The sequence below is a fragment of the Rhea pennata genome, chromosome 11 (genome assembly GCF_028389875.1).
Source record: "Rhea pennata isolate bPtePen1 chromosome 11, bPtePen1.pri, whole genome shotgun sequence".
Classification (NCBI taxonomy): Eukaryota; Metazoa; Chordata; class Aves; order Rheiformes; family Rheidae; genus Rhea; species Rhea pennata.
The window spans coordinates 23,076,249-23,137,271 of record NC_084673.1 but is presented as its reverse complement, the minus strand read 5'-3'; the positions used below and the strand labels follow the sequence as shown (position 1 = coordinate 23,137,271).

The 61,023-nt window shown below is 59.6% G+C and overlaps 3 protein-coding genes across 8 annotated transcripts in view; 2 read left to right on the top strand and 1 right to left on the bottom strand.

Annotated features, from left to right (window-relative positions):
• SHROOM4 (shroom family member 4) overlaps nt 1-9,916 on the top strand; it is a 15,169-nt gene extending 5,253 nt beyond the window's left edge. The window contains exons 1-10 of one of the 3 annotated variants that reach the window (XM_062585051.1): nt 1-431; nt 1,523-1,654; nt 2,362-4,528; nt 4,774-4,835; nt 5,395-5,994; nt 6,505-6,620; nt 6,706-6,961; nt 7,089-7,269; nt 7,472-7,744; nt 7,854-9,916. The exon at nt 1-431 is cut by the window's left edge and continues 82 nt beyond it. In XM_062585051.1, the coding sequence (XP_062441035.1) occupies nt 1,599-1,654; nt 2,362-4,528; nt 4,774-4,835; nt 5,395-5,994; nt 6,505-6,620; nt 6,706-6,961; nt 7,089-7,269; nt 7,472-7,744; nt 7,854-8,123 (3,981 nt within the window). In that variant the 5' untranslated portion in view covers nt 1-431; nt 1,523-1,598 and the 3' untranslated portion in view covers nt 8,124-9,916. The remainder of the gene's footprint in view (nt 432-1,522; nt 1,655-2,361; nt 4,529-4,773; nt 4,836-5,394; nt 5,995-6,504; nt 6,621-6,705; nt 6,962-7,088; nt 7,270-7,471; nt 7,745-7,853) is intronic. The other 2 variants (XM_062585050.1, XM_062585049.1) reach the window with 2 other exon arrangements.
• Nucleotides 9,917-25,525: 15,609 nt separating this feature from the next.
• DGKK (diacylglycerol kinase kappa) lies at nt 25,526-40,901 on the top strand. 4 transcript variants are annotated; one of them, XM_062585055.1, is made up of 28 exons: nt 25,526-25,545; nt 25,883-25,963; nt 26,262-26,366; nt 26,832-26,964; nt 27,207-27,313; nt 27,783-27,908; nt 28,353-28,455; nt 31,603-31,765; nt 31,889-31,997; nt 32,325-32,464; nt 32,679-32,760; nt 33,347-33,438; nt 33,662-33,761; nt 33,937-34,177; nt 34,434-34,535; nt 34,668-34,767; nt 35,335-35,442; nt 36,258-36,354; nt 36,466-36,573; nt 36,787-36,900; nt 37,206-37,340; nt 37,645-37,811; nt 38,164-38,281; nt 38,368-38,454; nt 38,584-38,700; nt 38,808-38,919; nt 39,703-39,833; nt 40,426-40,901. In XM_062585055.1, exons 1-28 carry the CDS (start codon nt 25,537-25,539, stop codon nt 40,498-40,500), a joined length of 3,162 nt encoding a protein of 1,053 aa, XP_062441039.1. In that variant the 5' UTR covers nt 25,526-25,536; the 3' UTR covers nt 40,501-40,901. The 4 variants fall into 4 exon arrangements, with proteins under 4 accessions (XP_062441039.1, XP_062441038.1, XP_062441037.1 ...); XM_062585054.1 differs by having other exon boundaries at nt 38,368-38,700; nt 39,706-39,833; XM_062585053.1 differs by having other exon boundaries at nt 38,368-38,700.
• A 429-nt stretch (nt 40,902-41,330) lies between these two features.
• On the bottom strand, nt 41,331-45,608 carry CCNB3 (cyclin B3). The gene is made up of 11 exons (XM_062584782.1): nt 45,441-45,608; nt 45,260-45,343; nt 44,906-45,024; nt 44,441-44,522; nt 43,945-44,043; nt 43,677-43,769; nt 43,246-43,383; nt 42,571-42,741; nt 41,981-42,130; nt 41,558-41,688; nt 41,331-41,400 (listed from the first exon to the last, which is right to left on the bottom strand). Exons 1-11 carry the CDS (start codon nt 45,531-45,533, stop codon nt 41,331-41,333), a joined length of 1,230 nt encoding a protein of 409 aa, XP_062440766.1. The 5' UTR covers nt 45,534-45,608.
• Nucleotides 45,609-61,023: the final 15,415 nt, after the last annotated feature.

Sequence of the window (61,023 nt, the reverse complement as noted above, 5' to 3'; positions counted from 1 at the left end):
CACCCTGCTGCCCGTTGGGCAGAGTGGGAGGTGGTGCAGAGCTCCCCCAGTGCCCGGAGCCGTGTTGGGGGGGGGGGGGGCAGAGGCACGAGCTGCCGTCCCTGCCGTCCCTCTCGCAACGCCTGGGCGTTATCTCTGCGCTCGCTCGCTCCTCTCCCTTCCTGCTGCCTCCCAGCGCCCGCCCCCGCGCCGGCTGCCCCGGGAAGGAAGGGGAGGCAGGGCTGCTTGCTGCGTGCCCCCCCCCCCGCCACTGTCCCAGCTGCCCAGATTCACTCCCGTGGCCGCCACAGAGCCGATCGCCGGCTCCTGCGCCTGGGCGGCCGCTCCCGGGACACAGGGAGGCTGGTGCGGTTCAGGGCAGCACCCCGGGGCAGCGGAGGGGGCCAGGGGCTCGTGCCACTGGTGCCTGGCAGGATTTGGCCTCATCCATGGTGAGTTTGGGGGCCCCGGGGCAGGGAGGGACCCCTGTGTCCCCAGGTCCCTCTGCTCCCTCCCCCCCAGCTGTGCGGTCGTGCCTGCGATGGGCACCCATCTGAGCTCTGCCCTGCTTGTCTCGCCCACTGTGGACCCATTTGTCCTGCCCTGCAGGGACCTGGCATCTCCTCCTTGGTATCCTCTGTGCCTGCAAGGTGAAGGCCCCCTTGTGCCTGCCTGCCGAGGGATTAGGGGCTAAGTCAAGCCTGTGGTGGGGATGTGGAGGTGTCTCCAAGGTCCCTTTGGAGGGCATTGCCCTGGCTTTTCTCCTCTGAGGCAAACCTTCCCAGACTGGGTTGTCCTTTGGAGCGATGCCCACCAAAGGTGTGGCTGTGGGGGAATGGTGCGGGCACAAGGAGTGGGCAGAGGAGGCTGTGAAGCCATGCAGGGCATCTGGCACGTAGTATCGTGCTGGAGACCAACCCTGCAGGGCGAGAGCACTGCCCGCTTGCTCCGTTGTGCCATGCTTCTAAGTTCAAAAAGTCGGTGGTGCCCGTGGAGGTGGTCAAATCCCATGGCTCCAACAGCTGAAGCTGTGGAGAGGCTCAGGCTTGTGCTGGGCCATGGGGAAAGCAAATTGAGGCGGTGGCCAGCAGGGCTCCTTAGATGGCCCGGCATACTGTGCCCCATGGCCCTCTGCCTGCTGGGTCATTGCCCAGGCGCGGCTTGGCTCCCTGAGGCTGATTCAGGGCTATGTTTAGCTTGGTGCCTTGTTGAAGCCGGCACTGAGGATGCTTTAGGAAGCAACTCCGGCCTCCCCTTCCCACAGTTCCCGAGACACCTGGACCAGGGGATGCCGGAGTGGCTGGGAACAGGCAGGGGAGCGCTGGCGAAGTGGGGTGACTGCTGCAGTGGGCCTGTGGGGTGCCCCTACCTCCTTTCCAGAGCCAGACACTCTCAGAGCTGGACCCTCCTCTTCTCTGCTACCCCCCTTGGGCGGGTGCTGGCCTGGGGGGGACAGGAAGCCCTGTAGGAAGTGACTTCAGCCCCGGTTCCTCGGCCCGGCTTCCTCCCCATTCTTGTCCTCTCCCGTTGTTGCTCTTGGCAGGAGGAACGTGCCCGTTCTCCGGCCCCATTCCTGGCATGTGGCCAAGCTCTCCGAGCTCCGTCCCGACGCCACTGCCATGCACTGCCCCACTGACACCTTCAGCCTCTCCTGGCCCTCGGGATGTGATGTCAGGTGAGCCCATGGGGCGGCTGTGGGATGTGGGAAGGGAAGGGGCGTAAGGAGTACCTGCTTGGCCCATTGCAGTGGGGTGGGACGGAGTGCGCGGGGCAGGGGAGGCTTGGGGAATCCTGGGGTGGTTCTTGCTGAGGTCCTTCGCTTGCTTGCCCCTTGCCGGTGCCCCACATCACTGCTGGGCATCCCCCCTGCATCCTGCTGTGGCAGCCTGGAGGGGTATTGCTCTGCCCGCCCGGGCCGTGGGCAGTGGGGCAGGGTGGCAGCACGGAGGCCGGGCTCTCAGCCTGCCTCTCTGAATGCCAACGCCTTTGTGGTCCAGGCGCAGTGGGCCCCGGGGTCTCTTTCCCTGGCCTTCTGCACCCTCTGCCCCTGCTCTTTGCTCTCCGGCTCACAGTCCCCCGCAGGAAGGGGCGGTGGCTGCTGCTGGAGCCAGCGAGAAGCTGATGAATCCCAGCGTTCCCCCGGCTGGAGCCGGGCAAGTCCCAGGGGCTGGGGCGGGCTGGCGGGCAGAGTCACGTGCACCCCCGTGCTCTGGCCATCCTACGGGTGTAAAGGCGGCGTCGGGTGCAAAGGCGGCGTCGGCGTCCACCAGGCCCATTTCGCCGGGGATGGGAGGTGGTTTGTGGCTGGTGGAAGAGCTGAGCAGGGGGCAGAGGGGCTGGGGGGCTGCGGCACCGCTAATGCCAGCGCCCTGTGGCTGGCAGAGAGCTGTCGCTGCAGTGGAACCTGCTGTCCCGGCACTGCAGCACGGACAAGAGCAGCTCCATTGGGAGCATGGAGAGCCTGGACCAACCCAGCCAGGCCTACTACGAAGGGAACCCCTCGCCCGTTGACCAGGGCCTGTACCACAACAAGCGGGACTCGGCCTACAGCTCCTTCTCCGCCAGCTCCAACACCTCCGACTGCGCCCTCTCCCTCCGTCCCGAGGAGACGTCTTCCACCGACTCTATCCTCCAGGGCCTGGCCCCCTGCAAGCACCCGGACGGGCGCTACCTCCAGACGGGTGCCGACGGTGCGGAGTCACCCAGCCGTGCCAACCGGCATCCCGAGCAGTGCCCACGTGACAGCAGCCCGGCTGGATCCTGGCGAGTGCCAGCGCCTCCCCAGCCGCCGGTGAGGAGAGACAGCCTCCGAGCGTCCCCGGCCGGTGGTGTGGAGCGGCGCAGGGCGTCCATGCCGGCTGACTCCCTGCAGAACAAGTGCAGGTGGATCTCCGACACCTTCCTGTGCCAGCGTGACAAGGACCTGGAAGGCTCCTGTGGGCACATGCCAGGGGTGTATCCTGGGCATGCGAAGGACCGTCTCTCCTCTGAGCAGTATTACATGCTGAGCTCCCAGCCGGAGCACTGCCCAGCCAACACGGAGCAGCTCCTGGTGGAGAGTGTGGAGCATGTGCATGGGGACCGGCCATACGAGGATGGTGGCGGGCCCCCAATGCCGGACGCCAGGCCAGACGTGGCAGGTGACGGCCAGTCACTGGCTCCCCTCGGCTGCCACGCGCCGCACCGGCACAGCGCCCCGGAGCAGCTGCTGGCCTCCCAGCTGCGTTGCCTGCAGGTGGGGGCGGGCAGCAGCGGGCGAGCCTCACCAGCCTCGCCAGCCCATGATGGGCACCGCTGGACGCTGTCCCCGCTGCACGCCGAGCACCGGCTGGAGGGCAACCGTGCACCAGGCGCTGGGGACACGGGGGCCGCCGAGACGCCCGGGGGCTGTGTCGCTGACACCCCACGCTGCCAAGAGACATACCGTCGCCTGCCACCCTACCGCTGCTGCCCGGAGCTGCCGCGAGCCTGCGGGCACAGCGACGAGCCAGCCAGCGGCGGCCTGACGCCCGCTCACAGCGTGGAGACGCTGGCGGAGGAGGAGGGCAAGGAGGGCCGGGCGGGGGGCCGGCGAGCGGGCGCCCCTCACCACCGCTCGGCTCAGATGCGGCGCCGCAGCGACCGCTTCGCCACCAACCTGCGCAACGAGATCCAGCGGCGCAAAGCCCAGCTGCAGAAGAGCAGGGGCTCCGCGGCGCTGCTGCGTGGCGAGGAGCGTGTGGAGGAGGCTGATGAGGTGGCGGAGCCCGGCTGCGCGGAGGGGCCACGGGCCCGAGCGGAGCGCCTGAGCCCCATGCCGAGTGAGGACGGCCGGCGTCCCGCCTGCGCGGGCAGCCGTGATGCCGCTGGCCCCGAGCTGGCGCCCGTCCCCAAAGGGCTGCCGTCCCCCGAGCGCGAGGGGCAGCGGTCGGCGCCGGTGGGCAGGGGACGCTGGCGTTGGTCCCCTGAGCGCAAGCTGCAGCCGCAGCGGTCCCCGAGCCCTGGTGAGCCAGAGGGCTACGGCAAGGGGCAGGAGGTGCCGGGGTCGCCGCTGCGGGCCGACGATGAGGCTGTCCTGCTGCCCTTCGCTGACCGGCGCAGGTTCTTCGAAGAGAGCAGCAGGCCCTTGCCTGCCCGGCGTGCCCAGCCCAGCACCTACCGGGCCAAGGCGGGCGAGTCCAATGCCTTCCAGCCTGTGGGCGCCGAACACCGTGACTCCCGGCGCCTGTCCCTCGACCAGCCGTACGGGCCGCCCTCACCTGCTCGGCCCGGCTCCACTGGCCTGTACGCCGAGTGCTGCCGGGAGCAGCCCGCCTACTACGAGCCGCTGGCGCGGCACAGGGAGTTCGAGTACCTGCGGGCCATCCCGTATGCCTATGGGGGCCCGGGCCCCGTGCGCCGCGAGCCCTGCCACTACTGCTCCGGTGACATGTGTCCCTCGCTGCTGCCCCACGGCTACCGCTGCCCGCCGCCGCCTTCCTGGACGCGCTGCTCCGACTGCTACTGCCCGTCCTCCCACGCTGCGCGGGAGGAGAGCGATGCCTGGCCGCCCCGGAAAGCCTTCGCTCCGGTGAGTGAGCCACTGCCAGCGGGCTGCTGCCATCGCCGCTGGGTGCTCCGGGCTCTCCCCCTCAATGCCCCAGGGGGCCCGGCAGCGCCTGCCCCTCCTCAGTGCCGTGCCCGCGCTTCCTGCGCGTCCGCCCCCCTCTCCTGGGACGCACGACATCGGTGCGGTGCCCGTGGCCCCTGGCTGGGGGAGGCGCCCAAAGGAGGACCGATCCTGCCATTCACACTCCGTCTGATTCCCCCTCCTAGGAATTTCCTCTGGACGAGTGGGAGCCGCCGGCAATAAACAGGAAAACCAGTCAGTCCGTGAGGTAGGCGCCGGCGCGGGGTTGGAGGGGGGGCACCCATGTCGCTCGGCAGGAAACCTGCAGAGGTGTCTGCTACGAGGAGAGTGGGATGGAGCAGGGGGCCGCAGGGTGGCGCGCGCCATTGCTTCAGGGTTGCGACGTGCGACGTGACCCCGTTAACTGGGCGCTCGGGCTGGGCGCTCAGGGCCCGTCCCGGGGTGAGTGGGCTGCGGGTGAGGGGCAGGGGTGGAGATGCTCCCCGGGGAGTGAGGCAGGAGGAGGGCGCAGGTGCCCTGCTGAGCGTTGTGCCAGGGCCGAGGAGCACCTGCCACCGGTAGCTCTCCAACCCAGCGCCTTTCCCCCACCAAGGGAGCTGGGTGCCTCCATCCCACGTTGGACAGCTGGGGAAACTGAGGCAGGGGCAGGCGGCGCCCTGCTGGCCTGGCTGCTGGGGAGGCTGGTGGCACTCCGGCCGCTTGGCCCGAGCCCTCCCGAGCGGCCCCCGCTGCCGGGGCCTGCCGGGGCCGGGCGCTGTGGCGAGTGACGGTGTCGGGGGCGGCGGGTGTCCTCTTTGCCTCCGCAGCGAGCTCTCCCGCTACAGACTGGGCTTCCCGAGGTTCGGCCCCTTCCGCCCCTGCTTCGAGACCGCTGAGCAGGAGTGGCCGCCGTGCTACCGGGCCACGTCCACGCACGACCTCTCGTGGGATGGCGAGCGGCCGGCCCACTCCCCTGAGAGCCCCCCAGAGCCCCCGCAGCGCCCGCTGCGGGGCAGAGCCTTCTCCGAGAGCCATCTCAACCTGCAGCCTCCCAGCCCCCGGGGCCGGGACAGGAGGGACCTGCCCTGTGCCAAGCTGGAGCAGCCCAAAAAGAAGGGCCCGCCGCCCCCCCGGCCTCCGCCCCCCAACTGGGAGAAGTACAGGCCGCGGCGGCCTTCGCACCAGCAGCTCTGCCCGCCAGGCGGCCCAGGGCCTGGTGGGGCCGCGGCGCTGGAGCAGCCGCGGGCGCTATCCCGTGGCGCGGCCGAGGTGGCGCGGGAGCGCTCGCGGAGCCTCCCGCTGGAGCAGGTGGGCAGGCCCCGTGGGCACGGCACCGAGCCGGCGGAGCGCCCCGGCGCCCACCTCCACGGCCCCAGCTCGCTCCGGAGGACGCCGGAGCCCGATGCCGGCGCTGATGACTTCTGCAGGCAAGTGTCGCCGCCTCAGCGACCCGCGAGGCGCCAGGCGGCCCCTCGCTGCCCCTGGAGCGTGTCAGGCGCTTCCAGCTCGCCGCGGGGAGCTGGAGTGGGTGCTGGGGGGAGGTGGGGGCCTGGTCCCGCTGTGGTGCCGTGGGCCTTGCTGCAGAGCTGTCCTTGTACCGGGGCCTCCATGCGCGGCACCGGGCCCGGTCACCGCCCTGCCTGTGTCCTGCCCTGCGTGCCGGGGCCGGCGGGTTTTGGCCATGACGGGCCTTCTGTCCCCACAGCGCTTTTCTCCTGCTTGCTGGGCATCCCCACGCCCGAGCGCTCGGTGGCCCCGGCTGCGGCTGGCCGGCCGCCCTTCCATGGGAGGGGAACGTCCCCGACTTCCCTCCTGGCGCTGCTAGCTTCCTGTGACTGAAGGGGACACAGCGCGCCGGGGCCCCGTCACCCGTGGGCACCGGCGGGCGAGCCGCTCTGGCCCACCGGCGCCCCTGACGCTGGGGCTCGGCTCCGCAGGTTGGACGAGGCTGGCGAGGAGCGGGCGAAGGCCGGAGCCTGCTGGGAGAAGGAGGAGCAGCCCCAGTGGCTCGGCCGGAGCTGGGACCGGGCCTGGGCCGGCCCCTGTGGCACAGGTGAGTGCCCCCCGCCTGTCCCCAGCCTGGGGGCTGTGCTGGCCGGTGATGCCCCTCACATGGGGCCCTTCTCCTCTGCCCGCAGCCCCCGAGGAGCCGGAGGCAAGCCCGGAGATGCCGGAGGGAGCAGGCCGCCGGCCCCAGCCCCGCCGTGTCGACTCGGAGGAGCTGATGTGGGATGTGGCAGGCCGGGACCGCTCCCTCGCCGGCATCCTCGTGCCGCCAGCCGCCCTCGTCACCGCCGCCGAGCTCATGGGCGAGCTGTTGGCCGTGGGCGACCGCCGAGCCTGGAAGGAGCGTTTCCAGCCGGAGTGGCGCCCGGAGGCCACAGCGCAGGAGAGGTAAGGCCAGCGCAGCGCTGCTGCTGGCATGGGCATAGCTCTGGCGACGTGGGGAATGTGGCGGCTCGGTTCTGCCTGCGGCGCTGCCCCAGCGCCCAGCTCCCCAGCGGGGCCGCTCTCCCCACAGGCTGGAGGCAGAACCCACCTCGCCACCCTCCGGGGGTCCCGCCAGCCCCACATCCTACTCTGCCTATTACAACACTTCGGCGGGCAAAGCTGAGCTGCTCAACAAGATGAAGGACCTGCCGGAGGTGGCGGAGGGGAGCTCGGAGGATGATGAGGTCGATCACGAGCTGGTGGAGAAGAAGGTAAAGCGGGCGCTGCTGGGGCTGGAGCCAGGACGCAGGATAAGACGCGGGGGCAGTACCTGGCTGCGCCTGCCGAATGGGAGTGGGACGGCTTGGCCCCACCAACCCCTGGGGGACGCAGGGGTCCCTGCTGCCTGCCTCTTCCCAGTGGGGGGAATGGGGCCCAGGTGTCCGGGGGCCTCTGACCTCTCTGCTCACATAGATGCAGCTGATCGAGAGCCTGAGCCGGAAGCTATCGGTGCTGCAGGAGGCGCAGCGGGGGCTGCAGGAGGACATCAGCGCCAATGGGGCGCTGGGGGAGGACTTGGCAGCCCGCCTGCAGGCCCTCTGCACGCCCGGCGAGTTTGACAAGTACCGCCTCTTCGTGGGCGACCTGGATAAGGTGGTGAACCTGCTGCTCTCACTCTCGGGGCGCCTGGCCCGTGTGGAGAACGCGCTCAACAGCCTGGGGCCACACGCCTCCGCCGAGGACAAGGTGGGCGTGTGCCGGGTTAGGGGGCACCTGGGGTGCTGGGCAGGCACAGGGGTGGCCCGCAGGGCTCAGCCTGCTGCCAGGCCTCCAACACCACCTGTCTCGCCCACAGCTGGCCCTGCGGGAGAAGAAGCGGCAGCTGGCAGCGCAGCTGGAGGATGCCAAGGAGCTGAAGGAGCACGTGGGGCGGCGGGAGAAAGCGGTGGGTGCCATGGTGGCGCGGTACCTGCGCGACGAGCACCTCCAGGACTACCAGCACTTTGTCAAGATGAAGTCGGCCCTCATCACTGAGCAGAGGGAGCTGGAGGAGAAGATCAAACTGGGCCAGGAGCAGCTCCGCTGCCTCCGGGAGAGTCTAGGCCAGGCCCCCATGGGCTGTTAGCCCCATGCCCAGGCCAGCTGGCCTCCCCTCGCCTGGGCAGCGCAGGCTCGGCTCTGCCTGCAGCTACACTCCGAGCTCGCCAGTGCCTTGTAGTTGCAAGGGGCCCCTGCAGACCATGGGTGCCTCTTTGCCCCCCCACCCCAGAACGGGGGTTGTGGCTGGCTGTGGCCAGCCCCAGCAGAGCGAGAGTCTTCCTGGGGCCAAGGCGGCAGACAGGTGCTTGCAGTGCGCTGCCCCTGCTGCCTGCTGTCTTCCCAGCGGCACGGAGAGCCGCCACTACCAAAGCAGATCCGGCCCCTTGCTGGCTCGTGTTTGTCTGTCTGTCCATCCCCTGCAGATTATTTATTTTTTTACTTTACCAAGCAGGGGAGGAGGCACCAGAACTTAATGCCAGCTGTGGGCACCGGCAGTGGAGGGGACTTGGTGCTACAGAGCAGTCCTGGGTAAGGAGCCCAGATGGTGGAGGGGTGGACCCTTCACCCTAGTTTGCCTCTGCCCACTCCGGCTGCATCCCCCTCCTTTTCCTGGAAATCAGTGCCTGTCTCACGGCTGCTGCTGCACCACGTGCCTTAAAAGCCAGAGATGCCACAGGGCCTCGCCAAGCAGTGCCTGCAAGGGTTAAACTCTCCTCTCTGTCTGGTCAGTCTGATGAGCTCCAGCTCTGTCCATCTGGCCAGCCAGAGCTGGAGGAATGTGCTGGGGAGCTGCCCCAGCCCCTCGGCCCCCAGCATCCTCTTCCTCTCCATTGTGTCTGAAACAATAGCTCTGGCCAGTGGGCACTTAACCCACTCCCTGCCAGCCCCACAGCAGGCAAGCCCTGCACGTGGGGCGAAGCAGGATTGGCACAGCTGAGACCTTGTGGCCATAGCAGCCCCCGTCCCCTGTGGAGAGGACACGGGGATGGGTGCTGTGCCATGGCGTGGGACTGCAGGTACCACTGTCATGAGTGATGTTGGCATGGGGCCTCCCCAGCCGTGGCCCGACAGCAAAAAACTCCTGCAGAGACCAAAGAGGGCTCATGCCCTCCACCCCTCAGTGCCCCTTCCTGCCCTGGCATCCAAAAATAGCACTTAAACCTCACCCTGGGTCCTCACTTCTGCCCTGCAGAAACAGCACCTGTTTGGGGGGGGGCTTCTGGCACCACTGGGGCTGCTGCAGCCAGATGTGGCAGCCCCACCAGCACCGGCAGTGCCAGACGTCTGCTCCGCAAATTATGTGGCCCCACAGCTGGGTGCTGGACCTGGTGGCAGCATGGATGTGGGCTCCATGGCTCTGAGGGGTCATTCCTTGGACTGCCTCTTCCATGCCAGCTGAACCCTCTGCAAACCTTCACCAGGCTGGCCGCACAACTTGGGTGCCCACACATCCTCATAGCTCTGCTGGCAGAGGGTGCTGAGCCCCCCGGCTCCCCTCCGGCCCGTTGGACACCACTCCCTGATGCCTACACAGCTCTGGCCCTCATGCGCTCCCTGCCAGGGGCTGCTTCCCCCTCCATGTCTGTCATCTCAGCTGCCACCCGTGTCCACGTGGGACCATTGCTAGGACCAAAGAGTGGCTGGACCTCCCTGAGGAGCAGCCAGTGGGATTCGGGGCGCGCAGGAGGGACACGATATGCTGCTCTCAGGTGTGTGCTGTGTTGCTGGTGGTTGACCTGCAGTCACTGAGCAGCACAGGCGTCTGCTGGGAAGAAGCGTGCCGGTGCCAGTGCTGGTGCCAGCACTGCTTGCTGTCCTCTGACCAAGTGCTGCTGTGCTGCTCACACACTAAAGGAGCAGCGGTTGCTGCGCAGCCAACCAAGCTGTCTTGTGTGGTTTGTTGCTATGTCCTGGCACGTTGCAGCTGGCTGGGTGGCCCTGGGGATGGCTGTTGCCCACCTCGGGTGGGGAAACGTTCCAGTGGGGGCCAGATGGGCCCTGTTGAGCTCAAATCCCCTTGGAGCCCTGTCACCTGCCAGTGATGCCCTGCAGAGCCAGCAGGTACCGTGGCAGTGCAGAAGCCAAAGCTTTATCTTATCCCAGGAGAGGGATGTGGGGTCTTCTGTGCCCCATCATGCCAGGCTGATTGGGGGCGGGCGACGATGCCTGGACCATTCCTGGATACACACAGAGGGGACACAGGCAGCATCTGAGGGGGCTTCTGCTCATACCTTTGCCCATGGCACTCACTGCCATGGCATCACTGGTCTCACAAGCCCCAGGGTGGGCAGGGGGGCATATTACGCTGGGCTGCGTGGCTGCTGGGAGCTTTAGGTCAGAGGCAGGTTTGGAGTGGCACTGGTGAGGTGGTGCCCCTGTGGCCCCAAAGCACTGCTGGAGTGGTGCCTGCAGCTCACAGGGATGGCTTGGTGCCCCCACTGAGCTGGCTCAGCCCTGCCAGCTCACAGGGCTGTGGGGTAATGTTAGTCACTGGAGTGTGGTGGGGGGGCACCAGCGTCACGGCTGCTGACCTCTCACCGGCTGGGCACCATCTCGGCTGCCAGGTTCTCCATGCCAGTGGGCTGGGCACTGCCTGCCACCACAGCACGGGGTGCCACGGCCTGGCCTGGCGTCCCCTGCCCACGCCAGGTGGCCCGGCGCCTGGGCCGAGGTGCGCGAACACCCAGGGCTGCTGGGGAGCCGTGGTGCAAAGTCGCAGCTGGCCGCTGGATGGCACCAGCACACGTGTGTGAGCACACGCACACAGGTGAACACACGCGGGGGGCGCGCGCACACGCATGCACATGGGCGCGTGCACATGATTGTGAGCACACGCACGTGTGGGTGGGCCCAGGCACACACAGGCGGGTGCCTGTACATGCGCTTGAACACGTGGCCCCCTGCAAGCTGGCACAGGCACACCGGGGCGTGCATGCACTCGCCTGTGTTCACTCGCACACCTGGCTGAACGCATGCACGTGCATGTGAGCACCTGCATGGGCAAGTTATGCCCACGCATCAGAGCATGTGCATGCATGGCTGGAAGCAGGCACACGTGTGAACACATGGACACACGGGTGAACATCTGCCCACACGTGAGCACACATTGACATGGGTGAAGATGGACACACATGGATGGCCTCTCGCACATGCGGGTGAGTGCGTGTGCAGATGCGTGGATGTACACGCCTGTGTGAGTGCACGCATACCAGTAAATGTAGGTGTATGTGGGTGAGCACACGCACACTTGTCTGTGTTCCCCATGATGCATTTGAAACCTGCCTGCCCCTCTGTGCTGTCCTCATGGCTACCAGGTGGGATCACAGACCCCAGTTCCCAAGGGCTGGTAGGAAGGAGGCACCACTACACTGCTGAGCATCCTGGCTGTCAGCACCTAGGCTGGATGTGGCCACACTAGTCTGCAAACAGTGTGTTTGGGCCCAGGGTGGGGGATCCTGGGGATCTCTGTGGGGAGCTGCAGTCCAGCAGGCTCGTCTTACAATATGGCAGCCCAGCACCCGCAGGCCCAGATCTCCTGGCTTCCCAGAAGCTCAGACAGAGGTGGGACTGCTGTAGGAGCTGCTGACCTTGGTGTCTGTCCCCTTGTTACCATAATCCCTCCACTTTACAGACCTCCATCTGCTCCTCACCCGCTGGTCTTTAGGACACTATGAACTGGCAGGGTGATGGGTGTGTGCAAAAGGGTAGTGGTGCTGCAGTGAGGGCCAGCAGTGCTACCACCATGGGAAACACAGAGACCCAAAATTCTCCAGCCAGGGCCAAATCCACTCCTTCCTGCCCCAGCTTATTACCGGCACATGTAGGGTGCGGCCATGGCCCTGGGATGCCCAGCAGTCTCCTCCAGAGCTGTGTGTGTAGGGTGGGGTGGGGGGGGCAGATCATGGAAGGGGCTGCAGCTTTTGGGGGATGTAGGACACTCGTGTCTGGGCCTGTCCAGTTTTTCCAGCACAGGGGGTTCTGTAGCACCCGTGGAGGAAGGGCTGCTCCCGGAGAGGCCCGTAGCACCTCGTGCTGTGGCACTGGCCTGGGATCCACTGGCGCCTGTGAGTCCTGGTCCACGGCTGCCTCTGGGGACAGGCAAACTGGTCTCCTGAGGGTAGCGGAGGCGCCTTTGGGGCCACGCACGAGTGAGCGTGCAGGCGCGTGAATCCCTGTTGCTCCGCATGCACACTTGGGTGAGGCACCGGCGGGCGGGCGCCGCCAGCTCACGCCTACCTGTGCGCTCCCGGCGGGCGCGGGGCGGCGCGCTGGCGTGGGCACGCGCGTGTGCGCGCCGGCGGCCGCGCGTGGGTGCGTGCGTGGCCCCTCGCGCGTGCCCGTGCGGCTGGGCGATGCGCTAGCGGCGCCTGCCTCGCCGGAGCAGACTGGGGCTTGCGGCGCGCAGGGGCAGGGCCGGGGCCGCGCGGCGCGGCGCAGCGCAGCGCAACCAGCGCCGCCGCCGCCGCCGCCGCCGCCGCCGCCGCCGGGGTGGCTGCGCGGGCCGCGCCGGGAGGGCTCGGGGCGGCGGCGGCGGGGGGGCCGCCGGGCCCAACCGGGGAAGGAAGAGCCTCCTTGCACAAGCGGCGGCAGCGGCTCCGTGGTGCAAGGTGTGTGTGTGTGTGCGCGGGGGAGGCGGCGGCGCGGGGTCGCGGGGGGGGCCCGCTCCTCCGCCCTCCCCTCGCTTCTCTCACTTTAAGATGCGCGGCGGCGATCCGGCCCGGGAACCGACCGATCCCGACGGCTGGGGGGGGGGGAGGAAGGCAGAGCGGGCGTGGGGGGTGGCCCCGGGGCGGGGAGGGGGGGGGTGATCAGGCAGCACTGCGGCGCTCGCTTTCCCGAAAAAGGGGGAAAATTGAAAAAAAAAAAAAAAAAAGAAAAAACGCGCTTGTTGCTGCTCGGGGAGAGGGCAACGCGTTGGCAGGGGTTGCCCGTGAGCCTGCGGAGGGGGCGAGGGGATGGGGCCGGGGGGCTGCGGGCGCCCCGCGGGGTGCGAGTGCCTCCCCCCCTCCCCGCGCAGCGGCGCGCAGCCCCCCGGCGGGCAGCGGCGCACACGCGCGCTGCGGGAGCCCGGCGAGCGGCGGCGGCGGGCGGAGGCCACCGCGCAGCCCCCCGCGCAGCGCCGCGGCCCCCCCCCCTCCTCCCCCGCGCACCAGCGCAGCGGGCTGCGCTCGCCAGCGCAGGTAAGTGCCCGCCGGCCTCTCGTGGGTGCCTGGGAGAGGGCGGCCGAGCTGCGCATTGGGGCTGCGGCCCCCCCAGCGTGCCGGGCCCCCCCTCCCTGCCTCCCACAGCCACCTGTTCGGGACCCCCGCCGTGGGGCCGCTTCCCCGCTGCCGGCCGAGGTGCTCCCGTCCCTTCCTGGCTGCCGGAGCAAGATGCAGCACAGGAGGCGGTGGCTGCTTTTCACGGAGAACCCCCCCCCCCCCGCTTCCACCTCCCTCCCTCCCTCCCCCCCCCCGTCCCCCCCCGCCACACACTCCCCGCAAGGCGGCCCGGCACCCAGGGCAAGGGCACCCAGGGGTGGGGGCTGGCGCTGGGCTGGCGGATGCTGAATGCTGCGGTGCAAGGGTGGCCGTGGTCTCTGCCACCTGCTGCACAGAGCAGGGCTCAGGGCAGCAACAGTGTTTGGATGCCCGGGGAGGGTGAGGAAAGAGAAAGTGTTTGGACATCAGGAAAAAAGAAAAAAAAAAACAAAAGGAAAGGAAAGGAAAGGAAGAAAAAGTTGGTGAGGGAGCCACCCCGGGCATCTTTCCTGGGCCATGTCTCCCTGTGGTTTCCAGCACCATGCCACCTAGCTAGAGTGGCCACAGCGGGGCTGCATACCCCCTTTCAGGGCTCTGCCGCCAGCACCACATGTCCTTGTCCTCCCAGGGCTGTCACAGGACGCTGCAGAGCCCTGAGCCAAGCCGGGTGGGAAGATGGCTGAGAAACTGGTGTCCGGAGACCTGTTCCTGAGGAAGACCCGGGAGTCCGTGTCATCCCTGGACTCGGATAAGCTGGCACCCATCTCACCCGAGGCAGGAGGAGAGGAGTCATCAGACAGCGAAGGGGAGCAGGAGGACAGTTCACACAAGCTCATCCGGAAGGTGTCCACGTCTGGGCAGATGAGGAGCAAGGTCAGCAACGTGCGGTCTCTAGGCATGGTGTTGGCTCACGTGTGGGGTCCTGTGGGTCTGCTGAGATCGGGGCCTTCCTTCATGTGCCCTGGGATATAAATCGGTGTGAGATGCTTGCTTGCTGCTTGCAACCCAACCAAACACAGCGTGGCTGGCCAGCCGGTACCCATATGCTGGGCACACCGCGGCAGGGACTGGGGCAGAGCCAGGAGGTTCTGAACCTTGGCAGAGAGAATGTGTCCTGGTGAGGGCATGGGCAGCAGTGCCAGTGGTGGCAGGGTCAGCACTGGCCCTGGGGGGGCTGCGTATTTGGGCAGAGCAGAGCAGAGATTTCACCCCACTGCTAGGAACAGGGGGCTCTCCCAGGCCAGAATCCCCCTCCCCTAGATTGCCTGGGTCCCACCAGTGAGGGATCCCCAGTGTTCGGATATTTGACTTGGGAATAGGCTGCAGTTTACCCCTGCCTGTGGCTGGGGAAAGGGGGCACTTCCAGGAAGGCTCTGCCCCCCAGACAGTCCCAGGATGAAATTTAGGGTGCAGACAGGACAGAGCAGTGTGGGGAGGGAAACCTGCACGCCCAGTGTGTGTCAGGGTGCTGCGACTCTGTAGGTCATCGCGGCACTGTGCGCCCCCAGGATCAGCTCCTCTGCAGCAGGCGCTGCGTGTGCAAGGCCTACTGGGCAGCTAAACTGAACCGCTACCTTTTCTGGGGCCCTGCATTAATTAGGCCATGCCAGCTCCCCTGCTGGCCCTTTTCCCACTGCCTTCCCTAGATTAAATTGCCCATGATGTTGTGCTGGGTGGACAGGAACATGTTTGAGATGGGATATGATAGTCCTTGGCCCTCTCCCCAGCCATTGACCCAGGGAGCTGCTTGTGTGTCGGGGAGGCTTGCACAGAGGAAGCTAGTTTGGTAGGACCTCCAAAAATACGGGGTGCTGGCCCTGCTGTATAAGCAGGGCGCTGCGTGAGGTGGAAGAGGGGACAGCGAAATGGCCAAGCATCTTCTGCAAAAAAAGCACAGGAAGGCTGGAAGAATAATCCACGTTGGACAGACGACTGGGAAGAAAAGGCTAGCAAAGGAGGCGCGTAGGGGCGTGAGAGGGGCAAAGGGCAGTTTCCCGGGTGTGCGGAAGTCACAGGCTCCCGGCTGGCACCATGGATTTTTCCCACTCAGCAGGAGACGTTTCTTGGGGAGGCAGTGATGGGGGCTCTTGCTGAGTCCTCCAGGATGCCAGGGTCCCTGGGGCTGCCCAAGGAGGATGCCTCAGTTTCCCCATCTCTGCAGCAGGATGAGCATCTCCTCTGCCTCCCCCAGGCTCTGGCTGTCAGGCGGGTGCTGTCAGCCTGTACTCGCACACGGGTGCTGTTTGAGATGCAGGCTGAGACGGTGGGAAGCCAGGCTGGCTGGCAGGGCCGGGGGAGAGCTCAGCACCGTCTAGGAGCCCTCGACACTCTCCTCGAGGGGTGACAATGGGCGTTGCGATGGGCATTGCCCCCCACCCGGCCCCGGGAATTAGCCATGCAGGAGGCGATGCTGTGCGGTGGCAGCATGACGGATGGCCAGGCAGAAAGGACGGCCACTGAGTTAATGGCCCGTGGAGCCGGCAGAGAGGAACGGATGGGGAGGGGGGCAAGGACGAGGCAGAGGCGACCCCAAAGCAGGGCCGGGGAGAGGGCAGGGCAGAGCTGCGCACCGGGCTGGTAGGCAGCTGGAGGGGTTGGGGCAGCGCTGTGGAATGGGAGATGTTGGAGGGGGCTGAGAGTGAGACGTGTGTGTGCCTCTGGGTCTGGCCCTTGTGGGACAGTCCCCATGCCAGGCTGAAGGATTTTCCCTGCTGTCTCTCTTGGCTCGCACTGGGCAGCACCGCGTTTTCTCCACCTCTCTCCTCACTGGACGGGCTCTTTTCCTTTGGCGGCACCTTCCCTGGGCTCTAGGAGCTGAGGATTTTGAGGAAAAGCTTGTGCTCTCAGATGCAATTGGGAGAACACGCTGCTGCTGAGCTGCTGGGGGGCTTCTCCCCTTCTCACGCCGGGACTTTGCCCGTCCTGCACACGGCTATGCATCACTGGAGCTCTGTGCACCACTGGCCGCTTGCACGGACAGATGGACGGGGCTGGGCGGGGGTTGGGGTCCCTCGTGGGCCCTGTTCATCCAGCTCCGAGCGTGGGGATGGGAGGCAGCAGGTTCTCCCGTGTTGCACTGGTGTCCAGCCCCGTGGGGACACGATGGGGACGGAGCACACTGGTATCTAGTGGTCCCCGCTGAATGCTGCCCGATTACTGCTCCCCTGACCCAGCGCCCTGCTACGTGCCGGGCATATTTTCCTGTCCCCCATCTGCAGGTGGCTCCAGCTGGCCCGTTCCTCCCTCCCTGAATGTCCCTGTCAAGTGTCGCTCCCTGCTCCCACTGGCTCTCCCCGCCTCCGCCTTTGCTTTCTCCAGGCTGCAATTGCTGGGGCGCCCCACGGGGCGCTTCATGCTGGCCGCGGCGCGGGGGCGGCAGGGCCGTTGCACTCCGTGGCAGTGGCAGCTGCTGGGTGCCGGCGCCCCTACGGCGGAGGGGGGGCCTGCCTGCCGCCCCCTTTCTCCTCCCCGCTGGCTAGCAGGGGGCTGCCGTTCCCTGGGGCTGGGGTGGGGGAACGGGTTTGGCGGTCGGATGCTCTGCTGCATCCAGGCACTTGACACCCCCCCCCCCTTGGAGCGCTTGGGATGGCCTCAGAGCCGTGCATGGAGATGGGGTGCAGAGGGACAGCGTGGAGCTTGAAGGGAAGGAAGAGAGGCCGCCGTTCCCTCCTGCTTTTTTAGGAGGACGGAGCGCCCACTTGGCTCCAGGACCAGATATCTCAGCTACAGTGGCCCTGCCCTGCATGCCCGTCCCCTCACCTGCCGTCACCCACCTCCCACCTAGTACGGTGCCACCTGTGCCCCGTGGGGAGGCTGCAGTGGGGCAGGGGGGCCTGCAGGAGGTGTGTGTGTGTGGGGGGGGGTGCCGCGAGCTTGGACTCTCCATGCTGGGACTCGGTGCAGCCCGTGCTGGGAACAGGCGCGTTGCCCTGCAGCACGGGCACAGTGCGATGCTGGTGTGGCTTTAGAGTGGGGGAATCGCTGCCTCCACTTCAATTCCTTATGCTGTGACAGCACTGGGGTAAATCAGAGCTGTTCTGTGGGGTCAGGGGACCCCCATCTGCTCTGGGGTGAACCATCGTACTTCTGCCAGGCTGGGGTCCTGGCCTCCCTCCCTGGGGCTGGCACCCCCCCTGTCCGCAGCTGAGGTAGGTTAGTGGTTAGTGGCCCCAGGCTATTTACACCTCTGAGTGCCCCTGTTGCTTGCTGGAGGTGCTGGGTGTCCTGCAGGCTCAGGGTGCCCCAAGGATGGACCTTGCGCGGGGATGATGAGTCGTAGGTGTGGAGGGTGTTTGGGCGGCCCAGGTCTCTGGCAGAGCAGAGGGCCTGGGTAGTGCCAGGGTGCTGCGGTGGGGCCTGCAAGGGCCAGGCCAAAGGGTTGGCTGGATCCTGGCCAAGAGAAAAAGGAAAGCGAGGCAGCACCCACGGGGCCAAGCCTGGAAACCTCCTTCCTAAAGCGGGCGGGCGGCATGCACAGCTCCTGGGTGACGCGACCCCCGAGGAGGTTGGAGCGCCGGTGCACCGGGTCCTTGTCTGCAAAGGGGCACGTGGGAAAGCGCAGAGGGCCGGCGGAGGGTGGCGGAGCTGCCGTGGCGCCATCCCCTGCGGCAGGACTTCCTGTGGGGTAACCTCAACAATGCAGAGGCGCCGGGTTCCTCGCTGCCGTGGGGACTGTGGTGGGCTGAGAGCTGGAGCGTCACCTTCTGAGAGCTGGGCTGCAGCAGCCCGCTTGGCTCTGGGGGCTTCCGGCAGCCGCTTGCTCCTGCCAGCTCTTGCCCGGGCCTGGGGACATGCCTGGGACCAAGGGATAGGGGGCAACGGATGCTGCCTGGCAACTCTGCAGCAGGATGGGGCAACCCCAGGTATGACTGGTTGGGAGCCCCTTGCCCTGCAGGGTGGGATGCAATGTTGCAGTGATGGTCCTGCCAGAGCCCCTGTGTGCTTTGGGGTCCCCTGCATGCTTTGGGATTAAACGCATGCTTTGGGGTCCCCTGCATGCTTTGCTGCCACGGGGTTGTAAGTGAATGGGGGGGGACCTCAGTCGTGCTGACCCAGCGCTGCGCACAAGCCAACGGTGCAGCAGCGATGTGTGCCATGCCAGGGAGCGCAGCGGCCAGCCGGCCGTCGGCACCCAGCGTGCTCCCGATGGGACGCCGCATGCCAGGGACCAGCGAGCCAGGCCACCGTCTCCGGGTGGGGAAGTGTGCCTGGCCCTGGGCAAGCTCCCAGCGGATGGGCCCCGGCCTGGGAAGCTTCGGCACAGCAGGGGAGGCTGGGCTCGCTCTTGTTAATCAGGGCTCGCCGAGCTCATGTCTGGGGTGTAAAGATAGCCATGGTGACACCAGCCGGATGTTTGTGAGGTTTCTCAAATGCGCTGCCCTCTCGCCACTCACATTTTCCATTATGCAAGTGCAACTGCCTCAACTGTAACTAGCTGGGCAGGGCAGGAGCACTGCAGCGTGTGCCCTTGCACGCGGGTGTGCGTGATGCTACGGTGGGGCCAGTCAGTCCAGGATATCTCCTGGAAGGGGCTCAGGGGCAGAGCCAAGCTCAGCTGGGGAAGTGCAAGCTCATTGCCAGAAAGCAGCTCAGGGCTGTCATTGCTGGAGGCCAAGCTGCAATGGGGGGGGGAGGGGGGATGGATTTCCCTGGGAGCAAACCCACCACTTCCCTCCTTCCTGGCATCCTCATTAATTCTTTAGCCCCTTTTGGTGCCTTCCAAACCTCTGGTCGGGATAGTGTCTTGTGGCAGGAGGTCCTATTGCTTGTGCCAGGACAAGGATTTTTCAGGGGCCGATGTCTAAACCTTGTGGCAGGGGTCCTCTGACCACTGTGAAAAGGGTTTGGAGTCCCTGGAAGCGCAGCTGTTTAAGCTCTTTCTCCAGTCCAGGGCTTTGCAGGAGGACAGCACTGGTGCATTTGAGCTTGCTGGGCTGTCAGTGCTTGGGAGCTTTGTGCCTCCCAGATGCCTGGGTCCCGGAAGAGCTCTGCCATATCACAGGCACCCAAACTTGATTGGGTTTCCAAGTGACTCCAGCCCGCGGGTGCCCAGTAGCCCTGCTGCAGCTGGGCTAGTTGTGTGGCTGCAAGCGCTTATCCAACCGTCCTGGAGGCAGCGCTCTCCTTGGAGCTCTTGGGAACTGGGCAGCTGGCAGGATGGCAGCAGTTATGACCTGAACAAATCCCAGCATGTACCTGGAGTGTGTGCGCTGCATCTGGTGGACTGGCAGACTTGGAGCAGGGTGACTGCAAGGACTGAGCCAGGGATGGTGCTCATGCCATGCAGGTTGGTGTTTGGGCTCCTCTTCTCCTCCTTGGGCTAGGCGTTGTGTCAGCGTGGGCCTAGGCAGAGCCTTGTGGGTGTAGAAGTGTAACCCAGTCTGTGACCCAGTACAGTGCACATGAGCTGTCCATGCTGGTGTTCCCAAGGAATGTGATCTTCTCCAGCAGCTCCTTTTCTTGCAAGCCAGTGCCCCATGGAAAACCTTGCCGTCCTAGTTGTAAGCACGGGCTGAGCTGGTTGCGCAAGGGGCTCTCCCCCAGAGCGGACAGGCAGCTGAGCTGGGAGAGTGGGGGATTTGAACTGGCATCTCTGGGCTCTGCCTTGGGGCCAGGGGAAGAGCTGAATGTTGGGTTGGCACCCTCATGCAGAAGAGGTCTGGTTGGGATGCAGCCCTGGAGGGGTGGGAGCATCCTGCAGGGAGCCCACATGCCCATGCTGTGCGCATCGCTGGTGCTGCAGGGCAGGCGGTGGGGAGCTGGATGGGCTTGTGCTGTGCAGGGGCAATGCCCCTGTGCTCCCCCCCACCGCCCGCTGTGCTTGCCCTGAGATGGGGCACTTGCTCTCCCCACCCCTTTCCTGTGTGCAAAGGGGAAACGACAGGCTTGTTCACTTCTGCCTGCTGCGGCGCAACTTCCGTGTGGCTTCACTGCAGCGGGGCGTGGGAGGTGGGTGCCGTGTGCACCCTCCCTCGCCACCCCTGCTGCTGTCCCTGCTGGGCCACAGCGAGCCCGGGAGCTAAGCCTGGCTTGGCTTGCCCCCGGCGCTGGCACCTGCCCAGCCTGGGGAGGACATTGATTGCAATAAAGCCACAAACCCTGCAGAGCCCTGACGTGTCGGGGCGACACGTGTGATGATGCCATGCAGAGCATACATCAGCCTCCACCACCCAAGGCCGGGAGGGACCGTGGTCTGGGACCCCAGTTGGCTCAGGACTTTTTGGAGTGCTAGAGACCCCATCCAGCACCAGCACCAGCATCGTGGTCCTGGCCCTGGCCTGCTGGATGCAGCCTGTCTCACCTGTGGGACCTGCTTGGGCTCGGGTAGCCAGTGGCATGCACTGTGTTGAGAGCCTCAGCCCAGATATTTCAGGGCCTCCCGCTCTGATCTGAGATCTTGTCGTAGTCCTTGTGTCGGGTGCCGCTGTGAGTACGAGGTTTTCACCAGTGGTAGAGCACTTGCTGGCAAACATCCCTGCAGCGGGCTCTGACGGCATCTGGGAAGCAGGGAAGAGCTGACGCTGCCCAAGCTCATGCTAAGGACTTGTCGTGCAGGTGGAGGGACTCGGTGCCTTTTGGGTGATTAGGGAACCAGCAGATGCCTTCTCGGAGTCAGCCCCTTTCCCCAGGCCAGGCCTATCCAGCTGAGGAGACGTGCTCCTTTATTTTTCCTTTTGGTTTTGTAGTTTTGTATTTACTGGCGAAATGAATTTTAAGGTGGAGGAAAAAAAAAATCCCAGCTCCAACTGCTTTGTGTGAAATGTGGCACTTATGTAACGAGAGCCTTCAAAACTTTCTCAGTGCTGCTTGGAACTGAAACTGCAAGGACATCACCCTGGTGGCACATGCGATAGCTTGGGAGCTGAGGTTGGCCCTGGGGTTAGCAGGGGCCTTCTGGGTGCAAAGAGAAAATTGCTCCTACATGATTTCTGCAGCCCTGAAGTTTTGGGACTCTGTGTACTCGAAGGATTTAGCCCATGTCTGACTGGGCCCTATGTAGGGAGCATTGCACAGCCCCTGAAATTTGCTACCCGCCTCGGTAATGTCCAAGGAGAACTTCCACACGGGCTTGTGAGGATACTGAGCAGATGCCCTTGCTTCGGACACATATGTGCCGACTGCAGGCAGCCAAAATCTTCTTGGTCTTGTAGCGGACCTTGAACCGGGCTTTGCTTTTGCAGGCTCTGTCCCCTGGCCTGCTTGTAGCCTGCTTCATGGCTCTGCTGCTCTGAACCAAATCCCACAGTGAAGCTGCATCTGGGCTGCCCAGCCCAGGGCTGGTGCAGTGCTGGTGTCCACATCGCTGTCCCCGAGGCTGCCAGAGCTGAATGACATGGGGACAGGGCTGTGCCAGGAGAGCACAGTGTGCTGCAGCATGCTGCCAGGGTCTGGGCAATGTCTGCTTGCTTCCTCGCTGCTGGCTGCCAGAAGTTGCTGCGATGGCCACAGCTGCGCCCTGGGAACGTTTCACCCCTCGGCCCCCTCGCAGCGGGAGGAAGCCAGCTTGCAGGGCATCCTTCTGCTCCCACGAGGCCAAGTGCCCTCAGGGTTAGATGACGGGGCAACACGAGATGCCAGGCTGCTGAGCTGGAGCCTGCCAGCCTGTATGCTGCCAGCCGTGTGGTGCTGGAGCCAAGCAGGAGCTGAGCGCCTGCGCCAAGCCCCGCTGCAGCACTGGCTCCAGACCCTGCCATGCTAGCCCAGAGCTGCTGCCAGGGACCCTCCACATCCCACTGCTCCTCGCTGTCATGGGCCTGCTGCAGTCCTCTGCTTTCTTTCCATCACGGACCCTCTGCATCCCCTCGCCCCTCACCCACATGTACTGCTTGTCCTTAGTGGCATGAACCAGTGATTGCAACAAAAATGTGCCTGTGTCTGCTGCAGGGAAACAGATCTTGTGGAATTGGCATTCTCAGCTATATTCCAACTACCGTGGCCGGACCTTGTCCTGTCCTGCTCTGCTACAGGGCAGGGGCTGGTGGGGATGCTGGCCTTGCAGAGGTGCTTGTGCATGGACGTGGGGCTCCCTGGAGAACTGTGCTTCCCTTGCTGGCTGTGTCGGAGCCTGCGTGCATCGGGGCCGATCGCAGCCGAGCCCTGCGCCCATCCTGGGGAGGAAAAGCCATGATAGGGGGTTATGAAGGCTTGAAACGACCCTCCCCGACTGGAGCCAGTGCCTTCACAGCCCTGATGTGGGCGGGTGACGAATTGAGAGCATTTCAGGGAACTTTCTGTTTCCTGGTTCTCAAATAGGCACACTGCTGCTCCCTTTCGCTTCCCTCTCCTGTTCTTCCTGTTGGGGCTGTGCATGCCCCAGCTTGCTTGGGATTGGAGCTGCTCCTTGGAAGACAGCCTGGGACATCCTAGTACCAGGAAACCCAGACACCAGGTAGCTGGGTGAGCAGTCAGGCCTGGCTGCGTTTGGGTGAGTGAAGGTCTGAAGGGTGCACAGTTCCTCCACGTCGGCTCAGTCAGCGGACTGGTGAAACGCGACTTCCCCCAAGCCATAAGGGCTGTTGTGCGAGTCCCATGGTCTGCTGAGAGCAGACAGCACGCCCAGATCTCCAGTGCAGAGGGCCCCTCTGACAAAAGGTTGCCGCGTACCTTGCAGTGTGGCAACCTCCAGAGGCCCTGTTAGCTCTGCAGTGCATGGCTGGAGCATCGCAGACCCCACAGAAAGCGAGTGAGTTGTTCAAGAGGGACGTAAAGTCCCAAGGGTAGAGGGGGTCCCTTAGCAGTGAGGACGCAATCACAGGGTGACCGGCACTGTAGTACTAGCTCTTGCAGGACACAAGCTAGGGAATGCGCTGGTGGCATAAGGGTTCATAATGCGGAGTCTCAGGGCCACGGTTCTCTTGTGATGCCCTCAGGGCCCGGTGGTATTCCACCGTTAAATACACATTTAATTGTGTGCTGGGATCTGATACAACTGCCATTCTGGCTAATTGCAGAGGAGCATCTGAATAGGGCTGCTGGTGGTGTTTAAAGAAGATTCAATCAAAGATTAGGCAGTGCCAGAGCATCTCGGCCACCCCACTCAGTGGAGGCTTATGGCTGCATTGCAAACACTAATTAATTGAGCCTTGTAAACACTACTGTAAGGAGGGTAAATATTGGCAGGTGCTGTTGTTCTGGGAGGGAAGAGCAACACTGGGATTGGAGGCCAGGCTGTGGAGCCAGAAGTGCCAGGCTACCCCGGGGTGCCTCCTGCTACAGGGATCCCCTTGCTCTGCCTGTCACATAGCTGTTGGTCCCCATTGCAGGGTCCTCTCTTAGGGATGCAAACACCGGTCTTGATGATGAGACCATCTTCATGCCTGCCTGTTGAACCCAGGTGTCTCTCATCGGGTTCTTGCTCTGTGAGAGAGGACAGGTCAGCTTACTGTCTCCTGTGAGCATGGGTAGCTTTTGGGACAACCATCTGTCCCAAAGGGGAGTTGCAGGACAGGCAGGGACACTGCTGCCCTCTGCTCACCAGGGCAGGCAGCTTGATGGCATGGCCTTGGGTTTAACCATCATCTGTGTCATGCAGAAACCACACAGTGGCAGACGGTCTCTGTTGGGGAGGAGGGGATGGTGTGGTCTGGGGTTGAGGCAGAATGAGTGCAAAGGGGGCAGAGCTACTGTACCAGGGTAATGCCAGCACTAACAAGCAGTCCTGCTGATCCCAGTGGCTCTGGGGCACTGCTGTCCCCTCCCAGGGAGCCCTTCTGGCCTCCAGCTCCGTGCTCTGCCTTGCTCTCCCCTCCATGCCTAGGGAGCTGCAGTGAGTTGAGGCTCCCCTGGGTGCTGCTCCTGGGGACAGGAAAGAGGAAGTCTGGCAGAGAAGGCAAAAAGGGACAGTTTTAGGTTACTGGAGACCTCCCATCACCCATTCCTGTAATGTCTGGCAGTGTCCCCTCAAAGTACCAGCTCCTGGAATCCCATGACAGAGGAACTAGTCACAGGGACAGCTTTGAAAATATGACCCATGTGCAGTTGTTGCATACATCCAGCGTCCAGACTCTTAGGCACTCTGGCTCTGGTCAGTCCTGGAGGACTGTATGAGCAGAGGGTGGGCTCTCCTCCTTCCTCAGCCCTGCCTGGTGAGGTGCCCAGTGCACCATCTCCCCAGGTCCTATCCTTCCAGCATGCCACTAAACGGCATTTTGACTCCTGCCAACTCTTCCAAGGTTCATCCGTGCTCCCTCTGTGGGGCTGCTCTTAATGCAAGAGGAGTGGGATTGGGGAGCCTCCTCCAGGGAGCAAGAGGCATCATCTTCATAGCATCTGGGATAGAAGCAGGGCTGTCCTAGGGTTGGACTCTCCTGGAGTGATGCAAAAAACAGCCAGTGCCCAGGGTGCAGCCAGCAGGCAAGGGGTATCATTACTATCGCTGTTTGGCACTGGTGAGACCCATCTGGACATGGGGCAGCCCTGGTTCTGAGCACTTCAGCCAGTGCCAGAGGTGCTGGGGCTGCACCTGCCCAGGCAGAAGCTGTGGAAAGCACTTCTGCCCTCACACCGGCTGCAGGGAGAAAGCCTGTGTGTGGGCATGCGGCTGGCCAACCGTGCTGTAGGGGAGCTGGGAGGTAGGCACTGCTGTCATGTGACGGGGCGAAGGCTGGAGATCCCACGTAGCCCCCTGTGTGGTGGCTATGCTGGCTTTATGGCCCCTCTGTGTGCCACGTGCTGGCCATGATGCCAGATTTGGCATCCCTGGACATCCCATCCCACATACATCCAGCTCAGTGTGATCCCCATAGTGTCCCACCCTGCTGCTCTGGGCAGTATTTTACTCCTGGACACAGGACTGTAAAGGAACAGCATCGCTGGAGGGTCTTTGTTGGGGCTGAGGGCTCCCTGGAGCTCGGGAAAGGGCTGCACTGCAGGAGCTCATGCATTTCTGTGGTCTCTGTGCAGAAAAGTGTGAAGGAGGGGCTGTTGCTGAAGCAGACGAGCTCCTTCCAGAGGTGGAAGAGGCGATACTTCAAGCTGCGGGGCAGGACGCTGTATTATGCCAAGGACTCCAAGGTAGGCTGGGCACCCTCTGCGTGCTGAGCGCTGGAGGCTGCCAGGACTCACCTCTGGGAATTGGGGGTGGTGCAGCGGCCGCTGGAAGGGGGATCGAACCCTGCACTTGCAGGATGCTGAGCGGTAGGGTGTGACCCTGAAGGTCCAGGCATGGCCTTGAAAATCCTGGCTTGCAGAGCAGACGTCTGGGATGAACAAGCACTTCTCACAGTGTGGGTGTCCCCATGCAAGGAATTGCACAGAGTGATGCAGCTGGTGAGAGCATAAAAGAGCTCATATCCTTGATCTTTGACCTCCCACCCACAGTAGGGGTGCAAGAGCAAGATGTTGGGCTGCACTGATGGCAGTGGCTGGATGCCTGTGTTGAGAGAGCAAGGATGTGGCCAGTGAGGAGACCACGGGTGTCCCTGGGCAGCCAGTTGATCTGGCTGTACACCCTCTGACCATGCATGTCTGCCTACAGACATGTAGTCTGGTGCCTGCCTTTGCCCCAGTGCTGTGGGAAGGGAGGCTTTGCTGCCCATAATTTTGGACTCTGGGACCTGCCACTGTCTCCAAGGCTGAGAGCTGGGCTCTGATTTCTCCTCTGCAGTCTCTGATCTTCGATGAGGTGGACTTATCTGATGCCAGTGTGGCGGAGACCAGCACTAAGAACATCAACAACAGCTTCACGGTGAGGATGTCACAGGGCATCTGCCATGCTGCTGCACCCTGACTGCAGCACCTGGCCCATGGAGAGGCTCCGCAGCTCCATGCACAAAGCCATGGCACATGGGGCAGCCCCCCGGTGTGGTGACATGACCCTCATCTCCTATGCTATTAGAGTGGGCAGTGAAGCTGGAGGTGGCATGAGTCATGGGATGCTGGTGCATGACTGTGCTACATCCATGGGATTTGCTGGGGGGCCATGCAGGGGCCTGACTCATTGTGTGGTGGCTTTGCAAAGAGACACAGGGGCCTGGCTTTTCTAGGTGATCACGCCTTTCCGGAAGCTCATCTTATGTGCAGAGAACCGCAAGGAGATGGAAGACTGGATAAGTGCCCTGAAGTCTGTCCAGAAGTGGGAAATCCATGAGGTGAAGGAGGTCATGAGCACATGAGTGGCCGTATCGGTGATGATCCATGGGGCAGGAAGCTGCTCAGGGGATGTAGGATTACCTGGATAGGCAGGACCATGCCATGTGGCTAGAGTGCCTAGCCAAAGAGCTCCAAGGAGCTGATGCACCAGATCAGGGTGAGCTCCACCAGTGTGTCCAACTCTCTGGCCTCCTGGGCTCTGTCTGCTCCCCTTCTGGGGCTTGGACAACCTGTCATCAGGTCCAGACCTGTAGGAGGAAGAGATGGGAGTGGGAATGGGAGCATTTGGGGGAGTTGGGACAGGCAAAGCCCACCCAGTTCTGGCCAGTCCTTAGGGAGTTCTCTGAGCCAGGGGGTAAGGAGGGAAGGAGTGTCTGCATGGGGCTGTCTGGGGGTCCCGTAACACCTGCCCAGTGCCTTGGACGTGGCCCTGGGACTGATGGGTCAGGCCTCTGCCCCGGTAGGCCACCCAGTTCAACATGGAGCACTTCTCGGGCATGCACAACTGGTACGCCTGCTCCCATGCCAGGCCCACCTTCTGCAACGTGTGCCGCGAAGCCCTCTCAGGTGTTACCTCCCATGGCCTCTCTTGTGAAGGTAAGCATCATCAGCCAGCTGGTGGGAGTCAGGGCCTGCTGTGGGGTGGGCTGGGACCAGAGTGGGGCTGACCCTCTCCAGCCAGGAGAGGCCGATGGCTCACTTGGACCTGGAGTGATGCAGGGTGATATCCATGGCCAGATTTGCTGGGAAGGAGCTGTTTCCAGCCTCAGGGGCTTGGGGCCCAGGGGAGCACATCCCCTGGGGGACCATCCCTACTCCTCACCCACTCTTCATCCCAGTCTGCAAGTTCAAGGCCCACAAGCGCTGTGCAGTGAGAGCCACCAACAACTGCAAGTGGACAACCCTGGCCTCCATCGGCACAGAAATCATCGAGGATGAGGACGGGGTAAGCACCTCTGCTCCGTGTCAGGGAGCCAGTGCAGTGGATCCGGGCAGAACAGAAGAGCCAGTGTTGGAGCACCTGCCACAAGTGGCCTTTTACTGTCTGAACAAGGAGCAGGGCTAGTCCTGGCACCGTGGTGTCCCCTGCCCTCTGAGGCCTCTGGGTCTGACACTGGGGGGACCTTGTCCAGGGTGGTATGCAGGGGACACTGTTTTCCAAGCAGGACCATCTTTGAATGCTTGCTGGTCACTCTCTTACTCTACCGCAGGCTCTGGCATCTGCAAGAGGCTAGGCAGGCATGGATGAGAGGAGGCATAAGACCTTCCAGTACTGATTTGCTAGCTAAAACTATTGGACATCCCCTACCCTCCTTTCCCCAATGCCTGGAGGAAAGGGGTCACCCATGGCACTGTTCCCTGGGCACACAGGGAACTGGCATGGGACATTGGTGGCTGACTGCCCCTCTTTGCAGGTGGCGATGCCCCACCAGTGGCTGGAAGGGAACCTGCCCGTCAGTGCACGCTGTGCTGTATGTGACCGGACCTGCGGGAGCGTCCGGAGGCTGCAGGACTGGCGGTGTCTCTGGTGCAAGGCCATTGTAAGGACGTACCCCACTGGTGCCTCTCACCCTGGCAGCAGCAATGTCCCTATTGCTTGTCTGCCTCGAACAGCTTTGTGCACCCTGGCCCATGGCAATCCAGGGCACAGCTGCGGGCTGGTTGGGGTCTCTGTGTGAGGCCCCTGGAGCTCTCATGGGCTATTGGCTGAGCAAAGACTTGGCAAGACTTTGGGAAGAATGGCCTCAGTGTGAGCTCTGCGTCAGGCACCGGAAGAGCTGGAGCTGAGACTAGATCTGGCCTCCTTCTCCCAGCCGTGGTGCTTGTCAGTCACTAAAAAATCAGCCACTAAAAAGTTAGTGCTCCTTCTGGTTGCATCCCTGGGGAAACCAAGGCTTGGTGGGAAGTGATCAACAAAGCCAGGGGTTGTGATGCTGGGTCCTCTCGCTTCTGCCACAGCTCATGCACATGTCCTGTACCCTCAGGTTCACAGTGCTTGCAAGGAGCAATTTGGGAAGAGATGCCCCCTGGGCCAGTACAAGGTTTCTATCATCCCACCAACTGCCTTGAACAGCATCGATTCAGATGGTGAGTCGTGGAGGAGGGAATGGCTGTGGATGCAGGGGGCAGGTACTTCTCTTGGGCTGTTTGAGACAAGGTCTCTTGAGTCCTGTGAACTCCAGCTCCTCCTCCACTGTCTTTGGGCTATCGCGACACTGTGTTTGCTTTCCTGCACAGCACCAGCAGCACTGTGGTCAGTAGGTTCCAGAGTCAATGTCCATCCCTGCAGCACCCTCAGCTGAACTTTGTTTATTGCAATGTGCTCTGACCCAGGGCTGAAGCAGTGCCATGCTCTGGGTGGTACTTCTTCCCCAAGTATTGCTATAGTGGCTCCTGCCAAGCCTGCCCCTCATGGTGGCCATGGTCACGGTCAATGCCCACTCTTGCTCTGGGCTGTCATTCCCCTCCTGCACCTGCTGCGGGCTTGAGACACCACATGCTTGCTTAGTCCTCTCTATACACCCTTTATGCGGTTTCCCACCCCTTCCCCTGGTATAGCTGCCAAGAGTCTTTGCCCCTCTCCTTTGCCACAGGCTCCACAGGCGTGCAGGTGCCTCTGCTCTCTGTGACCTGCCCTGTCCCCTGGCCAGGGTCTACGGTGCAGTTTAAGGTGCGTGCCCCAAGCCCCATCTCTGCCTGCAGTGGCTGCCCCAGATGGATGGCTGTTGAGCTGTTCATCTCACAGAGCCAAGCGAGAGCTTTGCTTGGGTTCTTTCTCTGTTTCCGAACCTTTGCTGGTTTTTCTCTAACACGGAGCACAGCCTCCCCAATGGGTCCAGGTGGCTGTGAGATGCTGGGAGTAGAATTGCTCTCCTTGCCCCGACCTCACAGTGGTAGAGAGAAGCAATACCTGGCCCAGGGAGACTCCCTCCTCCTTCTCCCTCCCCCTCTCTGGAGGGGTCCAGCTGGCCTCCGCTGAGCAAAATCTGTTCTTCTCCTCCAGATATTTCTTTCCTTGTTCTTTAATGATTTTCGCCGCTTCCCTCAGCCGGTAGCTCATCTGCTTCTCGTTACTCATCAGGATGCTGTCAGGGTAACCATCACGCGGCTTCTTTTCAGTCGTAAGAGACCTGTCTCCTTGGGGCTCTGCCCCTATTAGCGTTGCTGCTCCCTGCCTCCCATGGCAGCCTGGTTCCACGAGGCCAGCGGTGGCTCCGGCAGCTGTGCCTCTGGAGCCACGGCCCGTCTCTGGTGGGCCATGGCTGGCAGACCCTGGTTGGGCTCTCCCGCAGCAGCGGATAAGCCTGCGAGGCTGCGGCGCTCCCCCTCCTCCTCCCCGCTGTGATTTCTCCCCCGCTGTACATGTGCGATCGGCAGCAGGCTCTTCCGCTCCCAGCCCACACACTGACTCAGCAGCCCCCAGTGTTTTGGTTCTCAGATCCGCTCCGGTTTTTCCTGGGTGGCAGCAGGTACCTGGGCCAGGCAGAAGCACCAGCTGGCCCATGGCGGGCCATGGCGATGCTGCTACGCGTGCGCCAGCACCTACTGGGAGCTCTCTCAGCCACCTCCGAAAGCCACCCGGCTTGTGGTGGGGTGGCTGCACCAGGGCTCCTGCAGGCTCCACAGCTTCCAACCTCCCCTCACTGGGTGCTCCCTCGGTAGTCCAGGTGCATGGATGGCAGTGAGGGGCTGGGGGCTTCAATACAGTAGGATTGCGAGGGTCCCACTAAAGGAGCCTGGGGGAGAAGATGCCCCAGCAGGGCTGAAGGAAGGAGCTCAGCACTGCATTCACGGAAGGCCAGGACGAAGTTGTGGCAGTATTTGCAGATACTGCAGTGCCGCGGCTAGTGATTATGTAGCCACGCAGCTTGCAAACTCTCCCAGCCGCTGCGAAGGGAGAGACCAGACAGGCAGGATGTGTCTAGATTACCAAACGCCTGAGGTCTCTGCACAAAAGCTGTAGTGGTGGCTAGTGCAGGAGGAGCGCATTAGGGGTCAGCCTGGGCATGCACAAGCCACATGCTCGGAGCCACAGGTGGTTCAGGACTTGTGGACGCGGCAGCGGCACAAGTGTGGGAGTGTCCCCGAGTCAGGACACTAGCCGTGGAGGGCCGCATCCCCGGGCGCCGTGGATGGGACACGGGACAAGGTGTGCCACAGCCGGCTGCAGGCTTCAGGCCAGCTATTGATTCTCCTCTGCCTCAGGCACTTTTCATCCCCCATCTAATTTCTTTAAAATCACTGTGCTGGCTGCCAAGCCTCCTTAGGCCTCTGCGTCATTCACCTCCACTCTGCCAGATCTCTTGCACAAGCATGCAGCAGAGCTGGGGGTGACAGTACACCTTCCTGTGGAGGAAGCTGTCCTGGGAGAGCTGGAGTGGCTAGTCCTCAGTGGGTACCAGTGGGCTGCAGGCTATCACCTGTGGTCGTGCTTTCTGCCAGTGCCACCCTGGGATGCGCTGCTGGGTCAGAGCGTGCCCTGCTCTTTTTTTTTTTTTTTTTTTTTTTTGGGGGGGGGGTCTAGGTTGGTCTTGGTTGATTGTTGTCACAGGGAGGAATTGGCCATCCTGTGCTCACCATCACCTCTGTCCTCATCAGAGAAGCAGCCCATGCCCCGGTTTCACCTCAGTGACTTGCTTAGGTCCCTGCTCCATCACTGCCTCTGCAGGCACAAACTTGGATCTACCCCTCGTGCCAGCCTGGAACAGCCTTGGCTCTCCCCCTAGCCTTACTCCCATTCCAATCCCCATTCCCATCCACATCCACATCCCTATTCCTTTCTTCATTCCCATCTCAATCCCCATTCCTTTCCCCGTCTGCATTTGTATCCCCATTCCCATCTCTGTCTCCATTCCTTTCCCCATCCCACTGCTATCACCATTACCATCTTTACCCCGTTCCAATCCCCTCCCCATCTCTGTCTCCACACCCATCTCAATCCTCATCTCCATTCCCTTCTGCATCCTCATTCCTATTCCCAGCTCCATCTCCATTCCCATCCATTGCCATCTCTCAGCTCATTCTTCATTCTTCCCCTCGCCATCTCCTGAGCATCCTAATTGCCATTTGTTCATCCTTCTTTCTCGACCCCAGCAGCCTGCAGATTGGGCACAGCACAGTCCAGGTGTCTGTGTGGCTTCTGGTTTCCTAAGGTCTTTCCTTTAGTGTCCTCGGGGAGAGAAGAGCCAGGGATGGAGACACTGCTTGGGGCTCATGTATGTGGGGTCACTACAGGTTTCTGGAAGGCCACCTGCCCCTCATCCTGCTCCAGCCCACTCCTGGCCTTTGTCAACTCCAAAAGTGGGGACAACCAGGGCGTCAAGTTTCTGCGCAAGTTCAAGCAGTTCCTCAACCCAGCCCAAGTCTTCGACCTCATGAATGGGGGCCCGCACCTTGGGTAAGCGCCAGCCTAGGCGCTCACTCTCCTGCCAGGCTTGGGGGGGGAGGGGGTTGCATCAGCAGAGGCCCCACGCAAGAGGATGATGCAGCCCCAAGCCCCCTCTCTCCTGCCCCTGGCCAGGCTCCGGCTCTTCCAGAAGTTTTCCACCTTCCGGATCCTGGTGTGTGGGGGAGACGGCAGCGTGGGCTGGGTCCTCTCTGAAATCGATGCCCTTGGCCTACACAAGCAAGTGAGCGGAAGCGTGGCTGCATGGCATCAACACGGCATGGGGCTGGGCAAGCTGGCTGTATCCCAGCCTTTTCCTTAACAGCAGCACCCATGGGGTAATGGGGTGACAGCCAGCCCCCTTCTGCATGCCCACGGTGCTGCAAACTCCTGGCGTGGTTAGGGTGCTTGGGTGCAAGGGACATTAAGTGGGTGCTTGGTTAACATGGACCTCAGCTTCAGAGCTAGAGGTGTAACAGGTGGTTCCTACCACCCCTTGGTGTGGGTGCCCAGAGCTGGACCTGCTGCAGTCCCCCAGTTTGCTCAGAGCACCCTGGGCCTTTTCCTGCAGTGCCAGCTGGGTGTCCTACCCTTGGGGACTGGCAACGACCTGGCACGGGTGCTGGGCTGGGGCAGCCTGTGTGACGATGACACCCAGCTGCTGCAGATCCTAGAGAAGCTGGAAAGGGCCACCACAAAGATGTTGGACAGGTTAGTATCGTGTGGGGCACTGGAGCTCCTACAGGGCTGAGGCAGAAGCATCTCTACTCACCACTTGGCAGTGTCATCTGCTATATCTCTCAGTCACCCTCCTACCCTCTCTACCTGCCTGCACGTCCCAGGCTTTTGCCCCTATCAGGGCACCCAGGATGGGCAAGGAGGTGGCTGGGATGGGTGACAGCTAGTGGTGGTCTCTGCTTGGCAGGTGGAGTGTGTTGACCTACGAGGCACCCAAGCAGTCTCCCCCAGCCATGAAGGAAGAGGAGAATGGAGACTCCAACATCCAGGTAGGCCAGTCTAGGGGGCAGAGGGCTATGTGTGAAAAAAGGCCAATGCCCTTTCAAGCTGTGAGTTGAGATGGGGGGCACTTGCAGTAGGCTCACATGTGTGAAAGAGAAGATGCAACCCCTACAGATGCCATGCCTGGGGTCCTTGGGATATCGAGGTGGCAGAGGGGCTACCAGCTGGTTGGGCACAGTGAAACAAGTCTGGCAAGTCTCAGCTCAGCACACACAGAGCCCTCCCTCTGCGCTGGAATGCGCTTTGCCATCTGCCAAGGTGCAGGGTAGCTCAGAGATGTGGAGCTGGCCTGCAAAGTAGGAGAGTCAGGGGCTATTTTTGAGTCTTTCATATACTCCCTCACTATCTGTGTGCCTCAGTTTCCCTCCTGGTGTGTCCTGCAAGGGCTAAGCAGGCAGAGTATGCCCTCTGTCCAACAGCATGAGTACCATGTGCCTGCCTTTGGGGCTAGAGGGGTTGGGCTGGGGAGGGTTGTTTTCATCTTTGGTCCAGGGTGGGCTGGACATGTCTCCACTCCGGATTGGGGCACCCTGGGGGGTAGCACAGCCCCAGCAGTGACCCCTGTCTTCCCAGGCCCAGATCTCCCACTACGCCGACTCCGTCGCCTTCCACTTGGCCAAGATCCTGGAGTCCGACAAGCACTCGGTGGTGATCTCATCTGCAAAGTAAGGGGTGTGGGTGCCCAACCCCACCCAAGGGTGCTGAGCCCCCTCAGAATCAGATTAATCCCCAGATTGCCAGCCGCGGATGCCAGGCTAACTGCCTGATATCTTGGCGCTTCAGCACTGACACAAGGGAGGCTCAGCGCAATGGTCCCCCAAGGGATGGCACCCATGTCCAGCCAGCCGGGCTGTGCCCCTACTGCCATCCTGCCCCTTTCCTTGGCAGGTTCCTGTGTGGCACCGTGAATGACTTTGTGGCTGAGGTCGGCAGGGCTTATAAGAGAGCTACCGAGAACAAGCAGGAGGCTGAGCTGATGGCACGGAAGGTGGGTTGGGTGACAGGAGATGGGCCCCACATGCTGGGGGCATGACCCCAGACCGGTGGAGAAGCCAGCTAGACATGTCATGGTACCTTGTGCTCTTGATGTGCATGGCACACGTGCATGTCATGCTGGCAGCAGGCAGCAGTGTGGGATGGTGTGAGCAGTGGGCATCCCGCAGTGCGCCATGCTGAACGAGAAGCTGGACTCACTGGTGCGGGAGCTGAACGACGAGGCTCAAGCCATCACGGTCCCTGAGGGAATGTCCCAGGCCACGCTGGCTGATGCCAAGGACCACGACAAAGAAAGTGGCTTCAACCCCAGCCCTGTGCCCCGCATTTTCAAATCCAAGGAGCAACTCATGTTGCGGGCAAACAGCCTCAAGAAAGCCCTGCGGCAAATCATTGAGCAAGCAGAGAAAGGTGAGGAGGTGGTGAGGGTCCTGAACCCAAGGCAGACATGACAGTCTGGGCCCTGCCTGGTGCTGGTCCTGGCACTGAGCCTGTGTGAGAGAAGAATATGGCTGCAGTTGTTTCTCGCAGTGCCGGGTAAGGCAGCACCAGAGCCTGGGAGGCTGCACTTGGGCACAGAGGGGCAAGCACCCAGGAGAGAGCAGACCTGTGGGTGCGGGCGGGCGGACTGCCCCGAACATGCGGTGATACCTATGTTTCCGCCCAGCTGTGGATGAGCAGAACAAGCAGACCCAAGCCTACTGTGGCACCATGGGCCCCACCAAGAAGGACAGCTCGGAGGAGTACAACAAGGAGACGGAGAGGCTCAGTAAGGCTCTAACTGGGCAAGTTGTGTGCGGGGCATTGAGGTGGCACCTGACTGAGTCTTGGGATGGGATGGGCTCCAGGAGGTCAGTATAAGAGCAAATTTACTAGCTGCCTCCTCTATTGCTTTGGTCAGGTTCACGGCGGGAGACAGTGACCTCTGCAACCTCCTCCATCATCCTCGACAGGCCTGATACCTTCAGCACTTTGCAGTTCCCTGAAGACCCCAGTGCCCTGTGAGTCAAAGGCTGGCCCCTCCACAGGGCTCTTGGGCTGTCCATACATGCCCCTCATGCAGCGGGGAGCACAAGTGGGCAGTCCAGTGGTCATCTTTAACCACTGGCCCGTGCTTCCTCTGAGAACAGAACTGCACTCAGGCATCCTCCACGTAGTGTCACAGGTGCCCCCTGCCCCAAGCCCTCCCTGGCACTGCAGTGCCAAAGTGCCAGCCCTCTCCTGGTGATGTGAGCCAGCGCCTGCTGCATTTCATGCTGGCAACCTCCTGGCCAGTATCTTGTAGATGCTGAAGTTGAGAGCACTGGATCCCCTCCAGCCAGGTCCTAGGTGCTCAGTGGGTGTCACAAAAGGGGGACCAAAGTGGCCACAGCTAGTAGGTCTCTGCCAGGGTAGAGCTTTTCTGTGCCTGGTACTGGCAGCCCTTTCCTGGTCCACACCAAAACCCCTCCCCTTGCTCACGTTGCAACACTGGCTATTTTTATTCTGCTCCCATTTCCCAGTTCCACCCCAGCAATCACCCATGTATGGCTCTCTTCCAACCCGCCTTCCCTGTCTGCTGCTTTCAGCCAATTCTCTGAGAAATGTGTTATGAATAACTACTTCGGCATCGGCCTGGATGCGAAGATCTCCCTGGAGTTCAACAACAAACGAGATGAGCATCCCAAGAAATGCAGGTTGGCTGATCCCCCAGCAAAAATGCTGGCATAGTCTCCTCTCAGATCTCTGATTTGGGGGCTCCCAAACCAAAGGGACTGTCTGGATCCCAGGAACCAGGAGGTCAGCTCAGGGCTGCACCCAGAGCTAGTGTGCTGGTGCATAAGCACCTCTGGATGCAGATGGTGACACACTCACCCTGGGAAGGGGAAGGATTGCTGTGAGACTCCTGCTATGGAGGCCCATGGGGCCTGGGGTAAACCCTTGCTGGATCCGAGTGTGCACTGGAGGTGCTCAGCAGGGTTTACTTTTGCACCTAGATGGGTGAGATCCTGCCATGGCAGCACAGAACTGGGTTTTTAGCAAGCCTGGATGCCAAGCACTGCATCCTGCATCTCCTAGAAGGTGCCAGGCAGCATCTGTCCTGAAAACAGGGAAACTGAGGTACAGAGCAGGAATGTGCTGGGTCTAATCTCATTTGGAGTCCAAGCCTGAAAGGGAACTGAAAAGCTGGTTCCTGCCCTGTCCCTTTCCTCCAGTGCCTGAAACAATGCTGGGGTGATTCAGTCCTTGGTTTTGGGTGCCTGAGCTGTCAAGGCTGCTGGGCTCTGGCTGCAAAGGGGGCAGCGAACTGCTGCCCTTGGCAAGGCTGTGCTATTACTGGCTGCAGACCAGGGTAGGCAGTGTGGTAGCCCCCATGGATTGAGGTGCAGGGTGCAGGATCCACGTTCCAGACCATGTGGTTTGGTGCATTGCCCCATGGAGGGAGCACAAGCTGCTCCAAGGCAGAGGAGACCCTGCTGCCCCTCTCAACTTGCCCGTTCTGCCCCTGCAGTAGTCGCACCAAGAATATGATGTGGTATGGGGTGCTGGGCACGAAGGAGCTTCTGCAGCGCACCTACAAGAACCTGGAGCAGCGAGTGCAGCTGGAGGTATGTGGGCAAGCGGAACTGTGCCCCAGCAAGCGAGGCTATGGGGGCGGCTGTGTGGGCAGGGAGGGCTGGCAGGGGCTGGCATCTTCCAGGCTCGGCCTTCTCTTCCAGTGTGACGGAGTGCCCATCTCCTTGCCCAGCCTGCAGGGAATTGCTGTCCTCAACATCCCCAGCTATGCTGGAGGCATCAACTTCTGGGGAGGCACCAAAGAGGACAATGTGAGTGTGAGTGCTGTGGGATAGAGAAGAGGGCATGGGTTGCCCTTCCTGTGACCCTGGAGATCTTGTGATCCGCAGGGTGGGCAGAGATCTGGGATCTTCCTGCCTTGGCCATGTGTTCCAAGGGTAGTTGGTATGGAGGGAGGGGATGGGTCCCAAAATACTTGGGCCTGACCCCAGCTTGGGGGTCTCAGTTGTGCTGGTCCCCCACAGAACTTTGGGGCTCCATCCTTTGATGACAAGAAACTGGAGGTGGTGGCCGTCTTTGGCAGCATCCAGATGGCTGTGTCGCGAGTCATCAATCTCCAGCACCACCGCATAGCTCAGGTAGGGTCTGATGGGGCCAGCAGGGAAAAGGACTCTTTGTGGCCTATGTGTGCCCACAGTGACACAAATGAGCAGGGCTGAGGCACTGTGCGGTGCCAGAAAGCTTTGGAACACCTCAGCTCCAGTGCCCCAGAGGTCCTGTGGGTGGTGGGGTCTGCTGAGCTTCTGGTCTTGTGGCTGGCACCTAAAGGTCACAGGTGGTGGCAGGAGACTGTTCAGCCTCAGCACAGATGCTGAACCAAGCAGAACCCCACAGCAGGCAGTGCCAGCCTTATGATGCCAGCCCCAAGCTGTCTGACCCACAGTGCCGCATGGTGAAGATCACGATCCGGGGAGATGAGGGTGTCCCAGTGCAAGTAGATGGAGAAGCCTGGATCCAGCCCCCAGGAATCATCAAGATCCAGCACAAGAACCGAGCCCAGATGCTGACAAGAGATCGGGTGAGATTTGCCCTCCGGCCTGTCCAGGGGGCTCGGGGCTAGCCCTGCTCTGGGTTGGGCCTGGACCAGATGTCCACAGGACCTCCAGGAAAAGCCCTTCTGCCTTCGTTTGGCCCCACTTGCCATGCATGGGACCATGTTCCCATTCACCATCTGTCTCACTCTGTCCCAGAAGCACCTACATCTTTGGGACAGGATCAGCTGTTGGCATGCTGAGGCCTGGGGTCCTGGTAGCCTGTGAAGCCGGGCTGTTCTGGGGCAAGGGAAGTCTAGCTGGCACCCTGAGGCCTGCCTCTTCCCGCAGGCATTTGAAAACACCCTCAAGTCCTGGGAGGACAAGCAGAAAGGGGAGAGCTACCGAGCAGCCACCCGGCCCCGACTCAGCTCCCAGCAGTCCATGGAGTACCTGACAGATGAGGAGGCTGCCCTCTTGCTGCAGGTCTCGCAGGTTGCCGAGACCCTCATTGCTAGGTCAGGCTGTGGGTATCGGGGTGTGCGTACGGAGGCTTTACTGCAGACATCGAGTGCGCTGGGTCGGATGCGGCGCTGCAAGCACTGAGAGCTGCAAGGGAGGGAGGCGTCACTGCAGGCACATGGTGTATGGGGGAGAGAGATGCTTTGCCTGCCTAATGTCCCCCTAAATCTCCCGGATCCCTCTCTGCTGGGCCATGAAGGTTGCAGAGCTGGGCTCCCTTGCCCTGCTCAGCTACCTGGGGAGGTGGGGTATGCATCCACTTCCAGTGCTCATGGGATGTCTGTCCAGCCCTTCTCCCTGCAGCTGGGGCTGAAAGATCCCATAAGCTGTGACTTGTCTCGCCCACAGGATCCATGAGGCCGCCAAGGCTCACAAAGCTATGGAGCAGGAGCTAGCGCATGCAGTCAACACTAGCTCAATGGCGTTGAGTGAGACTCTGTCCAACAAGGCCGCTGGCAGCCCGGAGGTGAGTTGGGGCTGTGGGGAGAAGGGCTGGACCCCTGGCCCTACCAGCCTTGGGCCCAGGTGCTCAGGAATCCTGCCTTCTTCCAGTTTCTCAGCAGGAATGCCGCTGTGGAGGTGGTGCTGAGCATCAAGGCACTGTATACTGAGACCAGGGCGTTCCTAGAAGGGAAGGCGGTGAGTGCAGGGTCAGATAACACCCCAAGCCCCCCAGTGGAGGGATCCTTGCTGGAGCAGGGTACCGAGCCCCTGGCCAGTGCCCCAGCGCATGGCAGAGGGGCTGGGGACGGTCCCTGTCCCCCGCAGCTGGACTCACCACAGGAGGAGGAGGCACTGCAGGGTCCTCTGAGCGTGCTTGGCCAGGAGCTGCAGAGGCTGCTAGACATCCACTGGCTGTCCCCCATCACCCACTCTGCTGAGGAGGTGGGTGCGTGGCAGTTGAGGGGGCTCAGCCTCCAAGGCCACACTGGATGGAGGACCATCCGGCTCCTGCTCCCTCTCCACAACGCTCCCATCCCTCTTCCTCATAGGAGAACGTTGGAACAGCTAACAAGGGCAGCTTCAAGCTTCGCCTCAACATCCCCAAGCCCAGGAAAGATAAAGACAAGGTGCCAAAGCAGAAATCCAACAGCATCCTCCCAGGTAAAGGGGGTCTTACACCAGGGTGGGAGAAGGGAGCTTGAACTGTCCTGGCCATCAATCCTGTATGCAAGGGTTGAGGGGCTGAGTCTCTTCAGATAGGCTCAGACCAGGTGGCCTGGGGACCCTAGACCCCTCAGTGAAGGGTCAATCAGATGTCTTGATTCTAGCAGCAGAGAGATGATTCCACCAGCCGTAAGGGTTAGTGATTGGACAACTAGCAGGAGAAGGTCAGCCTTGTCTTGCTGGCACATTATGGGGTATCTGCCATGCATCAACTCATCCTACTGCTGCTCTACCACTAGCTCAGGCTGCTCCAGGCCTGGGCTTGCCGCAGAGGGAGCATAGCATGCTACCCCAAGGAGGCTGGCAGAACCCTCCCAGCCATACAGGGGTGCCACAAGATCACATTTGTCGCTAGCAGCCCCTTGGAGCTTAACTTTTCCCCCCAATGTATGTGCAGAGCCCCCCAGCACCATAACTCCACCACCTCCGCTACAGGTGGGAGAAAAGTGGGTTCTGGTAAAGCTCATGCCAGCCCCATGGGTAAGCCCCTGCTCCACAGCTGTGGGCCTTGTTGAAGTGGAGAAAGGCAAAGTTAAAAATACAGATGCTTTGTAAGTAAACTAAGAAGAGGAGAAATCTTCTCTCCAACCTGAGCTGCCTGTGACCTCAGGCCAAAGCTGGGCTGGGAGATGGTGCCTGTTGCTTGTCTTGCTTCAGCCAGCTGCATCCAGCTGCCTCCAGCAGGGCTCACTGGACATCTGTGGTTTTCCTCCCTGCTAGCAGACAAATGGGGCTCCGAGGAGGTGGCAGCTTGGCTGGAGGCACTCGGTTTAGGGGAATACAGAGACATTTTTGTCCGTCATGACATCCAGGGCTCAGAGTTGATCCTGCTGGAGAGGAGAGACCTGAAGGTACAAGACACCTCATCCCCCCCCCCAATAAAGGATTCCCAGCCTGGGAAGCACCTGTACCCCAGCTCACTCCTCTTCCTCCCCTCCCTCAGCCAGGCATGGGGATGTTATGGGAAGGCATGCACTTCTCCTGCTCCCCAGCACAAAGTGCTGCAGGGCTCACCTGGCATGGCTTGCACTTGCTTGCATGTGGGCAGCAGCTGGAAGCGGGAGGACTCCTGCTTTGGGATCACTGGCTTGCAAAATGCTGCTGTCCCCCTGCATCTGGGCATGGAGGGATGCTTGGAGGGAGATGCTTACATGGAAGATGAAAGGCTCCTGGTAAGGCTCTCTGCTTGCACAGGAAAATGCTTGCAAAGGGGGTGAAGGACTCCTGCTGTACCCTCTGGCTGCATGGGGAAGTGCTTGCAAGCAGGACAAGAAGTTCCCAGTAAACGTGGCAGCAGGTCACTTTAGGGCTTGACCACACTCTCGCGCAGGGAGCCGGGTTTTATAGCCTTTCCTTTCTGCCCCTCCATTTCCCTGGTCAGGGGAAACCTGAGCCAAGGGCTCATACTACAAGAAAGCCAACCTACTTTTCTCCTCCCTACAGGACCTGGGGATCACCAAAGTGGGCCACATGAAGAGAATCCTCCAGGCCATTAAGGAGCTCAGCAGTGTGCCCTAGAGTGAGGGCTCAGCATGGCAGCCAAACCTGTGCGCTGGGCCCCTGTCTCAGGACCTCTAGCCCCTAGGGACTGGTGCCCAGGGGCTGGGTACCAGAAGGGGGGAGCCCAGATCCCCAGCGTGCCCCATGTGTGTGGAGCATTCCTGCTTGCCTTGCTTTGTCTGTTCGTCCCCCAGCATCCCTGGAGCTGCTGCTTCTTCCCAAGCCTATGGGGCTGGAGACACTAAAGTGGAGATGCAGTCCAGTAGGCGATGCAGCACGCCTGTTCGGCCCACAGTAGGGTCACTACGGGAACCAGAGGGCCTGGGCCACTGTACGTAGGCCCAAGCTGGGGCCAAAGCAAAGACCCCCTCCCCCCCGCCACCTCCTTGATGTGGGTATTTAAGCTGTGTAAATACTTGGAGAAGAGATATTTATTGCTGCTGCTTGTGTAGTGTCATTGTTTCAGGGAAACAAAGCAGGGGGGAAAGGTGATGGACACCTGGCCTCTTCCAGCCCTCACTCCTGCTCTTCCTGCTCTCACACCTTCCTCCCTCCAGCCCTTAAGTGTGACAAGACAGTGAGGGAAATCACAGCTCAGAGGCTCAGTATAACCTCTACCCATGTGCCATATCCAGTGCCTACCAGGGTTTGGCAACCCCTGTCCCAGGAGCCACTGCCAGCACACAGGACATGTACACAATATTTTATTGACAGTTCTACATGACCTTTTTTTTTCTCCCACCCTCCCACTCCCTCCCATTTAATTAAAACAATCGTGCTATCTATATACACAGTGCTCTGATGCCAAAGAGCACCTAGCTATTTACAGGCTATTTACAGAGGCAGGGCTAGCTCTTCAGTATCTCCTCCAGCTTCAGCATGTCCATGGGGGTGGCCTTGGCAACTTCAAAGAAGACCCTGAAAGGAGCCACAGCATCTTAGAGCTCAGTCTCAGCCCTGACACCCCACTGCCACCTGCCACAGTGCCCCTGCTTCCCAAGGACCTGCACTCCTGGTGCCAGCCTTTGCAGTTCCACCAAGGGAACGGGCAGAGGACAGAGCCCCCACCACTCACCTGTGTGAGTACTTGGTCCACACAGCCTTCAATTTGTCATGGGGTTGATATGTGAGTAGGAAGTTCAACCTCTTCACTAGAGGATGCAGGTCCTGGGAGCAGTACCCACTGTAGTACTCCAGTGTGGGGGTCTGCAAAGGGACAGAGAGGGTGAGCTAGGTCCTCCCTGCTAAGCCACAGCCATCATCTTCTCCCCAGCCCTGAGCTCCAGCCCCACAAGAATGAGGTAAGATCTCCCTTCTGCTGTGCAGGTCGATGAGTACCATCTGCAGCACATAGCGCGGTGCCAGCTGAACCAGCATTGCCCCAGCACACAGGCCTGCCTAGTGCTGCGCATCCTGTGGTACATCTGTGCCAAGGGGCAGAGCTGGTTGTGCAGCCCCTCGGAAGGTGCCAGGGCATCCAGAGCCAGGTGGCACTCACCCAGCCACCGAGGTTCCTCATGGTGAGTGCCAGGAGCAGGCAGCTGGCCGCCAACTTGGAAGGGCTTTCCCGGACGTAGTCATACTCCTGTAGGGTCATCTCGCAGAGGAAGCGGGCCAGTGTCAGGGTCTCCATGTTGGCACGGGCGCACTGGACTCGGGCAGACAGAGAAAGGCTCAGCCTTTTGAGCAACGCTTTCTGGCCTTTTGGGGATCCAGAACATGTTGCTGCCATGGGGGCCCACAGTCCTGGGGCTGTGGTATTACATAGGCTGTCCTACACCAGTACTGTTTCCACATCTGCTGGAGTGGACCTGGCCAAACTCTCCCTACTGGCAGGAGGGGATAGGGCTGGTGCATGGCCTGCCCAAGGCTGCAGGGGTGCATATCTACACCCAGGCAGACCAGACCACAGCCTCAGCAGGCAGCAGAAACAGGTATAGCACCTGACTCTAGCCTGTCTGGTGGACGCTGTGAAGCACAAGAGTCCCCTCCTGAAGGGAAGGCAACATAAGGGGGGGGGGGGGAGGGGGCTCAGAGGCACAAGCACCCCATGGCTGTAACACCAGCTCATTCACTCGCTGTACCCACCTTGGCAAAGCGTCGCAGGAACCGGTAGGGGATGGGGATGTTGATATCGAACTTGAGTGTGCGAAGGATGCTCATCTCCATGGCGATGAGCTCTTCCCGCTTGTAGGCATCATCACAGATGTACAGGAAATCATCTACACATGGGGGGCACCGCTCCTGCCAGGGCACAACCTGCTTAGTAGCCTAACAGGAACTCACCCTGCCAATACTCAGGGGATCCTACCATTTGCAAGGAGGTACAAAGCCTTATGGTTTGCAAGTCCCATAAAGGGCTGCCCTGCTAGGTCCTGAAAGGACCGTTATGATGTTCAGCAGGTCTCATGAAAACAGAGGCAGCATTTATTTGTGTCGCCTCAGCCCTTTTCCTCCATAGCCACACTGACCACCCTCTAGCTCCTAGTACTGCTTGTACAGGATGAACTCAAGTGTCCTGGTGGTCTCTGCACTGCAGAGAGAAGACCCAGGTCACCAGTAGGCAGAATCCAGTCCATCTGGCCTGCATTCACAGCCCCAGGAGGTTTCACCTGAACAGATAAGCCACTCTGGCATCCCTCATTAGCAGTGGCCTGACACATCATATCCTGGCCTTCTCCATAACTCACAGCTACAGAAGGCTGGAAACATACAGCCCTTTCTCCCCCTAGCACTTTGATGCAGCACACTGCAAGGAGTCACCTCAAATTTGGAGGCGATGAGGATGGCCGTAGAGCCAATGAGCTGCAGTTTGTCTCTCATGCTCACCACCTCCACCAGATAGTGGTCCACCAGCTTTACAGCCAAGTATAGCGTCTCATGGTTCAGCTCAAAGTTCTCCTGCAAAGATGCAAGCAGTGGGAAGTCACACAGGAGCCAGGCCACCCCTGCCTCTCCAAGCCAAGTTGCAAAATCCTCCATAAGGGCTAGAGAGGTACCAACAGGACCAAGTTGGGAGTAGGGTCATGCAGACTCATCTCCAGCTTGGGGTGGCAGGGAGCAGATCAGCTCTGCCCTGGGAACTCAGAAGGAGCCTCTACCTAAGTGAGGCAGCCCCATGTGAAATGCCCTGACCCTCACCCAGGGCAAGGGGCTGCTCTGAAGGGTCAGGACTCCTCCCCAGGCTGATGTACCTGCACTTCCACCATCCAGTCCACCAGGATGGCCCGCATGTCCCCACTGATGTCTGGCTGCTTCTCCATGTAGTTGGGGAGCACAAATTTCTCCTGTCAAGGCAGGGGTTGTTAGGGTCTTGCTAGACACCCTCTACCCCAAAATAAGGTGCAGTGGTGACATGCCCACTACTGCCAGGTGCTCAAGAGCCTCTGGGCAGCATGCTGGCTGCTCCCTGAGGGTGGGCAACCTTGCCTGGCTCAGCCTTCCATTGCACTCAGCACCCACCTCTCTCTCTCGCATATAGTCAAAAATCTCCTTGGCGTACTCCGCACTGGCATAAGGATCACCCAGCTGCTCCTTGTCTATGTCCTCTACTGCTGGCACCTGTAAGGATAGCCATCAATGAGGGGCAGCCGCATGCTGTAACGAGGAGAAGTGGGCATGGATCTGCAGGGTGCCTGGGGAGGAGGTCACCCCTTCAAGGCAATGCAACTGCACCTCTAACAGCTCCCCACCCCCAATCTGCCTGACCGCTCTGCCTCACTTGCCCAGCAGCCCCCACCTTGCTCTTTCCCAGAAGAGATGTTTGAAGGAAGAAGGCATGGGGTGCATATCCCCAGCTCCTGTCACACTGGGCTCATCTCTGAAATTCAAAGCACTGCCTGGGGCCCCAGCACCACTGGCAACAGCCACAGGCCTGCATCACCAGCAAGATCAGGATGAGACCAGGAGCCAGGCTGCACTCCAGGATCCCTGCCCTCTCCTTGGGCAACTGTGGTACCTGCACAGGCTGAGGCTCCTCTGGCACAGGAACCTTCTTGGGCTCTGCAGGAGTCTCTGTCAGGGGAGTTTTTCTCATTGATCTGAATGGGACAAGAGCATAAGTCACCACTGGATGGGAACCCACACCTCCCAACTCTAAGTGGTCCTCCAGCCCCTTGTTCACTTCAGGAAGTGGCTCAACAGCTTCTAAAATACTCTCATAGACCCAGCTATCCACTGCCCCCTGCCCATGTAGCTCCTGGCCCTACATGGCAACCTGCAGCAGCTAGTGCCATGAATCAACAATGCAGCATGTCCCTTCTCCGAGGGCTGAGGGTACCAGCCCATGGACTCCACATCCCCGAGGAAGTTCCCTCACTGTTGCTTCCTCTTTCCCATCCCCTCCAGAGTTGGATCCCAGGTGCTGCCTCCAGTGTTTCCCCCCCCCCACCATCCCTGTCCCCCATCTCACCTGGGTACTCACTTTTTCAGGTTAATCTCATTGTTCTTTGCAACCCCAAGGACAACTGGTGCCTTCTGCACCTTACGTGGCCCAGCTTTCACGGCTTCCTTCTTCCCCATCACTGTCTGGCTTTTGTGAGCCTGTTTTGAGGGAAATTAGGACATACAGAAAGGTGCATAGAGGGAAGCAAAGCAAGAGGTGGTGAATCCTTCCACACAGCCTGGAAGCAAACCCATTCACCCCACAACGGGGCACAAGACACCCTGACACCCTCTGTTCCATGAGCAGAAGGAGGATACCCTGGAGAGCCAGCCTCGCTCCTATAGAGGGCTCAGAGGGAACACAGAAACCCTCTCACCCCAAAGAAGCACTCACATTTGTGATGTCCCCAAATGCCGACCTTTTCTTGGGCCCCCCTTGAGGAGAGGACGGGGACCTCTTCGCTTGACAGCTCTCCTCCTGCAACACAAGCGGTGGGACATGGCAATGGGACCAGCTGCCGCAGAGGAACCCCCACACCTCCTAGCCACTGTCCCCCACCCCGCGGAGGGCTTACCTTCTCAGGTTTGCCATTCTCTGTCACGCTGCCCGCCTTGCCCGCTCGGGGCTGCTTGGTGCCCAGTGTCTTGGCGTTGCGTGGCACCGGCATTGCCTCCCGTCAGCCTCTCTGCAAGCACAGCTGCAAGGCAGAGCGGGGCTTGGTACCAGCGCCTGGCTGCCCCCGACCGGGGGAAACCGAGGCACAGAAAGGGGATGCCAGGGGGCCGCAGGGAGCTTGCTCCTCCGAGGGCCGGGGAGGCAGCAGGGACCGACCCCGGTGGCGGCCGCGCTGAGCGGCACATGGGCTGGCCCGTAGGGGCAGCCCCAGAGGGACCCCGGGGAAGAGGCCCCACGCCTCGGGAAAGGATCCTTGGCCCGGGCCCCACTCCGCGGGCCGGGCCGGGCCGGGCCGGGCCGGGCCGGGCCGGGCCGGGCCGGGCCGGGCCGGGCCGGGCCGGGCCGGGCCGGGCCGGGCCGGGCCGGGCCGGGCCGGGCCGGGCCCCGCTCACCTGCGCCGCCGCCGCGCCGCGCCGCCGCCCTGGCCCCGGCTCTTTTGAAAGTAGCAGCCCGGCGACGGCGGCCGGCACTGGCCGAGCGGCAGCCAATCAGCGCGCGGGCCGCGATGCGGTTACTAGGGGGCGGGCGCGGAGAGTTTAAAATTCGGCCGCGCTGCCCAATGGGGAAGGGCGGTGCCGAAGGGGGCGGGGGCAAGGGCGCCCAAGCCTCTCTCCGATTGGCTGGGTAAGGCTCGGGTTTAAATCGATCTTAAAGTGGCAGCGCACGGACGGGCGCCGCGGGAGCGCGTGGTGCCCCCGCACAGCTGTCGGGCCGCCCCCCCCCGCTGAACATCTGTCCGAGCCTGCGCGGCGGCGCGTCGTCTGCGCCTACCTCCGCTGCACATCTGTCCATGCCTCACCTCCAACTGCACATCTGTACAGGTGTGGCCCCCTCCAGCTACACATCTGCCTGTGCCTTGCCCATCCCCCAAATTGCACATCTGTCTGGGACTGCACCCCCCTGCACATCTGTCTACCTCCCCTTCCTCTCCCCTCGCCCCTTCTTCATTACCCCCCGCCTCGGCCCTGCTGTGCAGCCCTGGCTGCCTCCCCACAAGGGGCCTGTCCCCCCCAGCCCTGCTGCAGGCTTGTGCCCTGCAGCCAGCTCCCCGATCGCCTCCCTTAGGAGACCTGGCATCGCAGCTGAGTCCAGCCAGCTCACTGCATGTGCTCTGGCCTCCTCCAGCTTCTCGGGCGCTGCAGGAGAACAAGCCCAGGCACAAAGGATCCCTGGGGCGAGCTGGGCCCAGAGGGCAGCCCCGACCCCGACCTGGGAGCAGGGGAGGCACGGGGGGCAGGAGGGAGGCCTGGGGCACCCAGCACAGACCCTCCCTGCTGCTGCAAGTGCAAGTGCAACCCAGTGGTGCCCATTACTGCCCGCGCAACCAGCTGGCGCCCATGGGTGCCTGGCGGCACTGGTGGGCAGGCAGAGCTCCTGAAGCCAGCAGGTTTGTAAAGGCTGGCCAGAGCCACTTTTGCATCTCCATTCCTCAACCCACTGCTTTGCGGGGCCAGCAGGGAAGCGGCTGGGGGAAATCGGGCCAGACAGGGAGATCCTTATCAAAGCAGGGTCTCTTTTTCAGCATGGGACAGGAGCGCGACAGCACAGCAGCTGCATCTGGCACCGCGTCCGCCCAACACCTGCAGCAATGCACCGCGCACCAAGTGCAGTGCTGGCAGCTCCTCAGGCTGGACCAGTTTTCCCGGTGTGTTTAATTCTTTCATCTCTCTTCTTCCTTCCAGAACATGTTCCCCTGGCTTCCTACCTCGGAGATGCCCATGTTTGATAGAAAAAAGTCCAAGTGCAATCATGGACAATTATTGAAGAGAGCATCAAATACATGCCCACAGCTGGCTGCACAGCTAACTGCCCATCTGGCTGACCGTGGGGTCAGTACAAGGAGGGCTCCCACCTGCCACCCAAAACCTACTGCCTGGGTTGACTGTCCACAGCAGCTATGACAGTATAACAGTGGCCGAAGTGGCACGGATTCACCCCCTGAACTCCTCCATGGGAGGAAGGCTGCACCTTCTGCAGAGACCAGCTAAAGCTTCACTCTCAGCTCTCGCATCAAGGTCCTGTAGAGCCCCTGGGAGGTCTTCTGCTGTGGTCTCCCACTGCAGAACTGGCAGGGTGAATTGCAAGGAGTTCTCAGCACCACTGCTGTTTCAGACTCACCCCTTGGAAAGTCTTGGCTGCTGGAGCTCTCTTCTGGGCAGAGTCTTGGCTTGAACTGCAGCCAAACCCAGCTTTGGAGCTACAGGGAGATGAGCATGAACATCTTCCCTAATCAGGCTCTGAGGGCTTGAAAGAGCTGTAAACAAGTTATACCAAGTGCAGCAGAACCAGTAAGTCATGTTTCCTACCCATTTCTGCCCATGCTTTGCCTCCTGTAGTCCTCCTCACTCCCTCCTGCCTCTCCAGCTCCTCTTGCCCCTTGTATTCCTATGCCTTAACCTGGGACAAAGGTGGACATGGCTGGGTCAGTGCTGATTAACCAGCTGGTCATTGCCTCTCCAAGCCCATATGACCTAAGTTATCATCATCTTTCCCCTTTCAGGACTCGTTTCCTTCCTCCTCTACCCAGGCATTCATTGTCACAGTGCTTGTGAGAACATCACCTCTCTGAGATGACTTTTCTGCTGCGTGGGATGGTACTTGGTAGATGCACGCTGCTGCTTCTGTGAGCCTGGCAAGCACAGAGATTTGCAGGCCACAACCCCCCTGAGTGCTTGTTTCAACCCTTCGCACTTGCTTAGCCAGCCTCTGCATTTGCAAGGAAGCCTGAGGACTGTGTTTCCAGCCGCTGAGGTGGAATGCACGGACAACTGAGCATCAGGTAGATTTGTGTTTTGCACCCAAGCCTGAGGAGACTAAACATCTCCCAAGCCAAGCCAGCCAGCCAAAATCTTGACACCAAAACAGGGAGAGGGCAGCCTGGAATAATGATGTGCCAAATTCCTTGAGAGAGTTGAAAGCAGGTCAAAAAAATATGCCTTTCTCCAGCATCCAAAAGAAGGTGCTCATCTTTTCCTGGAGCTGCAAATCTCTCAAAGACGGCAGGTCACAGGGGTATGAAGAGGCCGTGTTTAACCTGTGGGCTCATCTCCTGTGAGCCAGCAGTTCCTGGCCCTGCAATTCCTGAGTGCCCCAGAGCATGGGTTCCCCTTGGTGGGGTCCTGCTTTGGCCACCACTAGGTGACACGTCCAGCTCCTACGGTTACGTGTTCAGGCAGCAATCTCAGCACGCAGGCCATGTGTCCCTGCTGCTCTGCCCTGGACATTTGACTGCAGGAGCCTGTAAAACCTCAGGAGTGTCTTTCTCTTGGAGGACTTTTAATAGCTGGTCGTGCCCAGGCCCTGCACTAGTTGCAGGGCTTTTTCTGTCACTGTGGTTTTGAAAGCGGCCTGGCATGGCCAGGAAGCTGACCTTGCTGCTCTCGGCTCTCGTTAAATGCTGGAGTCACGAGGGTGCTGGGATGAGCTGCCCAAAGCCATGCAGAGAGTTTAGGCCCAGAAAAGTACAGAGGAGGTTTGGATGCTGCTCTGTGGGATCCCTCCAATGTCCATGTGTGTGAATGCCGGAGGATTGCTCTAAAATCCCACAGTATCTTAGACGAGCCTCACTACTCCCTTTCTTGCAGAGATGCCTCTTTGCGTGCAGAGACCCATGGAGGACAGCCCGGGTGGGTGGCAGAGAGGAACTACAGCTGCCCATTTTGTGCTGCTGGCTTTGGTGCCTGTGGCCTGAGCAAGCTGCAGATGCCAAAAATCAGATGGTGGAAACTACAGATGTCTCCGAGGGCAGACTCAGGGGTCAGACTGGCTGTCAGAGAATCGAAAAAGGGGTTGGACACTTTTCTCCTGGTTTCTCCACTTGCCCTCTGGCTTAACAGCCTGAAGCAACCGCATGAGGAGTTGTTCCCCAGACTCAGCACCCCTGGCTATGGGCTCAGTACCCCACTGTAAGATGTGCTCAGAATCAGGTTGCCTTAGCGCAGTAAGCACGAGGACTGAGGACCACGCAGCATGGTAGCGCCAGCCACCACGGACCTCACAGCTGCGCGCCACACTGCTACTGCCAGGAGCGGGTCTTGGGTGCATCATCTTCCCGAGTCTTTCTTCCTCTGATGCCTCAACTCCTGCTGCAGTTCCTATGTGTCTGAGATCCTCTCTGCACGTAGTTCTCCATCTCTCAGCCCCTGTTGCCGCAGTGTTTATCAGCATGGGAGCATTTCCACAGAGGCTGCCAGGTACCCTGGTTTTCAGTGTTGTGGGAGTGCACAGCTTTCCTAGCCATGGAGTTAAGGTCCACCGGTGGCATTTCAAGCTGAAATCTCTGGCACCCTTCTGTGGGAAGGAAAATCAAAGCAAGTTCCCTTTTATTTCATAAGACTGAGTCTGGACAGGGCCAGCTATGCTTGTCTGGGTGATGTTTTCTGCAGTTCAGGTTTTCAGGAACATGCTGTCCCCAAGAGGCAATAGGAAGCAGGGCTGTGCCAGAACAAAGTAGGACCTAGCTTTGAGCTGTGTCCAAAACCCAAGCGAATCCAAACCTTTCCATAGGCAGAGTTGCATGTTCTGATTTTGATTCAACTGTGGGGCAGAAGATAAAACATGTGTGGGGAACTCTTAAGACGTGCGTTTCCTTTTCTGTTCCCCAGTGGGTTGGAGGTGCATCAAGACTGCAGGAGATGCCAGGAGCTACCTGAGCAGCGAAAGCCAGATAAAACCACAGTGCATGATCCCAGAACATGCCCCAGTTTTGGCAAGTACCTAGGCAGCCTGGGAAGAGGGTGGTCCTGGCAAGCTCAGATCAGTTTTGGGCTCTGATTTCATAGGAAAATAGCTGGTAAAGTTGAGAGAGGGTAGGGAAGAGCATGGAGCTAGATGGCATTGTTTTGAATGGCCTCAAGCCCTGCCAATTGTTTTGGCACTTAAGGGTGTGTGTTGGTTTTCATATGGCTCCAGAGCTCAGTCCATTCCCCACTTCCTTCAGAGCTAATCCTACCTGTCCTTGCCACCCAGCCTCCCAGGCAGCCTTGTGTCCTGCCTGGCTACATACAGGTAGAAAGGAGAGAGGAGAACACCAACCTCTGGCTCCTGCACCAATCTCTCCTGGGTCCATGCCTCTTAAATGCCGCAGTGAGGGGACCTGGCTTTTCAAAGGTATTTGCAGAGGGAATGAACTCAAGCAAATGAACAAGCTGGCACCTGGTTTTGTGGCACAGCCACATCCTCATCCTGCTGCCTGCAACACAGCTCCCCATGGGACGCCACTGGAACATCCTGGGGACAGGAGACAGTCTGGAACAGAGCTAATGACTGTTAAGAAAATGCAGAGAAATGTTTTCTTTTTCTTCTTTTTGAGCCTCTCTGGGTTGAACTAGACCTCATTCAAACACTGCACTCACTTTGCAGACACAGCCTGTACCTGCTGGTGGTACCCAGGCAGATCCATGTGTGTCTTTAACCCCACCAGCAATGTTCAGGGTCTCACTGATATGGGGAAGCTCTGGAATGATGACAAATTAAGAATTGCAGGAGCCAGGAGTTTCCCTCTAAGTGCTGTTCAGGAAAGGGGCAAGGCTTCCAGCCCAGGCACCTGCTTGCACAAGCTGAGCAGCAGGCAGCTCACAGAGCAGCTGGCCCCAGGGCCCCAGGTGGGCTGTGGGCACCTCAGTGCTGACCCTTGGGGAAGGGGGCTCACTGGGACTGATGGCATATTGCTACATGTTTTTGCTGACTTTATTGAGTAAATAGCAAAGTGCAGCCTAAAGATGTGGCTACTCCAGAGCACAGAGAGAAAAGTCAGGGAGAAGGAAGTGCACAACATTGATGTGTTGATGCTCCCAATCCTGCAGCGAGTCCATAACCCAAATATCGATTTTAGGGTCCAGCAAATGACTTATTCCCCCTCTTCTATTCTTCCTGATGGGGAAATCAAGGGATGGGAAAGTGATGTGACCAAGGTCCTATAGCAAGGCTGTGCCAGAGCATGAACTTGAACCCAGGTGTCCAGCTGGCACCTCAGTGCTAAGGGCTTGTGGGCCTGTGTTTGGCCTTGCCTGGAGACTGCGCAGTGTGATGGTGCTAGTGTTGTGTCCCTCTCTGTACTCTGTGTGCAGGAGGCTGGGTCTGGCTTCGCCATCATTAACTCCTGTGTAGCCTTCTTCCAACACGTGTGGCTCAGAAACTGCAACGCTCTGCCCATGCCGACCTCCAGACACCAGTGCCCTAAGCGGGCACTGCTGCAGAACCTCTGGAGCTGCGGAAGCCGCTGTCAGAGGGGTGGTGTGTGGGGCGTTGGCACCCTGGGCGCCAAGGAGCACCTTGCAGCTGGGAGGGGAACTCTGCCGAGGATGGGAACACAACTTTGGGCTAAGTGTCTGGTTTCCTTGTAGGGGTGGAGCTAGGCTCTCCGACACAGCAGACACCCTCGTGTCTCAGGGATGGTTGTGAGCCAGTTAAACCCTGAGCAGGCAGCTTCCACAGCTCAATCACCATGGCAAGTAAGTCACCACCGTGGGAAGCACTGGGGAGGTTGTGGCTATATCACAGGGGAAGAACAGCAAAGCCACACTCCCTTGGGGATCTTTTCCCCATATGTCGTTTTCCAAGCAGAGCCTGGTGGCCAGCAGCCCCCACATAGCGATGGTGACATCGATGTCTGGTAGGCTGGCCCTGGGCAGAGGGAGGGTGCCAGGCTGGCAGATGCTGGAGAAGTCAGCCTGTGCCACGTCTGCTCTGCCGAGTGCTGTTTCCGCAGCAGATGTGAAGCCAACCTGCAAAGGGTGTGTGCTTCATGAGGCAGGGCTATTAGTTAGTACATACAGCACAGAAGCTGCAAGATCAGCTCTGCCCTCCTGTTTGCTCTCCTATTTATGTGACGTTGGAAGGTAGTAGGACCGAAGACTGGAACCCACTGCTGCAGGACATGGCCTCAAAAACGGCATGAGTGGGTGCTGCTGGTCCACAGCCCTGAAAACTGGCTGGGAGGCAGCCCTGTGCCCAGAAATGTTTGCAGCATGGCTCCATCCCTCCTGCTTCCTCCCCTACCCTCTACTCCTGGTTGGTGTGTTAAGGGGACCCTTGTTGGACCCAGAAAGGCCCATACTAGGCTGTTTCACAAACTCAGCTGCTCTCAGAGGGTCTGGCCACTTCTCATCCTCTGTTATGATCAGAAATGGGGAGATCTGACCTCAGCTCCCCAGCAAGGAGCCCTTGGCCAGTCACACCCCTGGTGTCTCATTTTCTTGTGGTACGATGAAAGTGTTAGGTAACATCAGCCTCACAGATGGCCACAACAAGTATACACAGGAGCAGAAACTCTGGGACCAGCTGGAGCACATATTGCAGAAGTAAGATGTGCCTGCAGCCCTAGGGTGGGAGATATCCTCACCTCCATATACCTACCCCAAGCTCATCAGCAGTGCTCATGGTGGCTTCTGATCTGGGCAAGTGGAAGCAAAAGGTGGCTTTTAGGGGCTGGAGAGGGTTACTCTTGGACTGCTGGAGGCTGGAATGGGTGTGGGGCCCTGTTGAGCAACAGGGGAGCTGAGCGATCTTAAAGTGGTGGTGAGGACAACTGGGGCCTGTGTCCAGGTTGCTCGTCTTTGGGGGCTCTGAGCCAGGATGCAAGGCACGTGGCTGATACCTGTCACTTGTCCCTACAGTGTCAAGGCCAAGCGTCAAGAGGAGCAGCAGCCTTAGCGGTCTAACCTGTGATCACAGATAGGTCCTATCCCTCCAGGCCCCAGAGGCAAAGGAAGGCAAGCACAAGTTTGGGCAACAGTAGGAGCTTCCTGCAAGCTCTCAGGAGTGCAAGTGCCTGTAAAACACTCATGCAAGTTTACCCCCATCCTGCTTTAAATCCATAAAACATCTTCAACGTGAGTTATCTGAAGCAATAAACCAACTGATAAGAACTGTTCAGTCCCTTAGATTTTTATCCACTGCCAACTACTGTGGAAGAGACAGCCGCTGGGGCTGGACAGCTGCTTTCTGTTCTTGTCACACCTTGAGGGCTGGCACAACACCTGTCCTGGAGGACATGGAGCTACCTTGCTTGTGCAGATTAGCTCTTGTTGGGCCATTTCTAGCCATGTGCCTTCATGCTCATGCTCACCGATTCATGGGTATCCCCATCTCAGCTGCTTCTGCAGGCAGAGAAGGGTTTTTCTAGGCTGCAGCCTGTCAGGGTCAGGGCCTCGCTGCTCACAGCAAAGTCCTGGGATCCTCTGAGCATGGTCACTGGCAGCAATGTGGGCCAGAGTCAGGAGAGGTGGCACTGTGGAACAGTCAATGGGAGTGTGCCAAGAGAGTCCTCCCTGGCTCTCACAGCAGGAATTAGCATTGCAGAATACTTGTCTCTCGTTGTTACTGAGCACTGGCCTGATTGTCTCAGTTTCCCTTCCAGCGCACCATAGCTGAGGTCTCCTGTCAACACAGCACCCAGGGCTCACCATGAAAATAGCTCAATTCAGCCACCAGGACCGTCTTGCAGTACGATTCAATGTCCTTTGATGATCTCAGAGCCCCGACTTTGGGGCGCCAGCATCCACAGAGCTCGTACAGAAATGGCTTCTGCATCAGCTACGTTTGCAAGCCAAGACCATGTTTCTAGCTTGCTGCATGCAGGGCTCCAGGCCCTGCTGCCTGCCAGGACTTGGCTGGAAGCGATGGGGTCTCCAAGCTGTTGGGATGCTCTGAGCTGATCCTCATTCCTTTGGGAAGTGGGATGAGAGGCCAACACATGCCACCCAGATTCCCTCCTGTGAGGGCAGTCTCAGTGGGTTGGTCTGGCAAGGCAGACCCAGGCCACAGCATGCCTCTCGCAAACCAACAGCTTCTAGCAAGGGCTTTTGGAAACTGAGCTGCTGCAGGAGGAGCAGCAACTCCCTGAAAAGGTGATGCATCCTCCAGTCTCCACAGACATCTGCCAGCTAGATAGAAGTCTGCATGCCAGGCATCTCGGGGATGGTAAGGACCTAGACAGCAGTGCCCTGGACATGGAGCAGTCCATCCTGGACAGTCACCAAGACCTCCCAGATCAGCATGATGTGTATAAAACATGCCCACAAACCATGTCTGATAAACACTCACTTTGCACAACAAAACCTGACCTGAAAAACCACCAATAGCATGCAGCGTGGCCTTCCAAAACCCAGCTACAAACCCTCATTGCCCACTGGTTCCCCTGGAGCAAACCCACATACTCCAGCTCACCACATGCATGCCTTGAGAGCGGCCGTGTGCTGGGAAACACACACATGCTTTCCACCAGGCAGCCTGGAAAACATGCGCATAGCTCCGATCTTGCCGGTAGATGCAAGCAAAGGCACTCATACTGCTGTGCTACACAATCCCCCTATGTTCAGCAAATGATTCCTGATCAACACAAACAACCTTGATATTAGGGCTAGAAAGCAAACATGCATCCTTGCAGAATAGCGCTCTGTAGCTTGTGCACACACATTACCCAGAGATTCCCATGAACAGCCCTTCTGTAGTGTAAGGACAATTTTTTGCAGCATAGCTGGGAAAAATCTGCCCCTAGCCCTGAACACAGGAGCTCTGTGTTCAGCAGCTCCAGGACCCAGAAGCATGGACAGCCTGGAAGTGTGCTCCCCATCCTGAGAATTTGTGCTCAGCTCAGCCTTTCTCAGAGAGCCCCAAAGCTGGTTCTCACCTTGGGCTGGTGAAGCACCCAGCAGAGCATCTCTGGACCCGTTATCCCTCTTGCACCCGGGCTCAGGCAGGCTCCTTCGTACCTGGCACATGGATTGCTCAGACATCTCTGCTTGGACAGCAGCATCCCACTGGAAAGTGGCACGCAGGGCATTGAGTGATGCTAGCTGAGCAATGGGACTGACTGCTATTTTCCCCAGCAAGGAAGGTGCATGCAGGTAGACCAAACTGTGTCGGGGCACTGGTGGTCCCAGCCACAAGTGAGTGGAGTAGGGAGCAGAGAGACGCCCTGTTCCGATTGCTCTGTGTGCTGGTGTGCAGCACGTCTGGCTGCAGTTTTGTGGCCCACACCTATGGCCTTTGGGATTTTTAGTGCATCCCCCATGTCCACACTGTGGCCACAACCTACCCAAACCTGATATATAGGAAAATTAAATCTGACATTAAATATGTTCATGCACACAGCTTGGAGACCGACAGCTAGCAAGCTGCATGGATGCGTCTGGCTGTGCACCACACAACCTGCAGGCCCACTGGAGCCCACTGCTGTGCTTCAATGCAGCACCAGACCTTCCTGCATGGTGCCACCACTTCTCCTGGCTGTATTTTAAAAGCAGGAGAGGAAGAGAGCTCTTCACTCCTCCCCTTCAGATGATTCCTTTGGGGTTTGCTTTGGTAAAGGTGGGACAGGACCAAAAATTTGCAACACAAAAATGGCAAACAGTGAAAGAGCTGGTATGCCAAAGTCCAAATGCAGCCCTCTTTGTGGTCCTGTCCTCCAGGTGTGGAGCTAATGGCAGTTTGGTGGCTGGAGAAGTGGCATCTTTTTATACCTGCTGTCTTTAGTTTCCAGGTATACTTCACCAAAATGCAAAACCATGGATGTGTCAGTGTACAAACTTCCCTTCCTTTCTCCAACTCTCAGGTGCTTTTATCACTGTGTCTGCTTTCAAGTTTTAGGCCCAGAGGAAACCTTGAAGTTGAGGTAACTTCAGCAATGCTCAGCAATGTAGAAGGGGAGAGCATTACCCAGTCAGCAGGTTTTCTCTGCATTTACAAAATGTTCTGGTTTCCTAAGTATAAATCAAGCAAATGCTTTGTGCCAGTCCCACATCCGAGTGCCACTGTTGCCACACTCAGACGATTTCCTTAGCTTTCAGCTGAGTAAATGGAACAGGATTGTTTCCTTATTAGCACAGCAATAAAAATGCTAAAATAGGGCCTGTAAACTGTTCCTTGACTTCGGGTTGCTGCAAGGTTCATACCCAGCACACAGTCTGACCCTTGCACAAGGTGCACAGACCCTCCAGCCCGGTGAGTATGCAGACACTGCTTTCTGCATGCACAGAACATGCACAGCCCTCTCCTTGCAAAGGGCTGGGATGCTCCCAGCAGGGCTTCTCAGCATACTAACCTTACATGACCAGTCCAAGGCTGTCACACTCAGGGTGATTTATTGGATGACTTCAGTGGGGCCAGCAGAAATTCAGGGAGTGTGTCAAAAATAAGGGTGAGCACTTATGTGGGCAGGATATTTCTCCTTGCTAACAAGAAGTGTAATTTGGGTCATATGTACTGAAGTCCCTCGGTGGCTCTTGCAAAGTCTGGCAGAAAGAGGACCTGGGGGCATTTGCAGCCAGAAGTAGCAGAATGTCTTTGCTTTCCTGGGTTGTGCCATCGCAGAGGGATGCTCCTAGGCTGGCAGGACTTTAAAGGTAGCTCTCACCCATTCTGACTACCTTGAATCCCTGAACCCAGCTGGGGCTGCTGTGGCTCCAGTCTGCACTGCTTTGTCCTTCTGCTGTTTCTCCTTTCCAGCCCCAGCTTACTGGTGCAACTGCTGCCATCTGTGATCTGGGAGCTTGCTGAGGATTGCTCTCTGCCTGTGTGGATCAGCTCCTCGAGGCTGTAGGAGTTTGCCTTGCATATGACACCGTAGTGCACCCCAGCCAAAAATGTGAGTCAGACACTTGCTTCCCAGACAGAGCTGGGACAAATCCCGGCTGATGGAAACAACAGTGTATCAGCCTATAGGATAAGATCCCTAGTCTATAATCCCCTTGACCCCTTCCAAGTCAGCCTGCAGCTCTGCAGGGGCTCGGGTGAGCTTTGGGATGGGTCTGCCTTTGCCGGTGCTGCCCAAATGTAGCATATGGAAGCTTTCCATTCCCCGGGTCATTGCTGCACTGATAGCCCTTCAGAGCTCACCCAGGAAAAGCTGAGCTCAGGGGAAACTGAGCTGATATGAGGAAGCCCTACACTGCAGATGAGTGCTATGGTCAGTGCCATGGATACGCGTGCCTGAAATCACACTGGACCGTTGGGGCTGGAGAAAAGACAGGGACATTCTGATGAACTGTGGAGGAGCAAGAACTGAGCCCTGCAAAGCAAACACCGTGGGAAGGTAGGGAGATGGAGGCATGTTGCATGGAGGGGGTCAAGCTACCAGCCTGCTTGTCTGTCATCTCTTTCCCCATCTCCTTCCCACCCTGGATGGAGCTATCTGCTTTCAGCGTGCTTCTCATTTCTTCCTCATTGGCTCCCTCCTCTGGCAGCTTTGACAAATGCACAACACAGACCAATAGTGCCGGTCTATAAACTGAACAGAAAGGATTGCACTGGAACAAAATCTCCAGGACAGGCTGGAGAAGGCTTGGGAGGGCTTTTGGCCTTTGTGAGAAGACAAAGCAGGAAATGGCACTGCAGTTCTTCCAGCTGTTAATAAGAAATTGGTCACAAAAACGAAACGCTAAAGAGTGAAGTGGGGCAGATGCTAGCCACGTTGCCGGCAGGCATCCATCCCCAATGGGAACATTGCACCCACCAGGGCTGCCGCGATCTGCTGCTCTGAGCCTTTCTCAGGATGCTGGAGGCCCAGAAGGAGGTCAGTCACCAGAACTACGTGCTCAGCCGTGCAACCTGTGTTATCACCTGCTGCAGGGCCTGGAAAGGAGCTTGGCTTTGTGGTCGGAGCAGTAGCAGCTGTCCAAGAATGGAGACAAGCTTTGAGGCTAGCCATTAGGTCTTGCTGTCCTACTGGTTAGCAAGGGATGCTGGAGGTGGGTTTGAGGGGTGAGCCCCATACCCTCCTTAGGCTCCCACATCCCTTCCCAACCCCTCAAATTGAGTGAAAAGCAACGATTTGTCTCTCCCTTAGCTCTGCAACAGAAAATCATCCACAGGAAAACATGGAGCAGCTCTCATTGCAGAAATGTAGCTAGTGCCTCTCTGATACCCAGTTGAGTGCTAACAGCATCAGGAGTAAAGGGTACTACGGACGTCTCCCCCAGCCATCCTGTTGAGACTTGTGCCGTAACAAACCAGCATTCACAGATGGACACAACCCTCCTCACAGGGAAAGCATCTTTCAGTCTCATACTGCATAATCTCCTGAGCTGGTATGTCTCTTCCTGATTTTTGGATGTTGGAGGGCTTTGCTCCAGCATAAATGCCTGCATGAGTCCTCAGACCAGAGTCCAACTTGATTGCTGCCAATTTCCAGCCCTCTCTTGCTGCTACATCCAACCTGGCACTTCATGTGCAGCAGTTTATAGAAGAATAGACCCTGCTACATGCACTCTCAAGACCATACTGGTGCCTGAAGTCCTCCGTTGTGGAAAGAGATGGGTCACTGCCTTCATCCTAATCACTTCCTGATAAAGGTGATAGAGGAGCCAATGAGCAGAGGTATTCTACTGGACCTAGTATTTACAAACAAGAAGGGACTGGTTGGGGATGTGAAGGTTGGAGGCAACCTTGACTACAGTGACCATGAGATGGTAGAGTTCAGGATCCTCTGAGAAGGGAGTAGTGTGAAAAGTGGAATCACAGCCCTGGACTTCAGGGGTCAATATTGAAGCCAATACTGTTTAATGTCTTCATTAATGATCTAGATGATGGAACTGAATATACCCTCTGGAAGATCACTGATGATACAAAATTGGGAGGAGTAGATGATATGCCAGAGGTTTGTGCTGCTAATCAGAGAGACCTTGACAGGCTGGAGAAACTGGCAGACAGAAACATCATGAAGTTCCACAAAGGAAGGTGTAAAGTTCTCTCCCTTGGGAGAAATAACCCCAGGCACCAGAACTGGGCCAATCGGCTCAAAAGCAGCTTTGCAGAGAAGGACCTGGGGATCCTGGGGGACAACAAGTTAAACACTGGAACAGGTTGCCCAGAGAGGTACTGCAGTCTGCATTCTTGGAGCTGTTCAAAAACTATCTGGACATGGTCCTGGGCAACATGCTCTAGGTGAGCCTGCTTTAGCAGGGGGATTGGATTAAATAATCTCCAGAGGTCCCTTCCAACATCAACCATTCTGTGATTCTTTGATTCATCCAGCCCCTTCGCACAATATTATAAGCTCGGTGCTGCCTTTCAAACCTGGAATGGTCCTCAGACCCAGTCTAGCTCTTTGTTATCGAGGGGTCATGTCCAAGGCTACTTAGAAACCCTTCCACAAGGCATCTGGGGACATTCATTCCAGGACTGCTTACTGGACAGTGTGCCTTGGGCTTGAGAGAAAGAAGAGAAGGGAAGTGTTGTTCATGGGATCTTTAGGAACTGCCTTTCCCCACCTCTGCTCCCAGGCTAAAACAGGCCAAACTTGTTGCTCCCCATGGCCCAGAGCCAGAAACATCATCATTAAGAAAGGAGATGATCTGTGCAGAAAAGGCTAAGGATTACTGTTTCATTTTCCCCCATTCTCACCATTAATGCCAGAGATCAAGGAGGGATTTTGTGACTAAAGACAAATAAATACTGATGGCAAGATGCCTTAGAGATGGAGGCACCACCACAAGGCAAGGCTGCAACACACCATGTGTGCATCCAATAACCCCACATTTGAAGGAAGAGGGGAGCCCCAACCTGACAAAGGGAAGCTGAAGCCCCTTGGGGCTAGGCCCATCCCATGCTACTCTGCTGAAGGCTATAATGCCTGATGGAGAGCAGTGTCTCCTGACCCTCGCTGAGCCCTCAGAGCAGCCCCTACCAACGTGAAGGTTGCACAGTTCAGCTTGGCCCCGTCTGTGGCAAAGAGACACCACAGTGTTTGCACTGTATGTAGCTTCCTCAATTGGTAAGGGCAAATCCCAGGGAGGGAGGTGAACTCAGACCGCAATGTGGGAGGGCAGGCAGCAGCTGATGGCATGGGCTCACCTCGTGTGGCCTGGCGGCTGCCTCTGCTCAGCACCTCTGCTTTGGAGGTGCACAGTCAGCATGAGAGTTTGCTGCGGAAGGCACAACTCTGAGAAGTCATGCTGAGAGCCCACCGGGCCCCTGCCTGCTGAAGTGGCCGGCATGCCAGTCCAAGGCAGGAGTTTCTTGCAGTGCAAGTTGCCCCCATAGGCTTTTGCGTGGGGCTCAGCAATTGGGACTGGTGGGAGCTCAAATTCAATGGTGTCGTTTTGTGACTCAGAGCTTTGCATTTATTTGCTGGAAAAGGCCCCAGCAAGTTAGCCTGTTACCTGGAAACCGAAGCTCTCCAGCCAGCACAAAATAAAAGCGGCAAGAAGGCAATCACAGAAAGACATGAAGTGAAAGAATTTCCAAATGCTCACAAGACCATTTGAGCAAATTCCTCCTGAGAGCTAGCACACTATCAGAACTTTTCCTCCCTCACCTCACAGCAGCCACCTCCTGCTACCGCAGTTCCCAAAGGTGCAGCGCTCATCAGGGAAACCGGGGCCAAGAGAAATGCCAGCAACTATGCCTGTTCAAGGTACCTGCCAGCAGCCAGTGCTGCTGTGTGGCTCTGCTGATCGGTCCTTGTGGTCCCTTTCGTACACCCACCAAGATGGTCTTTCCAAGCTCAGTGTTCATCCTCCCCACATCTTTTCAGTTTTCTT

Excerpts from the sequence above, each read along its gene's own strand:
- DGKK (XM_062585053.1), top strand. Across the intron at positions 36,355-36,465 it reads AGCAGCGAGTGCAGCTGGAG|TGTGACGGAGTGCCCATCTC; the intron begins GTATGTGGGCAA and ends CTTCTCTTCCAG. Across the intron at positions 37,812-38,163 it reads GCCGAGACCCTCATTGCTAG|GATCCATGAGGCCGCCAAGG; the intron begins GTCAGGCTGTGG and ends TCTCGCCCACAG.
- CCNB3 (XM_062584782.1), bottom strand. The coding sequence starts at position 45,533 with ATGCCGGTGCCACGCAACGCCAAGACACTGGGCACCAAGCAGCCCCGA. Across the intron at positions 42,742-43,245 it reads TCATCGCCTCCAAATTTGAG|GTTGTGCCCTGGCAGGAGCG; the intron begins GTGACTCCTTGC and ends GCTACTAAGCAG. Across the intron at positions 42,131-42,570 it reads TCCTGCGACGCTTTGCCAAG|TGCGCCCGTGCCAACATGGA; the intron begins GTGGGTACAGCG and ends GCCCGAGTCCAG.